This window comes from Chroicocephalus ridibundus, chromosome Z, assembly GCF_963924245.1.
Source record: "Chroicocephalus ridibundus chromosome Z, bChrRid1.1, whole genome shotgun sequence".
NCBI classification, from domain to species: Eukaryota; Metazoa; Chordata; class Aves; order Charadriiformes; family Laridae; genus Chroicocephalus; species Chroicocephalus ridibundus.
In genome coordinates, this window is record NC_086316.1 from 68724288 (window position 1) to 68796376 (window position 72089).

Below are 72089 nucleotides of genomic sequence, written 5' to 3' on the forward strand. Positions count from 1 at the left end.
CCCCAGCCCATGACCGATATTGCCAAACTGGTGCAAGCCCAGCAGAGGCCCACCGGGTTGCTCAGGGACTGGAGCACCTGTCCTTTGAGGGCACCCTGAGTGATGGAGCTGCTTCTGCCTGGAGAAAGGAAGGCTTTGGCGGCACCTCAGAGCAGCCTTCTTCTACCTATGACCTGCATGTTGGGAAGATGGAACCAGGTTCTTGGCAGCCTGACGGTAACCTGAGAGTGAGAGACAGTGGGCATACATTGACACAAGACAAATTCAGGCTGGACATAAAGGGAAACCTTTTTCTCCATGAGGGCAGTCCAGAGTAGAGCAAGTTGCCTGGAGAGGCTGTGTCAAGAGCAGGCTTGAGAAAGCTCGGAGCCAGAGATCTGAGGATTGAAGTAGAAGGAACTATTCCACATGGCAGCTTCCACACTTCATTAGCAGCCCAGACAGAGCTTTCATGTCAGTCCTTTTCTGTGAAAACCCAAATTAGACAGAAGGCTCCACAATTGTACTTGCTAGGTTCAGCCTAGTTCCCTGGACTCTTTGAAAAAAGAGAGAACTCTTTCAAAAGGAGAACTTAGAACATAAGACAGTACTTTGATGTTTTGGGCTACAGTGGCTTCCAAGCATCATTTTTGCGGAACAATATAATTGGATGATGGGCTGAGGTTTGTTGAATGACTGCTATTTGTGTTGAGTATATATAAATAATGTAATACAGAATATTAAAAAGTTAATTCCATGAGAATTTGTATGTATATCAGACTGGTATAAAAGGATAATGCTTGGGAAAAAACAAATACATAGAATAGGAATTCAGTATGACTTTACTTTTAAAATCTAATTGAACTACCTGAAAATACATTTTTATTTTAAATGTAAAAATTATGACACATACAAACTATGTATTTCTGTATATTAAACCACAGTGTGCCTGCTAATGAAGGAACTCTGTAGTCTCCTATGAGGACAATTTGACAAACTGTGAAGTAACAGAACAAAGTATTTTGTGATACATTATCTTGTTTTCTTTTTTCCAGAAATTCACTGTAGATTATTCACAAATCATGCTCTGTTGCACTTCATTCAGTATCCTGAGTGCCCAGTGCCTTACAGTTTTTTTAAAAAGTGTATATATTTATTGTAAAAGCAATGAACAGTTCTCCCAAGGTGCTGTGTACCCACAGGTCCTGCTGGAGTCATAGTCTTGTTTCTTCAGGTCATCCTGCGAGGCACATATCTCTGAAGCCTTATTAATTCTTAAGCCTCATTTTCTGTGGTTGTTTTGAAGTGTTTGAATGCAGTGTTACATCTTACACAGCCATGATGTTAAAAAAAAAAAAAATTACTGCTGAAAGATTAGATCACTAAGAAAAACATTTTTGTGCTTCCATACTGCAGCTCCAGAGAATTGCAGTATATTGCATAAATATATTTGGTGTCCAAGGAAGGGACAGAAAATCACAAAGCAGCTAATACAGTGTTTATCATCTTAACACTTTTCTAGTTGAAATAACAAAAGCTTTTTTTTTTCCTTCAAAAGACCAATATTTAAAGGGTGTTGATTTATGTAAATCAATAATTTATCAACTTGTTCTCTTTCTCCACTGCCAACCAGATGCTTCTAGCTTTGCACTGCCAGACGATGTCAGCTGCAAAGCATAATGGCCTTGTGCTTCATGTAGAAATAAGAACATAAATATTTTAAAAATCCTGCTAGAGGAAGTGAGGGGGAGTTAGGGTGGGGGTGAGAGATTTTGCTGGTTTACCGTGAGAGCAATGCAGGTCTACATATTTTATGGGCTGGTTTTATCAGAAGTGGAGGCAGGGACATTTCAGTCTGATTTTTATCTCCTAACAAGACTGACAGACCCAGGTCTTTTCATGGCAATTTGTTGAAGACATCTGGTGAAGCTTTCTAGGGGATGAACACACAGCAGAGTGTTCCTCTGGTATCAGTTGGCATGGCAACTAGTAAAAGACTATTCAACATCCATAGGTTTCAAAAACGTTGAAGCCTAGTTGAAAATCCATTTGGGCTCCTATCTGCAAAATTCTCCTTTTGAAAATGCACTAAATCTTTTTTCAGGGAACTAGACTGAACAAGTAAGTACAATTGTGGAGCCTTCTGTCTCAAATAATTTCCAAAGCACAGTATTAATGATTCCAGGAAGCAGAGGCCTGAGATGATAGACAGTATTACTGGCACTGTACAAAACAGAATATTACCAGAAGGCTGGTAAAGACTGCTGAAGCCTGGGGGTAGTGCAGCGAAAGATGAGATGAGACAAAGGGGAGGGAAAAATGCTGTTATCAAAGTTTAATACAGTAATTATCATGAGTCACCACAGTCAAATGACTGATTATACTTCATCGTTATATATTGTTAAGTAATATAAAGTTTATTCTATACAAGACACTCCACTCCGTACTTGGCAAAGTCATATCACCCGGACACACCCAACAGCTACACAATATAGGTTGTTTATTTAAAAAATTGACATAGAAAAAAATGTCTTGAAAAGTGGTGTTCACATCTGCATAAAAAACAAGTAAATTGATGGATAACTTTGTGCTTATTGAGAAGAGAAAGAATTTACCACCCTGGGTTTTGTCCTCCCGTAGTCATTAGTCTAATCTCTGCAATGTCTGTGCAGGATATGCATTTTGGGAATAGATTTATTTGGAGTTTGCTTTTTTTTCTGCAACCTGTCCCTTCACAAACACAGTGTTTAACAGCTGTACCAACTCTGCAGAGTTACTTTCTAGATTTAAAACGGTTCACATAATGGAGTTCAAGGGCTGATTAACTGAGAGTGTGCTATAGCTAGAGCTGTAACCAGAGAACCACATGGAAGACAAGGGTGGATCATCGCAAGGTGAGAGCTTAGTTATGGAAACATGATATTCCTTCATTTCTTTCATGCTGGTGTATACGAAATAGGAACAGAATCCAGTTAAGAGAGTTAGTCTAGGGTAGAAAAACCCTGTCTACACACTTTGCAATTTATACAGCAGGACTACAGGGAGACCTTTTCACAGGCCAGAGGACTGTGGCATACATACTGTCTGTAACTTGTGTCTTCTTTTCAGGAAAGCAAAGTATGGTGATACACCTCTGAAATCCAGGATAAACTTACTGTTGCGGGTTGCTGATTTCAGTGTGCTTGGTACTATACACTAAATCAGTAAAGCAGGAATTTCTGTAGGGAGAGTGCGTGTGTTCACATGTGTATGTATCAGTGCTTATACTTGTTATTTATGCATGTATTTTTGTCTATTCCTAAATTATATAGGATATTTGGGAATTTATTCATGTGATACACTTTTTCCTTGAGTATAAACTTTAAAACAATAAAAGAAATTGATTTCCAAGTCCATGTTCAAAATGCTAAGCTTGACTATACTGTTTCCACTTTACCTGGACCTCCTTAGGAAACCAGATGTAAACCTTAACAAGGGTTATCCGGGTTAAATACAATTGCAGTAAACTGTACAGCAATGGGTAACCTGGCTCTAATTAAAGTTAAAACTTTTTCCCCTTCCCCACCCCCAAAAACTTTGTCTGTGATCTTTTCTAATTTATAGCAGGGAATAAAATAGAATTCCTGCTCAACGTATTCTTCCTCACTCCAAATTATGACTATGTATTCTTCTTGGCTGTGATAAAGTGATGAATATGGATGCATTTATAACTTAAAAACTTGCAGTAGAAGCACAAAGTTCATCTTTTTTTCCACTAATGAAGTGACATTTGCTATCCTAATATTGCTGTTCTGTGAGTTAATATGGATTGTTTCAGTCAGAGCCCTCTTCAATCAGACAGCCAGTCTCCAGTGCCTCACTTCACATTTTTGGATCTATGCAGGTGGTTCAGAAGAGATGGATTCAGTCTATAACTACTTGCTGTTGAAGTAGTTCTCTAGCAATGAGTTCGTTTATTAACCATAAAGTTGACAGAAATGGTTATTCTTAGTTGAATCAACAACATACATACAAGATCATGTGTGTATGACTGGAACAGTCAAGGGTTGGTACCACCCTGATATCTTATTGACATATGTTTTAGAAGCAAAGGAGCCATGGCTATGCGTACTGCTTGGATCGGGTTCTAGGACACTTCATTTCAGGAATGGGTGAAGGTTGGCATAAACAATTGCAGAATCACAGAATGTTGGAGTTATAAGGAGCTCTAGATTTCATCTGATCCCACCTCTCTACTCATGCAGGGCCCCTTGAGTCAGTTGCCCAGGACCATGTCCAGATGGCTTTTGAAGGCCTCCAAGCATGTAGACTCCCCAGTCTCTCTGGGTAACTTATTCCAGTGCTTAGTCACCCTCACAGGAAAAAAGTGTTTCCTGATATTCAGAGGGAACCTCCTGTGTTTCAGTTTGTGCCCGTTGCCTCTTGTCCTGTCACTGGACACCACTTAAAAGAGTGTGGCTCAGTCCTCTTTGCATTTCCCTTCAGGTTTTTGTATACATTAATAAAATTCCCCCTTTCATATTCGTTGCTTTTAAAGCCTGTGATCCTCTTTATTTTTCTGAGGGGCATTCATTTGCTTACTTTTTAATTTAGTGAGAACCTTGCTTGCACTTACATTATTTAGTTATTTTCAAGGTCAAATACTTAGCAAGCACTCTGCATGAATACTGAGTTCGGTATGGCCGAAGCTAGCCCTGTCATAGATCCAGGAGAAGCTAATGACTAGAACTTCAAAATGCTTGGTCATTATATTATAAGAATGACTGCAGAGGTTTTTTTTTCTACTTCATTTGGGGCAGTAAACTTTCTTTTAGGCAGCAATGGTTTTGAGTCTTGAATAGGACCTCTTGTGCCACAGCATTCCCAGTAAATAGATAGGTGGCGATATAAAGTGAATCCAATTAGATATAATTTTATCTCTTTTTTTTTTTTTTATCCCTTTAGCATTATCAGTATAAATTCCGTATCATGGAGAAAACACCTTATTTTTCCCCTATATACCTGCTTTCTTAGTCAGTAAGTCAATTTACACACCTTTGCAAGGTGTTGTGTTTTGAAGAAACAAGCACCTTATTCCAAATTGAATCATCAACACTGAAGGTAGCCCATGTGCTTCAGCCTCCATGGATATGTAGACAGCCCATCTACAATAATAAGTTTACAGTGCCTAGAGGAAGATCATCTGTTCAGTTACAGTTCTCTTGATCACATCTTGTCCTCTGTATGAAAATATCAGCACAATGTTATGAGTGCAGATGTAAGGAGTTCATTACACCAACTTGAATAAGTTGTTACTCCAAAAATACTAAAAATTTGGGAAGGCCCTAATTAAAAGGGGCAAAAAAAGACACAAGATAATCTAGCTCCATGCTCGATTTGGCAACTAAACTTCATTCTCTCTTTTTGATGTTCTGCAATGACAAGTGGTTGACTGCACTTCAAAAAAGGGATCCTAGTTTCATTCTTTCTACTTATAGTGTACATTGAATTATTTGATTAAATTTTGATGCAAGCTACCTTTCAAGATATGCATACTGCAATCCATGAGCTGGATCCATTAAGTGAAAAATTATAGTCAGTATTAAATATCTATACTGTTTTGGTATTTCTTATTATTTTCATATGCTTGGTTCTAAGAGTCCATCTATTTGTTTCATTTGATATATAAATAGGACCTTTAAATTTCTGCTTCTTCCCTACCAATGTATGCAAACAGATTCCTCTGTCTTGGACTCTCATTTTTTCTAGGAGTGCTAAATGCAACAGATATCAAACAATTCGAATGACCTGTTACATTATTACTGCATAGCCTTAATAAATCACTTGTAGGGTGTTGCCTATTTTTGCCTTGGTTTCCTCAATTGTAAGCAATGCTGCTTTATCACTAAAGAAATAGCACAATGGTTATTATTTAATTCTTTAAATATTTCTGACTTTATAATTTTTTTATGGAAACATTAAAATTGTATATCATCTTTAGACAACTTAATTTTGATTAACTACTGATTAATGACTGAATAAGTAACTGGCCTTCAATGTAAAGTATACAGATCACTTAAAATAAATTTTATTTGCAGAATATCCATTATCTAATCATGTGTGATTTAAGAAAATAACTTAGAAGAGCAACCAGACTTAAACAAGAATGTCCCCCTTAAAAAATCCTTCCACTACAGATGGTGATTTCCAACCAATCATGGCAGAGAGAAGCTATTACTTTATTCTACAGTAAATGGAATACTTAGAAGGTTGAAGAAAAATGAATGATGTAGCTCACTCGAGTGACTTCTTCCCGGCTTACTCCCCCAGATGCAACTGCTCTCCTTTTTAAACCCAGATTTCATTTTTAATTAATACATATCAAGCTGTCCTTAACCTGTTTTCAACACATTACTCCCAGTCACACTTTAAACTTCAGTTATCCTTTAATAAAAATAAGCTGTGCTAAGATCTCAGCCAGCTCAGGCAGTCACATGCACTCATTGTTTTCTGTTCCAAATCAGAAAACTGCGCTATATAATAAATCTTTTTTCACTGTGACCCTTTGTAAAAAGTTAACTGAAAAGCTTAGGACTGACGGACTCAAAGTGCTGTGTGATCCTTTAGGCTATATTGCGGCTTTCAGGCTCATAACCAGACCTAGCATCAGAAACAGGCTGAAGTAAAATTTTGACTTAGAGCCTGATGGCTTTTGGGTGGCTAGATCACCCAAAACTAGGCAGAGCCAAAGCCCTCACTCCCTTTGTGGATTTGGCTTTAAAGTTATGTTGAGAGAAGGCTCAGACCTTTAAGGCAGAACTGAAATATCCAAACCAAAACTTCAAACTAAAAAAACTTCAGTCTTTGTAATCATAAAAATGGTTAAATGCGTCAGAGTTCTTTTTGATATTTTTGGTCAGTGATTCTGGCTCATAACTACCACCAGGAACTCAATACTTGTGTCCTGCTTGGGATCCAATATCTAGGTCTTCTTTAGGGTAATTTTCATGTAAAAGGGTACATCTGCCCAACTAAAGATCTTCAGCAATATGTCAATCAGCTTGTAGTGATGATAAACACTTATTCAGAGCTAGGCCTAGAATACCATTTTTTGATACATTGGTCTGTCCCACAGGGAGCTGAAAATCAGCCAAGTAGATATCTGAAGCATTTAGAAACCTGGTGTAGTGGAGGTGAAATTTTGCATCAATCTCAAATTTCTCAGCTTCACCAAAACTCATGCACAGAAGTCCTTTACTGGATGTTTTAACAACTTCTTGACCTGGAAAAGTGGGCTCTCATCCTCCTAATGAGGACGTTATAAGGAAATATTTATTACTGCTACGCTATTAGTAGTAGAGTAGTAGATTTTGCTTAGTTATGCAAATATGCTTTATTTTATACACAGTGCAACTTGATTTGAAGCAGTTGCTTTTAATTCCTGCAAATGCATGAGATAACATTTATCATAATAAAATACTATATTATAAAATTATATTGAAATTACCTGTTCTTCCCCAGCTTTTATCATCAGTATCACTCTTTTTAACACTTAATGCTTCAAGGTATCCTTAAAGTACTTGAATTTGGGAAAGCCACAGAAAAGAATAGATAAATGCACACCAAGGGTCATCAACTGTTGAAAGCTAAAACTACAAAAACACAAGCTAAAAATAATGTATACCTTTTTAATAAGTTTAGCCACTGGAACAGACCACAGAGAAGTGTGGCAAATTCATAATCACCTGAAATATGTCAACATTGACTTTTTTTATTTCCCTTCTGCTGACCCCCAAATGTGTGTGAATGTTCATCCGACTATTGGCTAGATAAAAACGTTCTGTGTCCTATACAAGGTATTAAAACAAATTAGATACTGCTACCAATGATGAATGATTATAAGAGTTTATGACTAGCAGATATAGTTTAATTAATATAGTGCCCAATTTTAGGTGCCTGTGGTGTTGTTTAAGCCATGTATTGTGGCTCCTAATTTGGACCTGGATGCCTACTTCAGCAGTGAAGTTCCAGACTGATGAGTAATTCAGATACAGTTCCTAAGGATGCCAGAGACCAAGGGACGTTCATGAGATTGTGATTAAGATTAAAGATGGTGTAGATTATTCCTCTGTTGTGATTTAACCCCAGCCATCAGTTACTGATGATTACGGAAGGTCTAGGTAAAAGAAATTGTTTCATCTCAAAGCTCTTTGAATTTTATCTTACCTTCTGTAGCAGAAGTCTTTGTGCCAGAATCCTGAAAGACTTGGCATTGCGTATTCAGCAAGTCAAAGTGTTCAATAAATGCATTCATTTCAAGATATTTTATAGTCAAGAGGAGTAAACACCACGTTTATGAAGAAAAAGTAATCCAAGTAATAACAAGCTTAATAGTCGGACCTCAATAACGTACAAAGCTTCTCCAAATTAAAAAAAAAAAAAAAAAGAGAAAGAGAGAGAAAGAGAGAATAAGAATAAATGTTGGGAGATCTCTGGAAAATGGGATGAAATGCAAAACATCTTTGTCAAAGCTAGAGCATGTCAGATTAACCCTGCTATCCTGTTTTTTAAATGGCAGTTGACAGAGGAAATGTCTTCTGTGTAGTCAGTCTAGATTTCACTAAAGCATTTGATAGGGTGTCACATGGGAAATTACCAATTGAATTTGATAATATGGGGCTAGTACAAGAACTTTTAAAGTGGATAAGATGAGCTAAGTTGGAGGTGATAATGGATTATGCCGCAAAGGGAATTAGTAACTTGGACAAAAGTAACGTCACGAGTAACCTAATAACCCATTTTGAAACCAGTCTTATTAAATGTTTCCTCTAATGTCATGGGCAAAACCAGATTGTTAATGATGGTTTCTGACAGTAATTTGCAGGACATCATCAACACAGGACTCGATTGGACTATTACATGAGAAAAATAACATGATGAATACTATGATGGAGATGGAATTAGTTGTATTGTCAGCGGAAACCTGGGGACGTACACATTTTCAGAAAGGTGATTGCACTGAAGAAGGTGTGGAGAACAGCAGGTAGGACTATGTGTATTTAAAGTGTTGTAAAGGTGGAAATGGAGACCAGCAAGGCCGATCGTAACGACCTGGTGACCAGAGTGTTCATCTTCAGTGCAATTTAGTTTGGGCTATCTCTAATCTGATCTCACAGACTAAATGTTCGTTATTGTTAGAGAACATTAGATGTTCTCAGGAGTGCATATTTGGTTTTGCTTTCAACTTAAAAAACATCCAGTCTGCACACTCCACAAAAGCCCTGCAATAAAAACTAAAGCACAATAAGCAGGGACAATCAGTTTGCTTCAAGTGTGCATTCCCAGACTAAGAAAATATTAACAGAATTTGTGTTATTTATACACAGAAGATTATATTTACTTCCTTTAAATACGAAGGCAAGTGGATGCAGCAAGTTAGTTTACAAACAGATATTCACACAAAAAGAAGTAGGTATAAAGTGAAAAAAACCAACAATCTTAAAGTAGATTATCTGTCTGAAATATGTTAGGTTAAAATAAGTTCAGAAGACATAGAGATAGTTCAAAGTCATTTCAGATCACATCATGAATCCTGCTTTAAAGTTCTGTGAGGTTCATCAGTCATAACCTCTGGAAAATGGAAACAGAAAATCCAGTGACTTCATTACAGAAGGAAGACACCAAAGCAAGCCTGTCTCAGTTATTTCTTGATTATTTTTTTTTTCTTAGAGTTAATGCAGAAGAATATGATGGTGGGTGAAAAGTAAATAGCAATGGAAAATCTGTATTTATTTGTTCTTTCTCCACCTGAAAAGGTTCGGGTTTGTGTTCAGCTCCAATGGGAAACAGGTTCAGATGAGATCATCCTGGTCTATGTTGAAATGTTTGTTGTCAGTAGGAATTATTTTTTTAAGAAGTAAAGCAAAGGGTAGCTGCCACCAAACTGCTGAATCTTTTGGTCTGTTGAACTCTGTCTTTTAAATCTTAAAATTATTTTAGTTGTTTCTTTACTTACATTATTTTGAAGAATCTAAGTTTGATATGCTGGAGGAGCAAGACCTGTAAGACAAAAACAGATAGACAAGTCTCATTATACTGTTACTCAAGAGAGGAAGGATGTTTTGGCCGATGAGAAGAGAGACAAGATTTTGTTCATAGAGCATATTTATCTTGAGACATTTGGAGGAGAACTTATTAATAAGAGGGCATGCAGAGACTTTATCTGTGCTATCTGAAACGCAGGAGAAATGCCTATGAGTAAATCTGCTTTCCCAATGTGTTACCAATATACAATACATGCAGGTATCTACATATTGCTGTATACATTTACTATGCATATTATTGCTACGCATTCCTTTTGCTGTGGTCAATTTATATTTCATATCTTTTACCTAGGGATTTGTTCTTGGGAGAAAAGGAGTACTCAGTCCATTAGCTGCTCTGAATTTATGATGATAAATCCCTTGATGTTCAGCCATGACAGGAATTACTCTGCTCTAATGAGTAATAAATGTGGATAAGTCATGTGTCCCTATGGATTTCTTGGCCAGAAATTACATTTAGAAGAAGGCTAATTGTCTAAAATTTATCCAAATTCAATACAAATTTTATTGCTGCTAATTGCCTTTCCAGGTTTTGCAGCATTAAAGATATTTAAATGTATTTGTCATAGCACTTTTGTGTGTGTGTAATGCTTAAGAATAGTACCAACTGCCATCGTATTTAGGCATTTCAACTATTTCTGTAATTCAGCACTAAATCATTATGACTTGGAACACAATTTTCCATTGTTAATACCATAGCAGATCATGTTTTAAAAATTGTGTTAATGTTTCTGTCATAAAATGTGTCTTTACTACACTTGTTTTGTAGTTCTGACATGCTTTAATTACCACGGCAGTGTTATAAGCAGGAGATACTGTAATCAAATGACACCTGCTAGTGCCACTAGAGTTAAGGTTCTGTCAGCATTACCATGATAGACCACACTTTTCAGGTGTTTTCATGTCAAATGGTATAATTCACTCTGTGCTTGAACTATAGCACAGAAGGCCTCATAGTTTTAAGCTCTGCGTAAGTATTATGCAAGGTGGAGAAGAGATTATTATTATAGCTCTAACAATACATGCAGGATTGACAGGAGGTGCTGCCGTACTAGAGTCCCCATTCCCAAGCAGCTCCCAAGGCTCTTGCAAACACTGTATTTCACATAAGTGTTATTGTTTAGGACTACTGTTTATTGTAAAAAATAAAAGCTACGATGTGCTTAAGAAAGACGGTTCTATCAGGCCGTAGGATCATTGTCTGTTTCACAAGTACATTCACTGCATACTAGAGATAATGTGGAAAACCTATTGTAGGAAGTCTGTTACAATTAAGGTCACCAATGTTCTGGAATACGCTGAACTTAAACTGTATGCTTTTGAAATCATGCTTTCACTCAATTTTATGACGTGTTTCTGTGCAGTCAAAGGAAACATGAAAACTTTCCAATACATGGATTTTTACTGCACTAAAAACATCAATGCACCAAATTCAATTAGGACAGGTTAACATTTTTACTACTATTATTGCTATCCTGTTAAAATTGGATAGGGTTGGGGTTTTCTCATTTTTTAGTTGGCAGTCTTTGACCTTGCTGTAAAAATGATTGTTATGAGACAGAACTGACCAATTTGCTGACAGAATTGTTTTCTTGCAGAGGTCAGGAATGAGCCCAGTTTCTTGGTAGTTTGACCTCCTAAACTACAAGGAAGGAATACAGAACGTCAGGCACTGAGAACAGGGAATGAGTTACTGGAAGGGACTCAGCTTTTTTTGATATATTCAGGTTGTATGTCAAGATTTCACTTCTCCCAGTCAAAAATAATGCTCAAAGTCTATGTGGTTAGAGAAACTGGAGATGGTGAAGAGGGAGGAGTAAGGGATGGCTTACAAAGTGGTGAAGCATAGGGTGTTGCAACCTCTGTGAAAGAGGTGACCAGAGGCAGAGTGCTCTCCCACTCCCAAGCACTCATGCCTTGATGAGTGGCATCCCAAACTTCTTGTCTGCCAGTGCATCTGGCCTTTCAGGCTGTCTTCTACAATTCACTTACGCCCCCATTTGGGAATGCAGCTAACTGTACTGTGTAACTATTTTTAAGAAGTCATCGTCTTTGGCCTTTTCTCATAACCCCTCAACTGGCTTTGAACTGAAGAGGTACGTTGTCCTACCACAAGCTTTGCCAAGCTGATTTCCTTTCCTGCTGACTGTGGGCTGCTCGACTGGGCTTTGTTTCAACCAATGAATAAAGTTTTATTCAAAGCATGGGAGAGTCCCTATCTGGTTGTTCCACTGAAGCAAGCAGTACTTGCTTACATGCTTAAGTATTGGAGTTTGTTAATCTAGAGAATGGAACACGGAAAGGAAGAATGATAAGTCTTCAAGTACGCAAATGCCATCGTGAAAAGGAAGGGAATAATCTGTTTGCCATGTCTGTAACATATAGTACAAAGAGTAATAGGTTTACATTTCAGCAAGAAAGAATGTTGGATGTGAAGAGAAGCTTTTAAATACCAAGAATAATGAAGCAATGGGATAGACAGGGGAGGCTGTGGGTTCTCCATCATCTGAGTGCACTGGTGTAAAATGATCCTATTTTAGGGAAAAGGAGATGGCCTAGATAATCCCTTCAGGCTTCTTTCACCCTTTTTAATCATTGTTTCCCTCTGCAACATGAAGGAAAACAATTTAAAAATATGTGCAATAAATGATACCCAAAAGTTCTTGTAACATGGACATTTGAACCAAATATACACAAAGCTCCACATTTTCCCAGTACCTTAATTCTCAAATTCTTCTGTTCTTTCCATTGATGAAAAACGAGGCTGCTCCCATTGGCTGATTACTGACAATGTGCAGTGAGAACTTTTAGTTAAAAATCATTGTCAAAATATCTCAATCTCAGTGATTAAAAAGGTGCAGGTGTGCTCTGTGTAACTAAGGGATGAATAATAACTATCCTATTTATATTCTATTTTTATGCTTGTTTAGAATTTTTCAGCCAAGGTTCTGCATCAGACCACAATTATTTCTAACAGTAATGAACTTCTTGTAGAATTCCTATTCCTTCAGTCTTCTGCTTGCAATCTGTTCAAAATTCTGCCTCTTGTTTAATTTATTACTGTTTCTGCTACTCTCATATTACCCTTTAGTCAGGCAACTGCATTGGCTACCTCTAAAGCTGAGAATCAACTTCAAAATTTTATTGTTAACATTAAAGGCTCTTCAAACCTTTTCCCCTTTCTATTTGTGAAATCTGGTTCATGTTTATGGCCCCTCTCACAATTTATGTTTGGCTTCTGACCTGTTTCTCCTCCATCCCTACCATTTGCTGTGTCAAAATATCAGGCTTCTCCTCAATTAACACTGCTATTTTGGAAGTCTTTCCCTTTACAGAATTCTGCAGCTGAATCTTTCAGCCTGTTTACCTTAAAAGTAAACCTTTTCTGTTGCTTTCTCTGAGAATACTATTGAGGTGCATATTTTATGCCCTATTGTGCCATTTTCCTTTGTTATTTTGCTGTACTCTGACATTTAAGGGTCAGATGTTATTGCACAATGTAGTTATGCTTTTGAATATTCAGCTTATATTGCTGTAGTTTTTATCATCTGTAATTGTAATTGAATTCCCAGACATGACACACGCAGGTGCAAAAACATAATTGTTGTCCTGGAGTTGCAAACGTCCTGTCATAAAATGACACTTACAAAATTGAGGATTCAGGGACCAACATAATCTGGAGAGGGCAAATGAGGGAAGCCAAACATAGAATTAGGGAGAACTATAACTTAAAAAAAAAATAATTCTAATTTGTCATCAATAAACATAAGCACACAATGAAAACTGAGAAATGAAGTAGTAGTTAGTCCCTAAGTGATGATTATGACTAGTTACAGGTTGCCCAGAGAGGTGGTACACACGCCATCCTTGGAACCTTCCAGGTCAGGTTGGATAAGGCTCTGAGCACCTGATCTAGTTGAAGATGCGTAAGTTGCTCATTGCAGGGGAGTTGAACTAGATGACCTTTAAAGGCCCCTTCCTACTCAAACTGTTCTATGATTCTATGATTCTATAAAAGCAGAGCTAAAGCAGAATGCTACAAAACCTTAAGATTTGTGAATTCTTTTCTCATAAATTTCTAGGTTGCTTTATAAATCAGTTTATATTTAGGCTATTGGTCAATATGGAAAGTTGCAGTGGGCTGGGTAGGAGTTCTTAACTGGATGTAGTTCTCAGCAATGGAGGTTTGCACTCTTCCTTCAAGGACATGAGCAAAAGATAATTGTGTACTGTAAAAAAGCTATGGCAGCTCTATCCCTCGCTGACGTGTCTCTGCCTGCCCAGAGAGGTGGTACACACCCCATCCTTGGAACCTTCCAGGTCAGGTTGGATAAGACTCTGAGCACCTGATCTAGTTGAAGATGCGTAAGTTGCTGTGCCCATTCCTTGGAAATGCAACCCTTGTGCTGACAAAGATACTGGTGTCTTCTCGTGATCCCCCATTCTATCTGCTTTCTTTATTATTTTTTATGGTTGTTGGTTTTGGTTTGGTTGGGGTTTTTTTGTTTCTTTTGTGGCAACAGCAGCAAATCCTGGGGTGTCATCTTGGGAATGGTAAAATTCAGTTTTGTTTATATTACGAAAAAGTTGTCAGATTGTGGCATCTTGTTTGATTTATTTTTCATTCCCTTTTTCAAAAATTAAGGTTTTTGAAGGACTTTAACCTGCACTGTTTTCAAGTCATGGAGAGCTTTAACAGTGACACACTGCAGGGATTGTGCCTGTACTGGGGATTGACTCCCACAGAACCTCCGCCCATGCATTAACCTGAAGCCGCTTAAGTTTCAGTACCTTAAAAATGCTTGATTCCATCCTGTCCCTGAGGGTATTTGGCACAGAGGAGCACTATAATTAAGACTGCTCCAAAACACACAGTCTACATGCAAACAATCTAACAGGAGTAGTGCATAGCCTAACTCTTGACCCACAACTGGAAATTTTTTGGCAGAATCATAGCTTTTCTGGACCAAAAAGTCACTGTCTCTGTTAGCGGGTCATGCACTGCATCAGGCAGGCCCATGGGTTACAGGCAGGTCATGGCAACTGTCCCACATACTCACTCCTTACATACCTGTGCATTGCTGCAGATGTTCTGGTCCTGTGAACTTGGACGCTGATAAGAGATAAGAGAGCACGAGGTTCACTTCTAGGGGTAGGCTTCTGCAAGAAGGGATCCCAGTTCACATGCCCTGAGACTTCACCGCAATGCAAACCAGGGCACAGTCAATGGGAATGACTGGAAGAGTTGCTTCAAAAGTTTTCTTCCCGTCCACACTAAAACACTAATGTAGACAATCCCAAACTGAGGATGATTTTAGCAGTTTAACTTGATAAGTGATCAGGTTTCATTACTTTGAAGTACTTCTTGGCACACTTAACTTGCTAGCTTTCAGTTCAGTTTTGTAAATTTTTCTTCTGCTTTGTGATGTTCCGAGCCATTCCACAAGTGAACGTATCAGGAAGCAGGCTGTGCTCTGGAAACCCCACCACATCGGAACATTTCATAGCCAGTAAAACCAAGCAGATGGGTGGTCCATCTAAACCTTTGGAAACGCAATGGAGCTTACTGATGCAGCAGCCTCTTTCTTAAATGAGTCACAGTTCCTCATTCAGACCACACAAACAATAAGGGTTTCTTTTCATGATGGTGAGATTACTTTTTTTTATGAATATTCACTGGTGGAAAGATTGAGAGTATAAGAAATTTTCTGAAACTGTTCATATATCTACAGAGTAGAACCAGTACACTTAATACGTAATGAATATGTGAGCAAATAAAGTAAATTTTATAGAATCATAGAATTATAGAATGGTTCAGGTTGGAAGGGACCTTAAAGATCATCCAGTTCCACCTCCCCTGCCATGGGCAGGGACACTTCCCACTAGACCAGGCTGCTCAAAGCCCCATCCAGCCTGGCCTTGAACACTTCCAGGGATGGGGCATCCACAGCTTCCCTGGGCAACCTGTTCCAGTGCCTCACCACCCTCACAGTAAAGAATTTCTTCCTAATATCCAATCTAAATCTATCCTCTTTCAGTTTAAAACTGTTACCCCTCATCCTATTTCTACACTCCCTGATCAAGGGTCCCTCCCCATCCTTCCTGTAGGTCCCCTTTAGGTACTGGAATGCTGCTATAAGGTCTTCGTGGAGCCTTCTCCTCTCTAGGCTGAACCACCCCAACTCTCTCAGCCTGTCCTCATAGCAGAGGTGCTCCAGCCCTCTGATCATCTTCATGACCCTCCGCTGGACTTGCTCCAACAGGTCCATGTCCTCCTTCTGCTGAGGACTCCAAAGCTGGGTGCAGTACTCTAGGTGGAGTCTCACCAGAGTGAAGTAGAGGGGCAGAATATCACCTCCCTCCACCTGCTGGCCATACTTTTGTTGATGCAGCCCAGGATACAGTTGGCTTTCTGGACTGCAAGTGCACATTGCCGGCTCATGTTGAGTTTCTCGTCCACCAGCACCCCAGGGCTGCATCTCCTCAGGGCTGCTCTCAAGCCATCCTCCACCCAACCTGTATCTGTGCCTGGGATTGCCATGACCTGGGTGCAGGACCTTGCACTTGGCCTGGTTGAACTTCATGAGGTTTGCACAGGCCCACCTCTCAAGCCTGTCCAGGTCCCTCTGGATGGCATCCCTTCCCTCCAGTGTGTCAACCACGCCACACGGCTTGGTGTCATCGATAAACTTGCTGAGGGTGCACTCAATCTCGCTGTCCACATCACCAACAATGATGTTAAACAGCACTGGTCCCAGTACTGACCCCTGAGGAACACCACTCGTCACTGGTTTCCACTTGGACATTGAGCCATTGACCACAACCCTTTGAGTGCAGCCATCTATCCAGTTCCTTATCCACCAAGTGGTCCATCCATCAAATCCATGTCTTTCCATTTTTTTTTTAATAGTTCTCAAGTTATCTTGAACAGATAACAGTCAAGTAAATGTTAAATCTTTTTCTCTAACTTTTTTCAATAATTTGATTCATTGAAACAGTTTTCGGTGCCCTTATAACTCAAAATCTAAATTGTGATTTTTTGAATATGGACAAAATGTGGATGAATGCTATAGTTTAGTTGCTCAATATTATGTATAATTCAGGTCTCTAACTTGGATTGTATATTACATAGTCCAAGTATATTTTTTCTGAATCTTCTCATAGATGTATTTATACTGAGATATTTTAAAAATTATTCTGCTTTCTTCAGATAATCTAACTGCACTAACTGTACTCTTAAAGAAACAGTAGAAAATCATGCAAGCAAGTTAAAGCATTTTATATAACTTTTGAAAAGTTTATGTAACATCAGAATGTTCACTTATCAAAACTTCATAATTTGAAAACTAAGTTCAATTTTTTTCTGATTTGTATTATATAAAATAATATAAAGAGGTCAGAATGAACACATTAAATGAGAATTCTGGTCTCATTTAACATACATTATTGGATTTTTCTTGAGAAAAAAAGATATTTCCCTTTAAGCTCTGCAATGTAAGTAATCTATGCATTGCAGGCTTGGAAATAATTTCTTAAAAATAATTTAAACATACTAAAGCAATATGAGGCCTGTTCTTGACTCCACAAGAGGAGATCTGGTCCATTATATTTAAATACACTGTACATTGGTGTATTTATGGTGTGGTGAGAGGACTGTCAAAACTGTGATAATGGGTTTAAAACATGTCTTTACACTTTGGAGCTGTTTCTATGTGTTGAGTAGGTGCATAGATACAAAAGGTTGAGTAGATGCAATAATTTACCTGATTGAGACAATAATTTTTTAGCTTTATAGTGCTGCAGGTGGTGCTGTAAACATGTCCCTGTCACAGAAAATTTGTAAGAAATTGCGGTGATTGGCAAAGCAAATATTATTGTTATTGCCATATTTAGCATGAATGGGTGGCTTTGAGTATAAAATAGTCTCCAGTGCAACAGTTAAGTAAAAACAAATACATAGTCAAGTTGTTTGAAATGTTTTCTGGTTCCTTGTCATTTTCCACTTTAATCAAAAGGTGAACTAAATAAGTACTTCAGTTGAGTCTGAGGCTGCAGATAAGCCCTTGTTTTTGATAAAATCTGGGGCACAATATTGAATTTGAAACTGTATTGTTTAGTATATTTGACTGAACCTTGGCCATTGACATCATACATGCTTATCTATGTCCCAATTTTCTAATCTATTCATACATGCTTATCTATGTCCCAATTTTCTAATCTATTCACTGCGCTATTATTTACCTGTTTTGCAAAACGTGAAGTCTGAATTAATTGAGACAGGATTTTGGCCTTTCCTCATATGGCTATGAGATTAGAAAGAGAAAGCAATGAGTTCTCCTGGTATCCACCCCATCTTTTCTGAAGCTGAAATACAGGTTCACAAATCCTCAGCATGAAGGTCACATCACCAGAAGAAGAAGAATGACACTTAAGGCTGTCTGGGGACCTTTCAGACCACCATTGCTTATTCCTGCATGCTCCAGGCAGCTATGGAGGTCTAGGGACTTTGGGGCAGCTTTTAATATCTGTCCATTTCTTGATTATCTTCAATTAAAAATGCTATGCATATTAAATCTGCTACAGCTATCCATACACACAGATCTGCAGCCACTGAGCATTTAATCTTAATAAAGGTTTTGAGAAGAGAAATGTTACATGCGCTGCGGCTACGATGGGGTCCTTCCTGGCCTTCAGTGGGTGGCAGGTTGGTGTGCTTTCCAGTAAGCCCCAATCACAGCCCCAGCCTCTTCCTGTCCATTTCCCTATCAGATTTTAGGGGTTTGATTTATGATTTTGTGTGAGTAGTGAACAATGATTCCTACAAATGAAAAATATTACTTATAGTTCTGTGAGCTGCCTGCTCTACTCCAGAGGTGATTGATGGAAGAGTGTTGTGAGCACAAGTCTCACATTCGGCAGGATCCATTAGTCCCCTTAGAGAGCCTTCTCTCCTAAGGATCCTCCTGCCTATGTCTTTACAGCATCCTTCTCACTCCATAGTGTTTATTCCCTAAATGATTTGCATGACTTAAAATAAATTGCACATCTAATCTTTTTCTTTTTTTTTTCCATATGTATAAGAACATCCAGTAGCTTAGAAAATGTTATTGGCATCTGAGACTAGGAAGATTTGTGTCTTTTCAGAAATGTGTAGATGCTACTTGAAGAAATATTTGCATTTTACAGAATGCTCTTCTAAATTAAAAGACATATTGTGATATGCCATATGATCATTCATTATCTTTCATCTGAGGCCTTTGCACACTGGTCTGCAAAGTCAGTGCCGTAATTTTTTTGTGGCACGAGAGTCCTCGTTGCAGAGGAAGGTAATAACGAATCTTGTTACACTCACAATTACTATCACCAATGGAAAAAAGCTTGGCTGGGGAGCTGAAGCATGGCTGACGTGTCCCCGAGATGTCTGATTGCAATAATGGCTCCAGGTGACAGTTAGCAGCTGGCACCAGTTAAAGAAACATTCAACTGCTTGCAGCAGAGTTGTGTAGAAGAGCCTGTGCTTTCAGCTGCTTAGTTAGGTCCTATTGTTGCTAATTAAATCCTTCTCACTTGAGCCAGATAAAAGACTGTTATCTTCCTTAGTCTGTAGAGATTTTCACTGGATGGCTCGGAGGTGTGAACTGTTGTGTTAGAAAAGGAAGAAAAAGAATTTAAATTCTGGCGATTTAAAAGTCACTATTAGCTGTTTCAGCATTGACATACCTAAAACCAGCAAGATGATGTGCTCATTTTGTAGTTCCAGACTACAGCTAATAAATAGCATAGATCATAAATGCCTCTGCCCAACTGCCAGAACCTGAATTTTTTCTCCTTCAGTTTGTAGTGCACTCATGCTGAATAAAAAAATCTGAAAAAAATCGTATTACTATATTGTATTGTATTCTGTTATATTATATTACATTATATATATTCATAGCATACGTAAAGCCTATTTAAAAAGGCATATTCACCATATGCAGACGTCTGCTGAATGTGAGGCCCCACATAGCTCAGAATCAAAAGGCAGGGAGGCGGGAGGCGCGGAAGAGTGGTGAGTCTTTATTCCAGGATTTGGGATACTCAGTAGGGATCCTTCCCAGGTAGGAGTCTGTTCTCAGGACGGAGAGAGGTCAAGTGTGTTACCTACTATGCACCCAATAAGAAATGGGAGCTTGTGTTCCCAAGAGGCTGCCCTGCTCCTCTGGGCAGCATCTTTGAGTCACGCTGTGCAGAAGGGACTGGATTCCCTGGAAAACCAGTGTTTTCCAGGTAACTCCATGTGAGGTGGGTGTTTCACTGGGTGCTACCTTCATTTACTCTAATGAACTTTAGGTGCTAGGACATGGAATTGGTTTTTTGGGGGGGAATAGAGGGAGGTGCGTTGAAACTTAAAAAAATGAGTACCCTGAGTAACCCATCTGAATTTGGTCCACACTTCCTAACAGAACAAATTATATTATTCTATCTTTCATCCGTTTGCAAATTCTGAATAGTTTAATGGGTTTTAGTGAAGCAAATCTAGACAGCTTGCTCTTCGTTAGTATCTTTTTATGTTAATGCTTGCAAAAAAATTCACAAATGTCACAACTGGATTAGTTAAAATAAACTGAATCCCTCTGAACATTTTTGTTGAGAATTATATGCCATAGACACACACATAATTTATTGATGATCCACAGTAACTTTTTATGTGGTTAATTTAGCCTGCGGTTCTTACTTAAGCCCTGAGATGACCTTGTATTTGCCGTGTACGTGGTACAGACTGCTGACATATGGTAACTGAACCCTTCATGGCTTCAGTTTGATTTAGTTTACTTCCCTTTGGGGGTGAAGTAACCTGACTGAACTACTACCACCTTAGGTGCATACACACATATTATTTCAGTTCAACTAATTAATTTTAATGTGATTTCACTTATTTTCTTAATTTAGACTAATATTTTCCAAATGTCTCCATAGAGACAATTCTTAAGCAAGACTAAATCTTATGTTACATATAGTTCTGGGGTTTTGGTGCGGTTTTTTTCCCAAGTTCTGTCTTTGAATTTTCTCTTCCCAACTGTGGATAGTTTCTTTGTCACTCTCTAAGGTTGAGCTCTTTATATAAATCACCCAGGTGTCCGTATTTCTCTTTTATCTTGCATAGGCATGGCATACAGTCTCTACGGGTTTTGAATTAGTGAAAAAACAAAGGTTACATTGTTGATTTGGAATGTTTTTGTAAATGCTCTTGATAAGGCTGTGCCAGGCTCAGCTCTATGTAATCTGCAATGTATATATTGCTCAATTTAGTTACATGGAAACAAAAACTCTTTCATTTTAAAACTGAGTTCTGCTTTTCACACTTGCTGACTTTCAATATTTGTGTCTGTGATCAGTAAACCTATAATCTTGTACATCGCTGATCTCTCTCATGCTTGCAGAGATAAGTGTGTATGTCTGTACGTAACAGAACTTAGAAACTAATGCAACATTTATCTAGAATTTACTACCATATGCTAACAGATGCTGTATCCCTAATTAAATTTCTTTTCCTACACTCTCATGCTTCTTCAATACATTCTGAAACTTTCCTTTTCTTGTAATTCTGTTATTGATCTCCCTTTAAAAACATCCACAAATTTTTCCATATCCCTTATCAGTGCAGCTGAGGAAATGTGGGCTGCTGCTTTATGAAATTTAAGGTAACTTGAAAAAAAATATTTTAAAGATAAAAATAAAAATAAAGATAAAAATAAATTACGAGTGTTAATCATACTTGCACAATTTTTCATATTTTTCACTTGCACAATTTTTCATATTTTTCTCCATACTCCAGATGTAAATACATATGAGGAAGCTCAGACATCTGTTGGTGAGATCTTATACATTAATCAAATCTTTCTTGTTGCAAAATAGAATCATAGAATCATAGAATTGACTGGGTTGGAAGGGACCTTTCAGATCAATATTCAACTAATTACATAGCTTTTCAGTATAAAACGGTCCCAATGGGTTTGGGGTTCCAATATACTTCACAAACTGCTCCACCTCAGGTATCCACCAGCATAAAGCTGCCTGTGCAGCAGAAAAGGTTGGAGGAGTGGTTCTGCTGGAGGAGCCCACAGGCACCGAGCTCCCTCGCCGCCACCCTGCACGCTCCTGGGCACTCTCAAGGGCACTCCAGCACTGATGAGTCTCCCAGGGCTCTTCAAGCACTGATAATTTGCCCGGCCACTTGAGGCACTGACACAGAGCTGCCTGCTTGGCATGTCTACGGGACAAATGCGCTTCAGAGACTGAATAAAATAATAAGAAACACGCTCATTAGCCATGCCTTACCCCATATGTATAGCACCAGAAAGGTATAGATGCCAGCTTAAAGATCGGAATAAGAAAAAAGAAATTATTTTGTCACTTAATTGCAAGAATAATGTCAAAAGATTCTAGAAATAAACTAGGTGTGAAAGGAAAGTCCCAAATTGCGAGCGGAGAAATGACAAGGACCTCCATTTTCCTGACAACTTCCTTGGGGAAAGGGAATTGTTCTAAGGATGGGTTAGGCAGCGCTGACAGCTTGTCTGTCTGATTTGCGCAAAGCACAGTGCCTCATTCATCTTGATTTTCTCTATAATTTTTTTCTCAGGAAAGTAATTAGCAGAAATACTTATTTCCATATAGTAGTGGTCAGATGACTTAAAAGAAAAAGAAAGAAAAAATTCTCATTTTAAAAGCAAGAGATCAAGTACTGTTAACAGAATATGAAGTAAATTCACCCCCAAATAATACAGCTATGCAGTTAATATTTCCTCAGAAATTGGTTTGTTTATTCAGGTCTATGATCTTGTCATGTTTGTTTTCTTCCCTGAATGCTTACTGAAGCTTACGAGAATTGAACTCTGGGGGTCTCAATATGCATTGAAATCAACTAATTAACTGAAGACAGGACAATGAAATTCTGAAAGTTTTTTTGTTAAAAAACAAGTTTACTTTGAAGATAATTTGTCCTATAAAATGGTTTGTAGCAAGGTTTGAGACTGTGGACATACGGCAATAACATCCTGACAGCCACAACTTTTGATTGTAACGTGGATATGCGTATTGGACTTCACTAATTTAATTTGAATATGGAATATTCTTAAGACTGTATGTACAAATAACTCATGAAGTTTGTTCAGAAAATGAGTACATTTGAATGCCTTTCAGAGCTTGTTGAAAAATAAAATAAATTCTGTGTGGTATTTGCTCAGAGCCCTTGACTGTGGAACTTGATTCTTCCATTGATCCCAAAAGTTAGCTGGCCCTAGGTCACTCTGCAAGGCAAATTTATTGCCTTCTCCTGCCTGAAGAAATCTCTTAGGAGTGAGGTGGAGTCTGTGCTCCCATTGTGAAGGACTACTGCGTTCATATCAGATTTTACTGATTTTCACAAAGTTTAAGTTTATGAATCTAAGAGCTCAGTAGCACATCTTACAAATCAGTCAATAAAACACTACACTGATTAACATATTATTTTTTTTTAGTAAGCCAGAAGTTATTATCAGGAACTTGGATTGATCTGACAAGTGGTTGGAATTTATTTTCTTTTTAGTTACTTTCTAGCTTAATTCTTCTAAGTCTGCTCTCATTAGCAGCACACAACTCTCTTTTCAATAGGTGTAATTTAATAGTATTTCGTTTGGTTGTGCTGTAGGCTATGTGTTCTTCGATGAGAACACATCTGTAACTTCTATATAGACCTAATTGGTTTTCTTGATTATCTCACTGAAGTTAACCAAAATGACCTTCCCACAAAGTGAGAACCTGAAAGGTTTTCTTTCAGAAATAATACTCTTTTCTTCCTGATAACTGTGTCTTGCTTCAAGTTGGCTAAATATTGGTGTTTTTTTTTCTTTTTGTGTTGTTTCCCTGAAGTGCAGCTGTCTTCTATTCAGAGGTACACCTCTACAGTCACACTTTCAAAAAACATGAGAAGAGTATTTCTGGATTATAAATTGTTTGAAATTAGAAGTAAGCTACTGTGCACATGAAGCAAATACTTTAAAAATATTTTAGCTTAGAAGGCATTTTTTAAAAAATGGCTTAAACAAGCCTCACATAACATTTATAAGGCAGGAAAGTGTTATTAGTTGATGTCATACATGAAGTGAGACACAGGGAAAAGCGCAGAAGAGGATTTTTGAAAGTACTCATTAGCATTGGCTGGTTTCCACTGAAATTAGTCACTGAGCTTGGTGTATGTAGAATTAGGTCATTTTGGTAGTCTGATCATACATGACTGTAGCAGGATTATAACATAGGGTGAGTCCTGGAGAAAAAGTCCAGTTTTATTGATTAAGACTGACTCCTGAGTCAGGTACTGTCCCATTCACCTCTGTGGTACTGATGGCAACATTTTAATACATTTTTCATTATAGTTTTCCTGTGTTGTTTTTATGTTACCTGTTTGATTTACTTTTTTTAAAAGCTCCACATTGAAAGAGTCTTGCAAATTCATTTGGTAAATGTGCTCATTCACACGCCTGTTTCAGAACCATCCACATGAATATGTTGCTGAGAACAGACTGAGGTGAAAGTTGGTAGATATAGGAATGGGACAACTTGCCACAGAAAACAGGACTAGATGACCCTGGACTTCCTTGCTGGTTTGGTTTCTACGAACCTATAAGTAATAATTTCATTTTCCTGTTTATGAATGCCAGTTGTTCACTGAAAATTGTGATTTGGTGATCTTTATTTGCTTTCAAGACTGTCAAAAGTATACAGGCATGGTCTAAAAAACCACTTAAACAAATGCATAACTTTGGGAGCCTGGTCACATGCTTGGCTTGTATCATTAATGTTGGTTGACATACAGTTACAGAGATTTCCAGTTGGATAATATTGAAATATCCCAGAAAAGGGGTCACGCCATAGCATATAGACCTGAGTTGGTAGCAGTTTGTGGGACCCGTTTCATCAGGGCTCTGGGTCTCTTTGTGCTTAGTATGGATCAGAAGAGCTGGCTGCGGCCCTGCCACAAAAGACCATCTGTCATCTGGAGACCACGGGAGCGCAACACCCTCTGGCCGTCCCTCTGATGTGCATGTGCAGCACAAGGACCTGCAGGATTTGTGGTATGCAAGTTGTGATGCGGGATATATGCTCACTGCAGATTTTTCTCTGCGAGATCAGGATACTTTCTGGTGCTTTTTCACTGACAAAGAAGCTGAATCATTGCAGCCATGGATAATTTGCAAATGGGAGAACAAAGAAGAGAGGGAGTGTGTCTAGTCCGTTATATCAGTTGTTTGTTACCAGAAGGTCCCTAGATCGTTACAGGAAATTCTGGATACCAACCCTGCATTGAACGTTTCTCTGTGTATATGTTGGCAAGATATGCTTTGTATACAGGAAAACTTGATTGTGTGTGTTTGTTCCTTCTGCAATATGTGCTGAAAAGACATACTCAGTGACAGAAAGCAGTTTTTTAACCCAAAATGCTATTTGACAGTATTTTCATACAGATGCTAAGGATGCTCAGGAATTGTTCAAGATACAGGTGCAAAATACAGAACGAAAAAATATGAATCAGCCAACAGCCTTCGCACAAGACAATCTGAGTATTTTTAAGCTGTTTCTGGTATAAGTAGCACTTTAACTTAAGGTACAAGGGGAAAGAATTAATGTTGCTTTTAATCACCTGTATTTGCACTTTCCTTGCCCACAAATGTGGTTTTTCTTTGCCAGCAATTTTTAATGACATAACTGTACAATTCTTTGAGACCTTTAAAGTAACCCTGTCTTTCTATCCCATATTGTAATTCAGGCAACTCTCATTGATTACATAAAGACCATCTTGGCATTGCCTTGCTTTGTGGCATCCAAATATGGACTAAACTGGCTCCTTCACATGGAAAAGTGCCCTTCTTCCAGATATATTGGGGTGAAAATAATTGAATCAGCCTTTTATTACTTAACTGATTATACACATTTTACGATACTTGTTTACAAATATTTTTTTTTTGTTTCTGTAGCTATTTTGCATTCTGAATCTCTCTCTTTCCAGGTTTCCATAGCAACTCTTGTACAGCTTGATCATTAGAAAGAAGTTCTCTTTAATTGATCTCCTAATGTATAGCTTAATAGTAACTGTTAAGCAGTCTTTTGTTTCCAGGTCATATTTAAGGTTCACATATTTGCATAAAAACATCTCATTAGCTCAAACCAATCATTATTAGTAATTTTCTTCCTTTAGTTTTTTAATAACTAAACCCTCATTGAGGTTTTACAAATAGCAAATATTTATAGCTTGTAGAAAGGGCTTTCTCTGTGAGCCTGTGTGCTTTGTTTCTATGAGCAGCAAGAAAATTACAGAGCTTCAAAATTTTGATCACATAATACAAAAAGAAGGTGTCTTTTTCTCCAATTGAAATTTAAATAGACTGTGCTAACTATAGGGCAGAGGCAATATTTAATGGTAAAGTTGCAGTGTATTAGAAGCTTGTATAAATATGAATAACAATATAAAACATAACCAAGAATAACTGAGAATTTCCCCACCCCCACTGGTATCACAAAAGCCACAAAATTCTTGCACTAAATAGCTGTGTTTTCAATGACATCCTTACCTGAGAAAAAGTCAAGTGTGAATATGTAAAACTAAGTGAAAATAGCATGTAGACATTACTATTTATTTGACAATAAGGTAACCAATTTGAAATCTATGAAGAATTGAAATTAACCATGTGCTTCTCAGCACATGCTGTTGCAGAATTAGATGGGTATGAAATGAGTTTTACTGAACAAGATTCATTGTAAATATGTACAGCTGTAAATATGCAGTTTGCTTCATCTTCTTGTATAGGGAAGAATTGAAATATAAATTTGGATGAACTGAAAATGGAAGATTTTCCAGTTAGAGGAACTGGGGGGAACAGTTTTTACCAGTGAAGGGTCCCATATTTTCCCCTGATCTTCTATAACACACTTCATACCCTACTCTAGAACCAGTTAATATTGAAAGAATAGCTTTAAAATAATATCATCAGGCCAAAATGCATAAAGATAGGTCACACCATCATGCTAAGCTCCAGAAAATGTAATTAGCACATATCATCTTTTCTTCTTTTCCCCTTTTCTTTTTTTTCCCCTCTTGCATCCTTGACCTCTGTGTGTCTTTATAGAAACTCTAATAGCATTAACATTATGCTACGATTAAAAAGCTAGACAGCACAACAATGCTGCTTGACAAGATATTTTTACAATCCTTTTTGATGTCATTCTGTTGGGATTGAATGTCCTTTGAACTCTTGCAAATTAAGTGGATGTTCAGTGGATGTATTCTCATATGGTATCTCTTTGTGTTATCTGTTAGGTCTCTTCTGCTGTTTGGAATGAAGGATTGGTTTCCATTTATCCTAGCACCTATAATTTTGTTAAACAGTAATTATTCATGCATAACATGGATTTCAGAATTAGGTTTAAAAACTGGATTTACTATAGCTTTTCAATATGTTAAATGTATGTTTTAAACAAATTGTATAAAGTCTATGCAAGCTAAGCTGATAAAAATGCATGAGCTTTTGTTTCCTGAACTGTTTTCATCAACTAACATTGGAGTTTAACCATAAATACATACCCAGCCCCCAACATACCAGTAGTGTAATATCATTGTTTATATAATATTGTGTATGCTCTAGTCCCATTATACAGGTGTAACAACAGAAAAGGGGGTAGAAACTGAAAAGTTCTGTGTAAATTAAAAGCACGTTGTCCAGAAAAAACATCAAAGCTTTAATGGGGTAAAAAGAAGGGCATTATTATAGCATAAATTTTCCTTTCCATAACCAGGTTAGTGCAGAATTGAGGAGTATAAGTTTTGTATTTTCAGTAGGAAAGAAAATCAAATGAATTTTCCTTAAATCTCTCTGTATTTTTAAGTACAGTAAGACTGACAAGAATCACCAGTACTGTGAGACCCCTTTCCTCTGAAAGAACAAAAGCAAAAAACCACAGGCATGTGAATGTTTATTATCTAGAGTTGCAACAGAACAACCTTTTGTGTGAGGGAAAAAAAAGGAGGGAATAAAGATTGAATTCCTGAGGAATGTCACAGGGAGAGATGTCGTGGAGTGCTTTGACACTAACAGGTTCCAACAAGTCAAGAAGCATCAACCAGGATTAAAGTAGATAATAAAGGAACCAAGTAACCAAGCATTTAGATTTATGAACCAAGAACAGGAGGTCTGCAGTTAAGCTGAAAGCAGATTTCTTTGCTTAAGAAAAAGATGGAGGGATTGAAACAGGAGCTGAAATTGCTGATAGAAAGTAGTAAACTCAATCTAAGTTCTGGTGACTGTACTGTTTCACTTTGCCATGCCGTCAGAGACATGACAAATCCAGATAACAGATAGGATAGTTGTGAAAAAGGCTGAAGGAAAATGGGAGAATGTGGAAACTAAGAGCAGTATGACAAACTGAAGGGAAACAAGAGAGGGAGATGTTTAATTTATACACCTGCAATAGGTATTTTGCAGTTGAGAAGGTTGAGAAACGGGTTTAGACAGTGACTAACTTATGCAGAATACTAGAAAGTAGCAGCGTTCAGAAAAATACACAACTTCTTTGATGATACATTTTTCATTATGTATGAAAGGTGTCTGCTAACAGGATGTGATTAACCATTCAAAAAATAAGATTTATATCGCCTTCCCTTCGTCCAGGTTTAGAATCATAGAAGTAAGACCTGGGAATCTGTGAGACAACTTGACATTAAAAATATAAAACAAAACAGAACAAAGAAAACCCAAACAATCACAGTAATTTCTGACAGGTACAAAACATTTATTTTCTGTGACCATTTTCAAATTTTCATCCCTGCAGTTAGTTAACATTTTAAAAGAATTAATACCTTAAGCTGACAGGCTAAACCCATTTCTAACATATCTTAAATTCTTTATTAGAATTCAGAAGATTTCAAAGAACTGTTAAAACCAGAAATATTATATTCTTATGAAAGTACTTCTTAAAAATATTCAGTGTTATTACAAAGTATATACCATTTGGCAGCTGGTTGCCCACTGCTTTGGACAGGGAATTACAATTCAGTGTTAGATTCTGTTTGTGCGTGTTTGTGCATCTGCATTAGGATACAGTTTTCAACTGGTGAGTTTCAGACTGTGTTTTTTACCTTCCCTGAACCAGTTACTTACTTGTACAAAAGATGCAAATTTTAATTTCTTCTCAATGTTTTATGTGGTGTCTTGTGCTTTTCGAGTGTTCAATTCGCCTTCTGCATTGAAGACAGACCTACTAACTTGGACTTTCTCCAGCAGTCATCAGTTTAAGGGCATCTCAAACTTTACTGTCTTAATTTGTCAGGTGAAAGGTTATTATTTCCATTGCACAAATGGACTAAAGAATTATTTTCTGAGGCAGATTTCTATTTCCAGAGAGATGAACAAAGATTAGGTTCAAGCATGTTGACTTGATTTCAAGCTCTGAAAGAGCAATCTGTAGTGGGCACAGACTACTTTTTTTCTGTCCATTTCCTCTTGGATTGCACCTTCTGTTTCACCTGCTCCAAATGGTCCCTCCTCCAGTTTTTTCTCTATTTTAACACTGCCTCTTCGCTCCAGTCTCATTTGCTTATATAATCTGTCCAGTTCAGCATTTCTCAGGCTTCAGAGCTCACTTAAAATCTTCTTCCTCACTGAGCTTTCTCTTAGCCTGGTTTCACCATTGAAGCACCCCATTGCCCTCCCAGGCCTCATGTTCCCTTCCTTGGGTCGCTATTTGGGGCTGGGGTATGAGAGAAAGCAGTGCACAGCATATCCAGCAATTCAAGGCAAATAAACCGTGGTGGGAAGGCTACAAGGCAGTGTGCAAGGTTCCTTGCAAAGTAGAAACAGGCTTCCTATTTATCTGGTAGTCAAGGAACACCACGACTGGGGGCACTTCCAGAAGGATGTGAGAAAAGAAGCAAGGCAGCTAAAGCAGCAGCTGGTATGTAGGGGCTCATAGTGGTCCCAGAGGCCCTGCTAGCAAAAGGGGGATGCCCAGATGTTGAAGTGGAGATCAGGTCTTGTGGCTTGTCTTATCCTGGCTGGTGCAGCCACTTCTGGTACTGTACAACCCTGAAGGTGGATGCTTCTATGTAGGTTACGATCTGTAGGGAATGTCTCAGGCTGGGGCCAGGAGTGACGGCAGCAGCCTGCAACAAGCGAGCACTGATAGTTGTGGCAGTGCAAGTGAGGGGCTGTAATCAATAACTATGAGTATCAACTACTCATAGTTATTTGCTAACCACAATAGAAAACTGGAGACAACTAGAGAAAAGTAAATATAGTGTTGAAGAATGTAGCAGCTGTTCTTCAGTAATATAACTACAATTCCTGCAGTAAATACTAAGAGAAGCACATTTTTATATGTTTTTAGGAACAACAGCATGGATTAGTAAAGATGAGGACTCAGCTGCTTGTTGATACAATTGCAAAGTTAGTGCATGAAAGCAATACAAAAAGTTATGAGTAATTAATCAAATACAACTACTATAGGCATAGAAAATGTAAGCCACATAGCCAGTTTATACAGATGTTAAAAAGTGTCACAACAGAAGGCAAGGGTTCTCCTACTATTCAGGTGTTCTCTTCTCCCTGCAACTCAGTCGCATTGAAACTTGCTCTTGGTCCCTCTGAGAGTTGGCATCCACTTCAGCGAGACTTACCCAGCTAGAGGAGGACTTCTGTATACGGATGTGATCTCTGCCGTTCCATTTAGCCTCAGACCGAAGAATGGGTCTGCTTTACTTATGAATACAGACATAGCTGGGTAGATGTTTCATGAGTCATTACAAAATTAACACACCTTGACACTGTGTATTTTGAGGGACGCAGCACAGATATTGGGGTGTGACCCTCAGTCATTTGGTAGGTTACTCCTTGCTGTATCATTCCGCTGACTCTGAACTTGTAGGGTGTTTTCTTGAAGAGTAGGAATAAGAAAAAAGAGTAACAGAAGTACATGAGAGATATTTCTACAAAAGTTTGAGGGTGGATCTTTAGGAAGTGTTGTACCTGCTGGACTAAGACAAACTGTGTGGTAGCAATACTACCAATAGCTAAAAATTTCCTTAGTGCACCACTGCACAAATGGGAGAATGACTATAATAACCTAATTAAGTGAAAATATTAATCCAGGAAGCAGTGACATCATCTAATGACTTCCTCAGTTTCCTACAGGACCTACAGCTTCCCATCTCCTATTTCTTAGAATAAAGTTTTAACAACTGTATTTTGATGTTAAAGTTCCTCCAGCCTTTCTTCCAAAACTCAGAAAAGGGTGCAAAATTGAAGAGCTAGAAAAATCATCCAATCCCTGTCAGATAGGAGAGGAAAGACAGATCATACCCAAACTGTGAAAGCTGTACAAAGTGTTTTATAGTGCATCAAACTACACCAACCTTTGCAAAGCTTAATAGTGCGAAGAGGTAATTTACCTAAAACTTATTTTTATACTCTTCCTTCACTATGATTATACATTTTAGGTACACCTAGTTAATTTAATTCAAATTATTGCCAAACAATGAAAAATACATATCAATAAAAGAAATAAATCTCTTAATTACTTAAAAAAAGAAATATGTAAATTCTTTGTTATCTTGAGCAAGAACAGAATAACGTGCTTGGAAAAAAAGAAAGAAAACTCAATTCAGTAGATCCGATGTTCAAAAAAAGTAAAAACAAATATACTGAGAAGTCATTTTAAGAGCTGGAGAATATCAAAAGGGAGAAAACAAGAAAGAAGTGTAGTTAGATGCTTTTTTAAAAGTATAATAATTATAAATTGTAATTTAGAGTATAATACAACAGTTCTGAAAGACTGAATGAGAACAAAAATGAGAATAAAAGGAGCAGGATGGTGGGAAAGAGTCAGTGATCACATTAAATGCCACAGTGAGAATTTCAAAATGAGAGCACAGATGAATCAGAAGTCTGAAGTGAACAAAAGAAAGGCGAGAGATGTCAATGAAAGTAAGGCTAAAATTACATTGCCTGTAAGGTTTTGGGCATACTGATACTGCTTAAGAGAATAGCTTTGAAGACCACTGTATTCAAAAGCCAAGACTGATAATATCTAATACATTTGAAGCTTATATTAAAAACTGCAGTAAATATCATGTATGTTGTGCAAGAAAAATATATGAAATACCATTTTATACATTTCCGTATTTTTTTCAGAAAACCATTGTACTTCTCGTACAACCATAGATTTTTTAAGTCAGAAAAAAGTATTAGGTTATATACCTATACCACTTGTGAAACTCAAGCTGCAAAATGGCACACCTTCAGCCCTGTGTTTTGTCTGATAACTCGCAAGGTTGTCATGTAGCCAGGTAGGGCTGAATTTGCAGACTGCTGGAATATTGCAATAGTCAACAGTTTAAATAATTATTTACTACTTATCTGATTAGACATGTTATTGCCAGGAGAGTCTTAAATAAAGGTATTTACCAGTTAGGCTGAAAACTGTTGGATTACTTCCTGTACAAAACCTTTTGAGAGAAAAAAATGGAGAACTATGCCTTACGTCAGTTTTCCTTATTGGCATCTGATTTATTAGAAACAGACTATCCCCAGGTTTAGTTATTACTGGTGATGCAGAGATCCATTCACCTCACCAGGAGTACAGTTCAGACAGAAGAAAAATGGTAGACTGACAAAAAGTTGGGTTTTTTTAAATACTGAAATCTTCAGGTTATAATGCTTGAGTAATGCAAGGAATCTATACTGACTTGAATGATTTTACATAATTCTAGGCAGTTCAAGATCAATAATATGGAGATGCTTTTAGATTCTGAGTCAGTATAAAATTAAACGGAATCCGAAACAAAGATATGTCACTGAGACTGTTCAGTTAAAGCCTTCAGAGTTGAAATTTTGTCTAAACTGAGTATTTTTCTTGCTGGCTGAAAGCATTTTGAAAAGCACCTAAAAGATCATATACTTTGCAGGAGCATGTAGCTGGTTAATTATCATAATCAAGAACAATTAATGCAGCAAGTCATAACAATTGGTAAGCTGTACTAATTTTTTCCTGAATTAGCCATGTAATCAAAAGTTTTGTAAGCTGTTCACGGAATATAGTAAGGATAAAACCTGAATTTATGTAAGTTTAAAAAACATTCATTCTCTAAGTAAAAAATGTAACCCAAAGTTGGACTCCTAACATCAGGAAGCAATCAAGTTTCTTCAGCACTCAAGTGCTAAAGACCTATTGCTGTTAAAGTGTAAGTGAAACATAAATATATGTATAATATAAATCCTTAATGTCATTCAAAATACGAATGTGTCATTGAGTCTCATCTAGCAAGGTTTTTGACTGACAGCTCAAGCCAGAGTTACCAATCTGAAACAAAAGAAGAAGGAGAAGAAAGAAAATCTAGATTGATGGAGCAATCTTGCTCCTATTCAAGTCAATGAAACACTCTCATTGAAGCATGATCAGGCTCCTTTTGTGCTATATACTAAGCACATAGGACTCTCCATCTTTGTCTAAGGGGGATTACCTGAGGCCAAGATGAAATTTAAAATTTCTCTAATCATTAGATTTAAGTTGGTGATCAATATAGTCATTATGATTGTGTTTATGTTATCAGTACAAGGGATTTTAGCATCAATTAACTGTCTAAAATCTGAGGATCTCTATTTTTTCCTGAAAATTTCCAAAATTGCAAATTGAACTGCATTTTCTTGTATTTGTGGTTTTTCACTACATATTTTACTGACGTCTTTATTGCGTACTACTACTCGTTCTGCCATGGATAAGCTGTGGTTTTTTATTCAAATATTTCCTGGGTCTGTGTAACAAACTTTTTCTAATTAAGCCTGATTTTCTGGTTTTGGTAACAGCTTCATATTTCTTTCCCATAGAAAACTAACGCTAAGCAGTCATATATTCTCACAAAATTCTTACAAAAACAACTTCTTTTATAAAGAAAAGATTGATTGTTGGACAACAAATTGACTGTGAGCCAGCAATGTGCCTTTGTGGCCAAGAAGGCCAATGGTATCCTGGGATACATTAAAAAAAGCATCGAGGGAGGTCATCCTCCCCCTCTACTCTGCCCTGGTGAGGCCGCATCTGGAGTACTGTGTCCAGTTCTGGGCTCCCCAGTTCAAGAAAGACAAGGAACTGTTGGGAAGAGTCCAGCAGAGGGCTACAAAGATGATCAGGGGACAGGTGTATCTGTCTTAATGAGGAGAGGCTGAGACAACTGGGTCTGTTTAGCCTGGAGGAGAGAAGACTGAGACATATATATTTATAAACATATCAATGTTTATAAAAATCCAAAGGGCGGGTGCCCAGCAACAGGACAAGGGACAACAGGCACAAACTGGAGCACAGGAAATTCCATCTCGACACGAGGAAAAACTTCTCTACTTTGAGGGTGGCAGAGCACCAGAACAGGCTGCCGAGTGAGGTGGAGTCTCCGTCTCCGGAGACATTCAAAACCTGCCTGGACGTGTTCATGTCCAGCCTGCTCTAGGTGACCCTGCTCTGGCAGGGGGTTGGACTACATGATCTCCAGAGGTCCCTTCCAACCACTGCCATTCTGTGATTCTGTGATTTAGTGGGTTGTAAGTGTGTATCTAGGGATGAAAAGAAATAGGAATGTAGGTGGTTTATAATTTCCTGTATCTAAACCCAGGATAAGAGAAAGTTTTCACCTTTCTATCTTCTAATATTAGAAAAAAAAATGCAGTTTATCTTCCCCTCTTAGAAAGTCATTAACAATCTTCCTGATAAACATTAAAACTCTCTTCAGTGTTTCTTACAATGTTTTCAGTTCTGCTTTGGTGCCCTGGTTTGTGCATGCACAGAACAGTGTGAGTTTGTACATCTGATTATTTAAACTAACCAGAACTAAAAATAGAAAGTACTGTATGCCATGGTTAATCTGACCCAGTCAATATACTCACAGTGCAATTAAAACCCTTTATTTTTAAGATGTGTTTGATATGTTTCTGTTATTTTAACAGAAAAGCTCAGCAGGGGTTTAGTTCAGGGTACACCCCCAACTTTACAGGCAGTTTCTCAGTCTTGTTTCTGCCACCTCAGCAGTCATCATAACTTGCCATAACAAATCAGAGCCTTTGCACAAACAGGGTTAGGAATGGGGGGCCGTAAGCAGCAGGTAGCTCCAAACCTGCAAATAAAGCATTGAGCTATGTCAGTTCTCCACTCTTAAAGGTTTCAGTCTTTAAAATAATGAAATAATACTGTAGGAAGTTAAATTTCTCCTCTAGGTTGAGTGTGCTTGCAGTTCAACTCTCCTTTTTTTCCCTCCTACTATTTTTTGCCACCTAATTGTTTCATAACCCTTTTTCAGCCTGCATTGCAACAGGAAGAGGTGAAGTGTTACAGCTGTGCCCTCCTACCCTACCCTGCATATTGGCAGAAAACAAGAGATTTGGGTCTAACTAGGCTGAGGACTTTGAATGTAAATCACTGCTCTGCGAGCAAATGAATGTATTAGCAAGTAAGTTATGATGGCTGAGCTTGGATTGTAACTGTATGAGGGAAATGAAGGTGCATACCTGCATCCCTAAATTAGATGATTAAGCTAACGAGAGGAATGTTTTTTAGGAACTCTCTTTGGTAGGTCCTTTTCTAATACAAACACAATTCCCTTTCCATGCTGGCTTTTATGAAATTAAATTTTGTAATTGTTATTCTCTTCTCATGAACTGCATGACAGGTATAAAAGTCCAGCTTTGGTATCTCTACTTTCATCATCAGGGCCAGCCACTGAGAAACGAGACATTGAGGTGTGCATTTCTTTTATTGGACACCACATGCGCTGCCTCCATGCACGCAGCAGAGGCTGCATACTTACTTTAGAATAGCCACCTGCCTACTCAAGGACATATACGGATTCTAACATTAGGTGTAATGATGGTTGGGTTCACAGATGAGAAAAAAGCTGAATTTTCACTGTCCAGCACCCTGAACTGCTGTCAGATTTTTTCAAAGCTGTATGACATTGAAAGTCTTCTAGCTGGACTTTCAGGAATGCTCAGCAAAGTAAGTGTTCCTTTACTCCAAATGCAGTGTGCAACATGGGCTTCTCCCAAGCTTTGGTTCCATGCTTAAATACTGGCACCTCAAACATTGTCCATTTAAAAGGAAAGTAGGTCATTATCTGCACGTACGGAAGTTAGGAAGAATTTGAGTTTCACTGCAATTTTGTCACTGACTTGATGGTAAGATCTTAAAAATAACAGACGTTCCAGCATAAAAAGTGAAGCTCTCCTCCAAATCCAATTTGGAAACAGAGCTGTGGAGCTTCTGAGTAGCTGAAAAGAGATCTTCGGACCTCTCTCTAATGATTTAATTAATTTCGAATGTATAAAAATTCATAAAATTAGATTAATTACATTCATAAGATTTATCAATTTAAATTCATTAAAAGCATTTAATATAAAAATCTAAATCATACTACTTTAAGTATATTTATTTTCATACTTTGAGATTGATTCTTAGGTGGTGTAAAATATCATACTGATTTAACCAGGATACCAGCTTAGACTCTGGCTAATACCTTTTGCTCTAAGTCCTTTAAAATCTAGGCAAATGCTGTCAAGACTGGAGCACAAGGCAACAAGTGCTTCTCATGCACGCATAGTAGTGCTAAGAACCTCCTTTCAGGTGGGACCCGGCCTTTCTTCTAAACAAGGCAACTCTTGCCCTGTGTAAAACGTTGGAGTGTAAGAGCATTAAGCACTCTGAAATTACAGCAGCTGACCTTATGATAGACTCAATTTTCCCAAGATTTATTTTAAGTAAACCTATCTGTTTATCTGCAAATTAACACTAGTCAGATTTAAGAAAGTCTTAATCTTCAGATTATATATTTTCAGGCACTCTTTAATGAAAAAGGCATTTCAACAGATTTGTAAAATTTATCATTTAGTTAAAATCTATTGTAAACTAAAGGAACTTGAATACTTTAGGAATATTTCAAGTGATTAGGTTGTCGTTAGGGAAGTATTAATAATTATTGTTTATAACTGTTATACCAACAGTCAAAGACAGTTCAGCAGCTCAGGTCACTCTCATGCAATCCCAGAGGGATTCAGGGCAGCTCAGTCAGCCTGGCAGCCCCAGTAATTTGCCTGCTCTCACAGACGCTGCCTGGCCACACACAAGCGGGGACACGCAGCGCACAGGCTGGCTTTGCTGCTGCCCCCTTGGCTGCACGCTCGGGGGTGGATGAATGCACAGGGTGGCTGTAGCTTTTTCTAAGGAAGCTTGTGCCAGTCCGTGTCAGGGCCATGTCTTCACTTTGTCATGGGAAAGCACTGCTCTCAACAAAACAAAAAAAACCCCACCTTTCTCCGTTTCTTTCTCACATTTGCTTTAGCTTAGAAGAAAGTTATGTTTGGAGGAGGTGGAGGAAGACGTTCAGTTCACTGGAGCACCAAATTCCTCTCTTGATTTTTTTCTTCCCAGTTGTGAAAGACACCTTGTATTGGACCCAAACAATTCACCCTGTTTCTAATCCCAGGGGCTACAGCAGACCTTTCAAATGGGTTGTTACTTCTGATTCACATTGCTTTCTCTCTCTTTGAAAATTTCGTCATTTTACAATACCTGGTAAAAACCGTATTCACAGATTTATGTAAAGGAGATATAGGACCGTAATCTTCGTTAAAATGTGTGCTCAATACACAATAGAGGGTAGCTTTAGATTAGATATTAGGAAGAAATTCTTTACTGTGAGGGTGGTGAGACACTGGAACAGGTTGCCCAGAGAAGTTGTGGATGCCCCATCCCTGGAGGTGTTCAAGGCCAGGCTGGATGGGGCTTTGAGCGGCCTGGTCTAGTGGGAGGTGTCCCTGCCCAGGGCAAGGGGTTGGCACTAGATGGTCTTTAAAATACCTTCCAACCCAAACCAGTCTGTGATTCTATACAGGCATTTTACCCTGCCAGACTGCTTGTTGTTCTTGCTTCTAATGTGTAAACACAGGATTGGAAAGACTTTCTGGGTCACTGAGTTCCAGCTGACACTCATAACAGACATTGTTTCTTCACAGTAATTTTAAGATCTGTCATAAATGTTTGGTTTTTTTCTATTGTTTAAACCTTTTAATACTGAAGAGTTCACATATTTTCTTCAGCCTTCATTTGGCTTGTTAGAAGAAAATACTCTTGAATCACTTTGAAATAAATTTCCTCTCAGTAGTAAATTCCCATATTTTTTTCTCCCTGGTGGTAAGGAGCCACTTTTGATAGCAGTCTAACTCCCTCCAATCATCTTAATAGCCCTGTCATTCTATGAATGATTAAAATCTCCAGGTCTATAACTTTCTAACTTCTTTCTTTTTGTTATCTTTGCATATAACAGGAGTTACTGATCCCAAAATCAATAAGCTTCCATTTTTCAATCTTTCACTCATTTCCACTATTTTAGTCCCTGCAGATCACTCAGTTTTTTTCCCAGATGATATCTACATACACCTTTTGCTTTGGTAACTCAGTGTTGCTCATTGAAAATTTCACTCATGCTCCTTTTTAGAACATTCTTGGGTTTTTTCCTTTTTTTTTTTCATGTCATTAACAGAAATACACAGATCAGTACCAAGATTTATCCTTGAACTCCCCAAATAATCTCCACAGAACCCAACAGCTCCTTCTCAGTAAGCTTTCATTGTCCTCTACAGTTCTTTATCCACTTTACAATTCTTGTCCTAATCCCTGTATTCTCTAGCTGAAGTAGTAATTTCCGATGTGGAACCATATCAAATACTTTAGTAAATCTAGTTTATATTTCCCTTGTGTAGAAAAAAATCATTATTGAAAAAAATCATTATCAAAAAAAAAGGATATCTAATTAGTCCAGCATGATCTGCCTTTAGCAAACCTGTCTTGCATTTTCTATTTTATCTCAATATCTTTTCATTCAACTCTTTAAAGGTTAAAGCCTAGCATACTATTGAGATCAGACTAATCTCCTCTCACACTTCACTTCCCCCCTGCTCCTTTAGGCCAAGTCTTACGTTTCCTATCCTGTAATCTTATGGCACTACCACTGACTTGATAGATTTCTTTAAAATACTTACCCCTCCGCATTCATATCTCAGAGCTCAGTGTAGCCAATGACTTTACTAATGAGTTCCTTCAATTTCTTAAGGTTTGCCCCTTTGAAACCTAACCTCTTTTTAGAAACCTACTACAATTTAATTTAAACTGAATCAGTTCACAATTACTCAATCAGATACTCTTTGTACTTTCAGCCCTTTTTATAGCAACTTTCTTTAGACATGTTTTCATATGAAGTAGCATCACCCTCTTCTGGTTCAAGGTTTAATGGATAAAGAGTGTAATAACAATGAAACCCAGAAAGTCTTGACACCATTGCTGTAACGAGCATGCAACCTGTTCAAGCCCACAGAGACTTTAAAACAGGAATTGAAAATGACTGGCACAAAGCTGCAGGTGTCCAGCTCAGGGCTGAAATAATGTCAGAGTGAAAGGACTGTGATGCTGGAATAAGCAGACAGTCAATGAAGATTTTTTTCTTGCGATATAACAGAAAGAGAGAAAATGCACTAGAGTCTGGAAGAGGAAGAGGAAGAGAAACAGAAAGGACAAGGCCAACTTTGAGACGATTATTTTTTCCAGATTTTTCTCATGTGTTCTATGACTAGGCAGAGATATTACACTAATTGGTACTAACTGTCTCCTTTCAGTCGTCTGTTTATAACTTCTCAGTCATAGGAGTTCTGGACTGACTTTATCAAATAGAACAGTGTTTCTCCAGAATGCTCTTTCAGATTCCTGCTTGGGAGTTTCTCATCCAGGAGCAGAGTTTTGAATTTAATAACCCATAATGGATTTTACTTCTTTGGATTTCTTGAGTAAGTTTTTCACTCCATGGACACTCACAGCATGTACAGCCTTCTGGTGCAACCTATTTTACAGCTGAACTATGTTGCAAGAAGGAACTTTTCCTTTCTTTGAACACACACTGTCATAGTTGCATTTGATACCTGTATTCGATACCTGCTAGTTCGTGTCTGGGGACATACGGTGAGCAGCCTCATTCTTACTGTCTTCACAGTGTCACTCATAATTTTTTAGACTGCCTTGTCTCTCTGTGGTCATTCCTTTTCTAGCATGAAGATATCTCAATGTCTCATCTTGCTATTTTCTGCTACAGAAATTATTCCATGTTCTTGAGTGTTAGTAAATATGTACCGCGTGTAAAGAAGCACATGTGAAATTTTAAAAGGAAGAGAAAAAGAAAATATCTCCTACTAGAGCTATGAAACATTGCAGCCAATCTGTTCTTTTCTCAATAAGCAAAGGGATGTTTGAAGAACTCAACTATGATTGGTGGTTTTTGTTACATCATGTGCCCTTATTACTGTTATCTAGGTCAGTGTGAAAATCTAGCTCAAGCAAGAGCCATGACAGATCAGCTGTGTTTCTGAAAGATGTAAACGGAGATGGCTTGCAGGTGCAGTGCCTCTCTGCAAAAGAACAGAACTGCAGTAGCCGTTAAACACCACCACTCCGTCCTCAGCATCCACCTAAGATTAGAGCTGTTCCGGTTCACCAAAGCCAGTATAATCAAACCATTCTTTAGCAGGCTCGTCTGTTTTCGGCCTAAGATTTGTACCTCAGCAACACACAATAATCACCAATGACATCAGGTAACTTAATACACTGCCATTACTACCCAATGTGTTTGCCTACCTGCGTCTTTTAGAATTGTTGTAGTATTTTCATCCCAAACTACTCCTTTTCCTTTGATGAAAAGAGGTCCACAATAGTGAAAAGACTCAGGAGAGTATGGAGCAAGAGCCCCCAGGAGAAGACCTGTGTAGCATTACATAAAAAATTCTCAGCACAAGCTTTTTACTGAGCTGAAACTAAAGTGAATGAACAGGCAAATGGCCCCAAGCATCTTATTTCATTCATCTGTGAGATCAGATCCTAACTGTTGTGCACATGCAGAATCCTGAATTTAAATCAAAAACCTTTACAAGACAATTTGCCTAGCCCCAGCTTTGTGGCTATAGGTTAGAATTTGAGATACCAAGTGTATAAAATTTAACACATACTTTTGAATAACAATATTAGCACACGAAAAGGAAATAGAAGTACATTTTATTGGCAATGAAAAGGTGATCTGTATTTGGAAGGTTACCGTGTTCTTCAGTACTGCCATGCACAAAAAAGAAAAGGTGGCATATGACTTTGCTCACAGTCGCAGGGCAATTTCTAGACTGATGGAATGGAGCTAATTTCAAGTGCTGAATTTAGCAGGAATGATTTGTTACCTTTCAGTATAAAACATTCATTTGTTAACTATGAGCAATAATTAGCTCAAAGTACAATTAGTACAATAACTTCCAGTAATTTTGGTCAGTTTAGCCCACATTTTGCTCATAATATTTAATAAAATATTTAAAAGTGTGACTACTTTTATATCATCATCTTTAAAAACCACACTAAGTTATTTTAATCAATATACTTGTTTTAAGTAAAAGCCATTTAATCTTCTGACTTATACATTAACCTTCCATTAAGTATTAGTGAAGAAGTTAAATGCACCTTAGTCAATAATGCTAATGCAGGAACTGTTGTATTACCTATGGAGAAATGCGTATTCATATTATGTTAAAGTGGCTATCCTTAACGATTAGCTATTATATGTCAGGAAACTGATCATAAATTTGAAATATTCTGTAGGAAAATGAATTATAATGTTCAAACTGAGTTCTCTGTACTGTAATAATTCTGAAATGAGGTCATCTACTTCTCCTGGTCACTGCTTTTTAAGGCAATGATATTGAAGTGATGAAGATACCCTTGATGATACTTTAACCTACCTTGTGGTTTCACATCTTGGTGGGTAATAAATGAGACTGGTAATTGAACTATATTAAACCAAAATATATGTATCTACCTGCAGGTATATGGGGAAGTTGTTTTAGCATAAATTCTCATAGCTCTGTTTCTATCTAGAAATGCCTAAATCATAGAATCACAGAATAGTTTGGCTTGGAAGGGACCTTTAAAGGTCATCTAGTCCAACCCCTCTGCAAAGAGCAGGGACATCTTCAACCAGATCAGGTTGCTCAGAGCCCTGTCCAACCCGACCTTGAATGTTTCCAGGGATGGGGCATCTACCATCACGCTGGGAAACCTGTTACAGTGCTTCATCATCCTCATCGTAAAAAATTTCTTCCTAATATCTAGTCTGAAATGTACCACTAAAATGAGAAAAATGCTACAGTTATGCCAAAAGTTTTAACTTAAAGCGCACTATCAAACTACCTGTTTGTAGAGTTTGTTCTGTATGACTTTTCTACCTTTTTTTTTTTCCTAGAACAGGCTTTCTTTTAAACCAGCTTGTGCTCCAAGATACATTTTTAACACTAATCGAACAAGCTGTTTCCACAGTGGGATACTCCCTTTTCCCTTGGTTTTGGCTGCACGCTCCTGCTGTTTTCCTTCTCTCAGGTCTGGTATCTGTGTGGATATTAGGTGAGTTGATTCTGCTGACTGATCTAATGCAAAACTTTTATTTTTTAAAGAAAGAATAACTTCCTATTGTGTCAGCTGTCAAAATCCATTTGTTCTTTAGTTGGATGATAGCTAAGGCCAATAGGAGGGGAGAGAGCCTGTGGATGGAGATGTAAACTGAGATCTTGTCTTTTGTCATTACTTAGTTGCTGTGATGCAAAGTGGTACCTACATAATACTCAATGCAGGTAATCGAGAAAGAGACAGCAAAAATTTGTTCAGGTGCCCAGTCAAGTGATCGACAAAAATGTGTTGTAATACAAACTGTAACTTTCAAAACAAAAGAAAAAAGAAAAGAGGAAAAAAAAAAAATAAAAAGAGAAAAAGAAAGGAAAAGTATATAGGGTACACTTTCAAATAAAAAGAATCATGCCTACCTTTTGAGGATGGGGATGAGTAGTTTTCAGAATACCACATTTTTTAAATTGTTGGTTCCCCTCACCTGCCCTGGGGTATAGTGCTGGCTTTTATGATCCTTTTCTGATCTTTTTTTCAACACTGTGAATGATTATTCCACTTACATTCACCTCTGCTTGTCCTTGCTGTATCATGTGAGTGACTTCTGTTGACTTTACAAAATCATGTCCTCAAATCCTTGAAGGTATATCTGGTGTCCTAAGTATGAAGTATCTTTGAAAAAAGCCAAGATCTCAAAGGTAGAATTTAATTGGTTGTTACATAGTTAAATTACAAGATTGGCACACAGATTGACATTCAAAAAGCAATAAAATAATAACACTGAGATGTCTCTCTTCTGAAGTTTAAATGAAACATCTTTTTTACATATTTCTGAATATTGGGGGCTTCTTTTTTCTCTTCCACAGCCTGGTCCCATTTTTTATCTCAGTACATTCACATCTATACTTTTAACTAGAAAGAGATTTAAATGGTGATATGGGACACTCATGCAATGGACTAAAGACCCAAAGTACCTTCATGGTCTTTCCAAAATACCAAGACTTTTACTCAGTGGTCACTCAAATAAAAAGCTGGAGAACAATTTCCGTATCTTCCTTACTCAAATGCCTAGTATTTCCTTTTGTCTCAGAGTTTATACCACTTCAAAAGTCTAGAATGGGCAACGTTGAATGATATGCTCAAAGACACCTTTACTATCTATGGCCACTAGACAACAGCAGCTGTATGCTGCTTGAAAATGCACCTATTACTTTCTTATTACACATAAAACTTGTTTCTGCAAGGTATGTGCTAGACATTTTGTTAGTGAGACAGTACTATGAAATACATTCAAACTCAGTATTGATGACAAACAAATCATTATCTACTCCATCTCTCCTCTTGCCCAGTTTCTACCTTTTGATTTATAGTCCTTTCTCATGACTTCTAGGCTAACGAAGTTTCTAACTTTTAATCTTCTAGTAATCCACATTTAAATTAAATACCCTAATTCGGATGTCTCACACTTAGGGCTCCCATTCCGTCTTCTCTCTTCTTAATTTCTCCATGGGCATTCTTCATAGTCCTTTTATAAGACTTTTTTTTAATTCATTTTTAGTTTCCAAGTCCTCCTTATGCATCTCACCTCATAAAAATCTCCCTTGTACTCTTGTTCAGGAACTCTTTCTCCCACAGGTGTTTCTTCAGAATCTTCCACCCTGTGTTCCACTCTCATGATATGTGATGATGACTGATGCGTCAGTGAATGATACCACTATATCTGCCTTTTCCCTTCCTTTTAGATTCCTCATTTTCCACACCATGAGGTCTCCCACTGCTGGCTTATATTGAGTATGGTTTTCTTTCATATAGGAACACATCCACCTCCTGTAGTAGTGGGCAACTTCTTGATAACAGTTTTGGTCACCAGAGTCCACAGAATAGACATCTGTCTCTCCTACCACCACCACATGTTGCAAAGCATTTCCTTGCAAGCAATAATAAACGTGTTATTATAAAAGCCAAAAGCCACCATTCATAATGTATGAAAGGAAAAGGTCAGAGCATTCAAGGAAACTGGTAACGTTTCCTATCCCTTCAATGTGGGAAATCTGCTATATAAAATGCCTGTTTGATCCTGTATTATACAGCATGAGGCACAAAACATAGCGTAGTGAACAATTAAGTCTTATTCTGTGACTCTGAACTAGGGAGAATTCAGTCCTGTGAATTTGATTTAATCCTGAACCTGTAACATAAACGTATCAGATTGGAAGATTTTCTCTGTCAGCATCCACTTCCCATTAACTGACTTCCCTGACGCTCTCAAATTCCCCATCTTTACTAGCATTCTTTCTTCTCTTACTCTCTCCAACACTCAAGACCCTAGATGCAAACACACCTTCAGCTTCTCACCCAGTCCTTTAAATCTTGCTATTTATTTTTTCACATTTTTAAGGTGTACTTTGTTTTGCTTTCCCTGCAATCATGCCTTCTGACTAGGCCCTTGTTCATATCTTAAAAAATCAAGCATACTTTCCTTTGGCCTTCTCAGGGAAAATTTTTGAGTACACACCTACTCTTGAAAGTAAGTGTAGTATATTCTTGGTCTGTCAGTTGGATTATTTTAGCTGGAATCTCTCTCCTCTCTTTTAAAACATTTAAGAATATAAACAATTGTAAGAATATTTTATTCCCACATTTAAATAATAGCTTGCAGAGTAATGTGCCTTCCACTTGCTTGAAATTGATCTTACCTTTTGATTTATCAGTTATTCCATCCTCAAAACTTCACTTGCTTGCTTGTTTACTTTTCCCTCCACATCACTTTTTAACTACTAAATACCTTGTCTGGATGATCTTTATAGTCCTTTCTTCAGTTCTAGGAGCTGGGTATCAACTACTTCAGTAACAGTGCCTACGAGAAACTTTAATATCAAAGTGGTTATTTCTGTGATGATCTTAACATCAAAAAAACCCCAAACACCTATGCTATTCTAAATTTAAAAGGAACACTTCTATTTCTTCAGATAGTTCCTACTAAACATTTTTAAAACATGCATGTTGTTGCCATGGTCTGATCCCAATGTAAACTTGCTGGTGTGCTAATTTTAAATTCTTGCTTGTGCCAGTCCTGTATTTATAAAAGGTAGCAAAGGAGCAGTGATAAAGGAGTGAAGGCCAACACAAGCAGCTGGTGAAACCACTCACAATTATCTTCTCCCAGAGCCTCTCCAAGTGACAAGTTTTTCATGATCACTTTTTTTTGGCTCTGAATTTGGTGTCTGTCTAACCTGGAAAGATGGGCAAGTAGAAAATAGCCAACTGATCTGAAAAAAAATGTGGATGCCTGAGTCCTTTAAAAGGCTGCAAAAGATGTGGGGATTTAGCAGAGTAATTTACCTACACAATTTTTGTTCCTAAGCCTTACTGTCAAAATCCTGAACATTCGTCTTTAGTGTAATTCCTTTCGTTTTTTATACTTTTGGCATTACTTCAATGACATGTTTTGCCTGAGTTCTAGTAACATTTCATAATATACCAAAATAATATTTGCAATGTTTTAATGTAACTTTCAGTGTCCACTTTGGATAGACTTCTTAACTCATAATATAAGCTTTCTAAAGAAGTCCAGTCTTATCAAATCAACAAGCTCACTCGAAAGTCAGTGGATTCATTCCGTCTGCCTTAAACACCTATTTTAGGACCAGCCTAAGCATCCTTTGCAGGTTCACAATTACAACTGACATGCTAGGAAAAATATGCAATAACAGAAAGCACAGAAAAATACATCAAAAAGTAATGTATTGGAAATATAGAAAAAATATATAAAAATTCAGTGGAATTTAATATAAAGGAGTTCATTATCAGAATCAAAATAGTTTCAAAGAATCCAACTCAAAGTTATAAAAAATTTTGATTTATGCAAATTGAAAATCATAAGAAAATTTGAAATATAATTTGTATAACCACATTGTTTTACATTTTGTCCAATTAAAGGGTATGGATAAAAGAAAAGAATCCTTCCAAGACAGCACATGTCACCAAAGAGCTACGAATAGCTTCTACATGTACAATGCTGCAAAGTTTTTTGTTCTTATCTGATATTTTCTCCTTAGTGATGGTTATTTTTATTCCTCTTTTCTATTATCTGGCAAGAGAAATAAATACAATGAAAGGAATTGTAGAGAAAAATTGTTTATAAGTTCATCTAATGAGATGCAAAGTATATGATGTGAGCGGAAATTTTTTCTGCATCTCAGTGCATCGTCATAGAATTGTTGGGAAAACAATTATAATCCTAAAAATGAATTAGAATATTCCACAAGCAGTTCCATTTCCTCAATCTTACAGTGACTATACAGATATGATTGAAAAATAGCATGTATCTTTTCTTTATTCACAAAATTTTCTCTTCCTGACTTTTTCCCTAGCATCTGCCTCCCAAGTAGGCTTTTGTTGTTAGTGTCTTTAAAGCAGTTTGCTAATATAGAGTTCCAATAGCTCAAATAACTGTCTGTTTCCATTTCATTTTGATTGATTTAATGGATGATCTAAAGAAATAATTTTCTGTGTATGCCATAGTATTAAGGTGAAGACAAAGGCACTATTCAGCTTTTATGAAATCAGTTGATGTGCCAGATGTAAAATCAATTAACTCTGGTGAAGTATAGCCTTGTATTTTAACGACTGAGGTATCATAATTGCTTGCTATAGTTTTCCTTCTCAGCAAGATGAGCCGGCCAATGTTTCTGTTTCAGCAAAGTGTTAATAATAAAGTTATAAAACTCAAACGATGAGGGAATCCCCAGAAGTTTGGAGTTCAGACAACTATTTGAAAGGTCAGATGTTTATTGCACTTTTCCAGTTTAAGGAAATCTTGCTTGGATTAATAGCTCACCATTTCCACATGGTTTAAGTCTCCATGAAGCATCTTCATTGTTCGCCCTTTGGGTTATTTTCTGTTCTTTGAGATTTCGAGGGCAGAAAGTCCCACACCAACGGCATCCCTCTCAAAATCAGTGTATAAATAGCTTCAGTGCTTTGATCACATATTCCCTGTCACTCCTTCATATCCTTTAAGCAAGCAGTTTTTTCTTGCTGAATTTTTAAATTGACTTCTTCTGTGGTTCAAGTTTATTGCAAGTATTCTTATTAGAAGGAAAATGACACAGAATCCAGCATAAAAACATTTTCTAAATTACAAATTGTTTCATTTGATCATAATTTTCTTATCTGTAAAATGTCTGGATCTGAAATATTTTGAACGAATATCAGTAATAACAGTCATCATCTCCTCCTACTTGCATGTTCATACTGTGAAATTACTTAGTATGTCTTTATATATAAAATATATAACTTTCAGGGCCTAGTTCAATAAGTGTCTAATCTAAAGTCTGTGAATTTTTCCACCAAAGATAATGGACAGCCTTGGTGTTCTTGTGTTCTTAAAGATGGGTTCCTCCGTAGACCCTTCCTTGAACTTTGCTCCCATTGAAATCACCCTGCTGATTTCAGGGAGAGCAGAAGCAGGTTTATTAGCTGGGAGTGCCACAGTGAAAATAAATACACTTGCTTTTTCTAAAATAAGCAGAGAGTGAAAATGTTTGCAGAACCGTAGCACTTCTTGTAGAGAAGTCTTTAGAAAGTTGACTCGCACTGATAGAATTATTGGGTTTGCTTTTCTTTTATGAAGGAGAACAGGCTTCTGGGCAGAAAAGGTGATTTATGCCCAGGATTTTCCCTTTCTGTGGTACATGTTGGAAATACCATTGACACCCAGAAAAGGATTGTCCATATTGCCTATTTTCTCCAAATTAATTAGAGTAGATAACAAAATGGATATTACAACTGTCTCTTTAGGAAACAAGGGAAATGTCTCCCATCTAAATTTTAACACAAGAAAATGTATCGTGTTTTTAAGCATACCTGAAGATATTACAATAAACTTGGTATGAAATTAATGCAAATTTTTTTATCAGAATGCAGCTTGTACATTTTCTCAAAAAATATTTAATTTCTGGTTTTCCTAACAGCTGTCTAAATTGTGTTATAAGGGAAGCAGGAGCCAATCTTTTTTAAAATGGAGGCATTTCTGGGTAGCTCCTCAGGGATTTTTGTCAACTGATCTAGGAAGAAAATACTCTCCTTATCCTGCAAAATTCATAAAGATGCAAGAACTAATTCCTTTTTTTTTACTTAAGATTAGAAGAAAGAGATCCACCTACAATGATGAGTTATCCTGTACCAAGGGCTTCTACAAAACTATGATCTGAGTTTCTACTTGATCATTTCTCTTTTCTCAAGTTAGACAAATAGCCACTAGACAAATTGAAATTCCACCTGGCATCCCTTGTTCTTCTTTGTCACTATGGTTGCGATAAGAAATATTTTCTTCAGTTTGAAAAAAAAAATTTCTTTATTCTAAGAAATACTTCCTGATGATATTTTGTCAAAATTAGCAAATTTTTATGCACAATGCATTTGATAGTTCAAAACTGCTAAAACTTTAAATATTTTTTTTTCTCAATAGTTCCATTCAGAAGATACTGCTGCTATATGAGATCAACATATTATGGCTATTAAGGATGATTCAGAATACAGGACTGTCCAAAAAGTCAGACCACAGATTTTTGATTTTTTTTTTACACTTTTTTAGCAAAAAAAAGATAAATATTACTGGTTAATTAGGCATCTGTATAAACAGATGAATTTTTATACTGTGTGGAAGTAGCTCTGCAAAGCTGATGCTGAATCAACCTATAGATTTCCTCCAGCAATTTAAGAGTCCTTATATAGACAAATAGATTTCCCATAGACTTCAATGGGACCACAACAAACCTGCCAGCTCTTGCAATTTTACTGTGAAAAGAGAAAAAGCAGAGAAAACACTAATGTAACAAACAGTCACAGGGAGAGTGTAATCAGGGGAGAAAGGAGGAATATGGAAATGTTTTTGCTGATAAGTTCAGGAGGAGTTTGTGTGTGTAATGTACTTGGGAACATGAGCTAAAGGTGAAAGGAAAGCATCAGTGCCTATGAGAGACAGAAATCTGTGTTTGTGAAAGAAGTCCAAATATTAAAGGCAGGTTTTGTTAAAAATGTTATAAAAGTATGGTTTTGGAGATTGGAATAAGTTTGTACACTCTTATTTTAATTGTAGCATACCATAAAGGGGATGATAAGGGGAAGTATAATCCCCTTTTGTTAAGAAATTTATAGTTTCCATCAAAGCAAACGAACTCTGCTTTGTAGGGGCATTTCCTGCTAACGTCTCCAACCCCATAATGTATATAAGATACATAGTCAGAAGGCCTCTCTATATATAAGCACATATATTTACCACCTTAGCAAACACACTAATAGTTCCTCTCACCCTGCATACTCAACATTTTACAAAGAAGTATTTTGGAAGGAAAAAGTACAACAATTCTTCTCAACATAATAAATCAATAATATTTATTTAAGTTTTGGGTTTGTACATTATTTTATAAATAAAAATATGTCCCCACCCATGGCAAGGGGGTTGGACTAGGTGACCTTAAAAAGTGCCTTCCAATCCAAACCATTCCATAATTCTATGTGTATTAATGTATGCATATTTTATTATTGCATATTGTATGTATATTAATAATAGCTGATGTATCTGCTTTTAGAATTGTTATGGGGTTGGTATCGCAAAAAAAAGGCAACCCAAAATATAACCCAAAATTGTCAAAAACATGTAAATTTAGTCTCAGTCTGATCTCATTATTTCTGTGTTGATTGTATGGAGTTTATTTATCAGTTTATGTTTATTGATTGTATTAGAATTCCCCCTTTCTAATGCAAATAACTGGCATTTAGAATGTCTAAATAGTATATTAAAAAGTATCATGATATGTAAAGATTTCAGAATTCATTCTTGTGTATCATAATTCCACAGTGAACGAGGGAAAATGATATGTTTTAGTATGCTTAGTATTATTGAATTGAGGAATTATCCAGATAATAAGAAATGGTGCCTTTAATGTGGTAGTCAATAATAACTCCAAAAGTCATATTGATTTTTCTTGAACAATCGGCTGCAGCTTGTACATATTTCTCATACTAATAAAACTGTTCCACTGTGTACAAAATGAAACAAGCAGTTCATTTTTTTTTCCTGTGTAATATTTATGTATACTAAAAATAGGACAGAGCTGCACCTACAAGTGAATCCATCTTTCAGACTAAATCTTAATTAAAGAAGTGTGTGGACATGCAGTTCCATGTGCTGGTGTCATGCATAATTCTGTCAGAAGAGCTTAGATATAGAACTGTTACATATCTATATATATTTATATAGACAGATAGATAGATGTATCAACTTTTTTTTTGTTTTTTCTTTTTGAGGATGTGCAAATCAAAATGACACATTATCATTAAAAACTGCTTGGGAGGATGGAGGGATTTCACATTTTTTGCAGAGTGACAAGAAATAGGGAAATGACCTGAATGTATGCAATGCTTAAATGTTGTCAGATATTCATCATATTTATATGCTTTGCCTGCCTCTCTGCTCAGGGTGATTTAATACTACATTAAAGTAGAACCTGGGAGGACATCATAAACAGCTCTTGTTTAAAGGGCATTGTGAAGGAGAGCCTTTAATCTGATTGATGAAATAAATGGAAAGTAATCTATCCTCTATTCAACAGCTTGTTGATGATATGAAAGAATTCCTACTCAAGCAAGCAAAGCTTTAAAGAGAAAGACCTCTTTCATCCTGTCAGCCTCTCATTTTTAGAAAAAGTTAAGTTTTTCATCATGGTTCAGGGGAGTTCTTGTAAAACGTTCATTGAAAATTTAAGAGCAATTACAGTGTCAGACAGCTAGAAAAATTGCTTTTACTGAGTGAGAGTTCTCTGACAGATGCATTGTGGGAGAATTGATTCTTTCTAAGGGATAAGTGAATTGTCATTGTTAGTCTCTTCTCATGACATCTAGCTAGATGTCATCTGCTTTGTAACAGAAGATTTGAATCAGACAACTGTACTCAACACTAGACAGTGTCTAGATTAGTTCAGCAAAGAAATAAGCCTGTACTCTGCATGGCATCAACTGAGCTTTTAAAGATTATGGATGAGCAAGGGTTTGAGAAAAAAAGTTTGAAAAATCAAAAACAAAGCTTTATAGCCACTTCAGAAAGCCTGGATGTTTAACCTGTAAGGAAGTCTGTCAAATCCTTGAGGAAACCACATAGAGAAAGATCAATAGAATACCTACTGGCTCCATTAGCTTGATGTAAAAAGGGGAAGAGGGAAACCAGCTCTTCCACAAGAGAAGCTACATTATTCCAGGGATTAAGCGGGATCAGTTCTCTCGCAGAAAAGAAGACGAGAAAAAGAATGAAGATTCTTGGTGGGCCAGAACTGGAGTGAAAGGGCTTGTCAGGTAATCTAACTGATGATAAGAGAGCAGTTTATTGAATAGGAGGTGTCTCTAATTAGGTGTTCATTAGCATAAGGGTAGGTGCCAATTCTAATCTTGAGTTAGCTGCAGAAAATAGGCTGTCATTCACTCTGCAATCCCTGAGCTAACTTCTTCGTAGTATATGCTTGCTGAATCCACTTCTGATTTTTATGTGTTTTTTCTGTTTGGATTGCAGAGATACATTTGGTGTGTAAGAATGTCATTGGCATTTTCCCGAAATAGCATCATCAGATTCATTAATTATTCGCAGTATTGAAATGTTATATAGTTTGAATATAGTGTGTATGTATGTGGTATAAAAAAGATGTGTCATTTTAAACACAATAATGTTTCAGTCTGAAAGGTTCATTTTGGTTTTGGTGTCTAATTTGAATCTGACCTTAGTTAAACAAAAAAAAAAAATGAAATTATCCATACTTAAAATAAATTCTCTAGGAAATACCAAATTATAATTTAAAAAATCAGTTAAAGTATTGTCCACATCATTATCGGACCAGTACATTCTTCACCAGTTCAAATTTCATTAATATTTTTGTGGCCAGGGTTTAATCAATATCGGATTTTTACATTTCTGTGCACTTCATATATTTCAAGGAATGTATACAGACTTTAAATGCTGAGTATTTCTTTGAGTTGCTCGAGAATTAAACAGCAATGCATTTGTAGTTCTTCATATGTTTAATTACTTAATCCTTTAATGGGACTAATATTAGCATTTAGACTTAAATAACCTTGTGCTCTTTTTATATGTTTTTTTTTTTTTTATTGTTACTTATCTCTGTAAAGGTTCAGTAGGAACAGCCCTGTCATTTTAACTTGAAATAAACATATTTCTTCAGGTTTGGGAAGAATAGGCCTGAACTAAACTGTGTTTCTTTTCCTTAACATTTTTAGAACATCTGAAGAGTTTATGTACCATTAAAACATTCTTTTGAAGCTGTGGAAATGCAAATTGTCAGGACAACATTCTCAAGAAGTCCCTAACACTAAAAATCACTGAGCTGTGGTAGTTTCAATACTAGCATTTTTTCAATACCAGCATTTTTGCCATTAAGATTCAATAGATCTCTTTATCAATGTCCATAAGGCATGTGGATGAATCAATAATCATGATGAAAAAAGCAAGCTGTAATTCTACAGAAAAAGTGCTGCTAAATAAAGCAACATACAAAACTGATACAACTTCTTAATAGTTTTCCTTTCAGTATTCTAATGGCTTGTATTTTCACCCGAGTTAACGAAATGCCCTTAGATACCTTGCTAACAACATATTTTTCTGTGTTCTGATCTTCTGAAGCATTATTTTGCTAAATGTATAGGAGGGCACATTACTCAGAATCACCGACTCTTTGCCAAACTACAAAACATGGGGGGGTTATTTGTGTTTATTACAAATAAATTTTTCAAGGTGTTTCTTGATTACATTTATTTCTGCAACTGTCAGAGCTGTATATCTTATATGTGGGAACAGATCATAACAAATATTCGAAAAGGGTATGTATTTGTAAGTTACATATAAATCAATTGTCTTTTTCAGGTTCAATTTTACCTTAAGTAAAATTAGGTAACAGTTTAGGTTTGCAATGTGTAGTCAATTATATACAGTATTGCAAGTAAACTGATTTAGTGATTGGTATTGAGAATATGATCCAGTGTTCAGTAAAGCTAATGGGAGTCCCCACTGGTTTCACTGATTTTTGATTGAGCCCAAATTTGAAAGCCATATATGGTATTATTTCTAAGCACTGCTTTTTCTTCCTCACTCAAGATTTGTTGTTGTAATTGGAAGGAGAGAGGTGTTGCTTTGAGTTTTTGGCTTGGGATGTTTTTAAGAATAACATTTCTATTTTTGCTGCAAATTTCTAATTGAAAAGAAGGTTGTGACAGGTACAACTTTGAAAATCAGTATCTATAGCAGGCTAAAAGTGTTTAGCAAAACGGGTGCTACTTGCATGTAAATTCTATACTACAAAGGATGTTGTTTTTTTTTTTAATATCTAATCAACCACCTACTTATCTCAAACCTATTTCTAGGAAAAAACAACGGTTATATGGCCTGTGAAAGAACATCTTTACAAACATAATGCATACTCTTTGGGGAAATACAGCTGAGAAATTATTTCTCTTATTGAATTTTCTCATTTACTGATAACTGCAGCTGCAGAGTCTCAATTTAGGGAACATTTTTCAGAGGAAAGGTTTAATATGAAATACGAGTTTTAAAAACAAAAAAGAGAATTAAAAATGTAATATGCATTCTCCAGTTCATGACAGTACATCATTAGTCAGTTGTTTCTCAAGAGGTTTTTTGTCTCTTATTGATCTTGTTTTGGATCAGATGCATGATAAATATGTCAGAATAACCCAATCTTTGTGTTATTTTGTCAGAGTTTCTTTTCTGCCAGGGTTATAGTAATATTTCTTTACTTCACTTAGCAGTTTCTCTAGTAATACCTGGATGGACTTGATATTTCCTTTCAGAGATTGTCACAGTCATGGTATTTGTTTTCATGTATCGCTGTGTTATACAGTTAATGAAATTATTTACTCTATAGCTATCAAGTAGTCATCAAATACTGCAGCAGAAACAGTAACTTTTGAAAAGCAGTCTCTGTGTGTGTGTGTAATTGCTAAGATAAAAAAGGAAGTTTATGAAATAGTTAAAGTTGGAATATACGGTTTCATTCTGGTATTTAGCTGCCAAAGTTGAATGTGATGGAAGGCATCTGTGGTTGTGTTTGTGTAAGGTTGTCTTTAGTGGCAGAGTGTATTATCTAGTGTCACTTTATGAAACTTTCAGTGGTACAGCCTTTTTCTTTTCCAGTATGTGTGTAAGAATTACTTTAATCTTTTTTCTCTATGAGAAAAGATAAATATTATCTGCTGTATATACCTGATGAAACACTTATCTTTTTGATAATTAATGAACCCATTTTAAGTCCATGTTATGCTATCCATCTTTTGTGGTACTGAAATGGATGACAGTGTGATTATGTCTTTGAAAGATAAGTAAATGTGTGTGCTCTTAGATCATCAGGCTTTTAAAATACCAGGAAAGTAGAAGTATAGCAAAACTGGGAGTATTTCTTAATCTTGACTTATAATACAGTGGTTTCTGTGCTTTTATTTATAAATGTACGTTTTATTGCACTACACATACACATGAGATTTCACAGGCATCTGCAAAAGACTGTATTAATATTTTATGTTCCTTTTATGCCTTTCCCCTGCATATTGACAAAATAATAAATATGCAATATATTGAATATTACATGATTGAACATTGATTTTTATACATATGACATAAAAGTGTTGGTAAGCAAAGAATAATGCTGTTTTACATGAGAATTCTCAATACCGTTACAAGTCAAGTTAAGCTTTGAATTATATTTCAGTATTCTTGTCAATATAAACTGGCTTACAAAGACACATTTAGAATGATAATTGATGGATTTCTCAAAATACCTTTGTCATTGAAGAAAAGTATATACTTTGAATTTCATTATTGTAAAAGTATATTTTTAAGAAGTCAAACAGATCCTCTTAAGTGTCTTAAATGGTATAATTTTGGCCGTCTGTGTTACAATATGGAATAATGTCCAATTATCTCGTTTATCATGGCTTCTGAAACAGCTTACACTATAAATTCTGTTTATTAAGGGCAAAATTATACTGTCAGATTCACACATGCTTATCTTTGAAAAGTGACTTACAGACCACACTTTACCCTTTTAGAGGAGGAAAAAATCATTTAAATGGGAAAAGGTCAGTGGATCCCTGGACGCTTGTGTCCTGCATGCTATTTGGTTCTCTGGTACATCCCCTATAGGCACCAGTAAAAAAGCTGCTGCAGCGTGGAGGCAGTATGTAGCTACATGTAGGCAGTGAATTTAAAGTAGAGTCAATCCAGGGCCATTTCTTTTGGAGTTATGGCTGCATATGAATTTTCTTTCTCCACACTTCCACCAAACAAAAGTCCATGGCTCAGAAGGTTGTTATGTTCTGGGACTGGCCAAATCCAAACTTGGAGACTATGTTCAATAAGGAGGAAAAAAAAATTACTGCAGTGTTAAATGATGTACCGCTCTCTAGATTGCCATCTAGAAAGTTAAGGAACAGCCTTTTCCTAAGGCTCCTCCACTGACGTTTGTTTTCTGATTCTTCTTTCTGTACTTAAGAAAGTGCCAGAACATGCTATCTGAAGGTATTTGAGACCTTCTGCATCCATATTAATCTCATTTGTCTTGACTCCTGGCTGCTCATCAGAAAGATAATCTTAACTACAGACACTTTATTATCACAGGTATTGCTGTGTTAATCATGACAAGGGATAATTAAGAAACACATAAAGATACAGCATGTTTATTTAGATCTGTATATTGTCGTGAAATATGAATGGTGCTGATCAGCCACCATAGTAAATTCTAAATAATTTTAACAAGGAAAGAATGAAATTAAACCTTGGTTCATGAACACAGATACCTTTCAAATTTTTATTTATTCACTTAATTCCTTATCCCATTAAAAATTAAAGTAGTGCATCATTTAGCTAACCAATATACAGAAACACCAGTGTGTGCCATCAGTTGTTTCTTCCCTAAGCTATAACTATGGTATTTGAAAAAAGAATGTGTGATTGATTTCAATTCCATAAATTAATTTCCAAAAAATTAGACTGTGTGAGAAAAGTTAATTAAATAAATAAAGATTTTGGATGCGTATGAATGTTAATGATTATGAAAGAAAATTGCAGTTTTTGTGAGAATTAGCTAGTATGCCTTTCATTAATGTATGCCAAGTTGGCAGTTCAAGTTGCTGCATGTACTCTGAATTAATGACATACTTAAAAGGTGGAGTAGCCGGACCAGTATTTAACAAAACCAGCAAACGGTTTATTTACTTTGTTTCCTCCAACAAACAGGTCTTTTTTGGGTAGCACACTATAGGCATTAATCTTATCAGTTTTTATTAGAAATCACTATGAATAAGCATAGTCTTTGGACTCAAATGGTTGGTCTCTGGTGGTTACTTTCTGTATAGTTTAGCAGCAGAAAAACTAGACCCTCTATAGATTGACAAGTACCTTCTTGCAGAAGCATGTGCCCTCATTTGTAAAATATGTAATTGCTAAAAATACAAATTATTCACATTTGTTAAGCACATTGTTTTTAAAGAGGCAATATCTTAAAAACGTATGTATTCTTCACGACCAAACCAACGAAGTTATTGATAGAAATACTGCACAAATTTCCTAAAAAAAATAATCAATGAACTTCTGACTCTTTATCTGAGCAAAGCTCATGATGAGTACAGCTTTTATATCCATCTCAGTAAGTATATACTATATATATGGTAACTGAGTGTGTGCTTCATATAAATTATGGAATGCTAGGTGGTTTTTTTATATAAAGTGCAACAATTTCACTAGAGTAATTATTTGAATTTTCTGGGTCAGGAAGGTTCCAGATATAAGAAATATTAAGTTGACATCCTGAGTCACATTAAGACAGCCTAATTGAAGTTATTGAACCCATGAAAAGAATGGGTGTGTGCTTAATATCGGCTGGGCATTAGGCCTTGTGTGTAGACTGAAACTTTGCAGAATTTACCTATAGTTCTGCTGCTGTGGATCTTTTTTCTCAGAAAGAGGGATGTTGTTCTTGATTATAAAAACCACATTTGTTGTGACTTTTCTTTTGCTGGACTCTTATAGTTGCAAGCTCTTCAGACTTCTTGGTTGTAACCTTAAATCTCTTCAGGCACGTTCTGCACCCATGCCCGTTGTGGTGTACTATTTTCAAAATTAGCAATATTTATTCATTTTGAAAGTTCACAAAATAGTAAGTAATTATATTAACATTGCATTCCATGCACTGATGTGATTTGCCACCATTTTGCCTCGTAGGCAGGGGAGGGGATTATCTTTTCTTCTTTACTATGCATAGTCTTCTCACTCTTCTGAACCAGGAAAATCTTGTTATCATAGCAGTTGCCCACAGCACTGGCGATCAAAGTTCAGTTATTGACTGTATTACAGTATAGTTATATGAGCTCACGCCAGGCATCAGTCTAGTAAAGCTTAGGCCACTGGCCATGATTTGAAACAGTAAACAAACAAAAATTCCTTTGCATAGATTTGCTCAAATCTGTGTTTTCTTGCGCACAGGCTGTCTCATACTATGTACATGTAAATAATCTAAAGCAATGGTATGCCTTACCTATTACCTTTCTGATTATGCACAGTTACTCTAATTAATGTTAAACAATATCATAAAAATAGATATTAATATGAAAATCTGATTTGAAGCAGAATCATGAAGCATACATACACATTTTCAACACATTCTGAAGTACCGTTCCATGCACAACTTTCTTCACAGATTATAAATCTTTTGCTGACAAAGTATAAAAGTCTGTACTACTCAACTGCGATAAAATGCATTAGTGGCATGAGAGTTATACATCTGTTTCAAAGGAATAATATCTCACATCATTTATATACATATTGAGTGAACACCAGCGTCCGTAAGCAAAGACTAATATCAGCAACTGAATGATACACTAATCAAAACATCTACATAAGTACAATAGCAGCATAAAAGTTTAAAAAACAGTAGCTCAGTGAGATGCTAGGCAACAGCATTACGGTCATTAAATGAGGAAATCCTATTTAGCTGCCAGGCACCTCGTTGGGTGCTTTGGCTACTACTTTGAGTCAGGCAAGAAGAAATCTTTCACTGGCTAATGCAACACCTGTTACAGTGCTAGGTACAGCTCCAGATTACAACCACATCTTTCTACAAGTTTGAATAGCAAGAAAAGTAGAAAAAGGAATAAAGCAGGCTTTCAGGAAAATGAATTACAGTATTTTAATGAGACAAATGAGAACAGGACAGAATGGCGATCAGAGTAAAGAATTTTTGCTGTATATAAGATTGTACACAATTGTATTTTTTCATTATAATCTTTGGAGAAAAATAAACAAAAGATTTTCATCACAAAAAAATAAAATCAACATCAATTATAGCATAACTTAGTGACTTTGACCTTATTAGAAACTTTGTGTGTTTATCTCTGATTACGAATAGTCTTCTGCTTGGCAGGGACCTTTCTGAATATCAGAAAGTTCCTATCCCTGTTGCAGTTAAAATGGTAAATTCCTTTGCAAAGCCTGTATAGAAATACCTTGATTTCCATTTTAGTTCACTTGTCAAATGCAAAGAGAGTGTTGCCATTCTTGTACTCTAAGGATGTGAGGTGACACATCTGACAAGCAGAAATAGATTGGCGGTAAGTCCATTAATATATCTAAAATCATTTTGTAAGTGATCATTTTTAATATACACGAGGGAGTTACACCTACACATCCAGGGAAGAATATACTCGCTTTGAATGTGGCTCATGTCCCCCTCCATTGCATATAATTAAGTCCTTTCTGGTTTAAATAATTTCTCCTCCAACATTTTTCTCCATGCCTGAGATATTTTAAAGCTCAGTCCAGAACAGACTTTTGAACAATACCACTTGTGCTTGGAGGAAAATTATGTTTAAAAATGACAAAATCTCTGACACTGAACTCTGCAGTAGTATGGTCTAGGAGTTTATTCTCTGTCCCAAAAGGGACAACTTCACAACAAAAATCTTCGTTTCTCCAGTAGGGAAAATCCTGTACCCAACAGTGCTCCAATTGCAACAGCAGCTTAGCTCCAACATAACACTGTAGTAACAATAATCAATAATAATATCCCGAATAAAAAATAATCACAAAAGGAAGAAAATCACCTACCTTTAGAGGCCTGTATCTTTGCAGTGGCAGTGAACCCATACATACAAACACCTTCTGTCCCACTGTAATAAGAGAAAAGAGAGAGATGGAATTTGTCTCCATCCATTTAACAGAGATACGAACAGCAACCTGGCCTCACACAATATTGCTGTGCCTCTATATAGAACAGCTCGCTTTGCTATATAAAATACTACAGCTAAGAATTCATTAGTCTTCTATATTCTGCATTTTAAATGGGCTTTGTATTGATTTTTATTACTGTTGGAAAAGACCCATTTATAGCGCAGCAAGTTAAAAAAAGAAGAATGTGGCGTGAGCAGGACTATTTAATGGGGGAAAATATCCTGATTTGTCCTTTACCATTCCTAGTAAAAATGACAGCATTGTCTCCGTGGAAGTTCTTGCCCGGCTCTTTTATGATACTGTTTGTACCAACTTCTTTTGTTGACCTTGGAAATTTACTACATGCATTAATGGGCCCTCATGCAAAGAAATTACTCCCAAAGGCTTTACATGCTGAATCTTCCATGCCTTATCTTTGTTGTCCTTTTATTTCCTTTTCTGCTGTCCAAATGGCTTTGATGTCCCCTTGTTAACCTTTTCTTTCAATACAAATTCTGCAACATATTAAATATAGGTTAAAAAAAATTTGATGTAGTAGTGCCAATTACTGAGAAAAAGGAAATGCTGGAATTTTCTCTCTGTAAAACCTTTGGTTAACCTTTTGGTACACATGCATTATAGTACAGTCCTTAGTTTCATTATCAAATTCTAATTTTTCCTTAAGAAATGTGAGACTATTTACTGTGCAGTGCTGACAATCCTCGGTAAATGAAAACCTGATCAGTACTTTGTTTTATCCTCATTGCTTAAATATGATCCCAAGATGATCCCAAGATGATCCCAAGATGTATGATCCAGTGTTCAAATTCTACTTTTAAGATAGATTTTTTTGAAATGAAATTTATTGAGATTAGAAAGGACTTCTGGAGGTCATCTGGTCCAACCACCCTGCTAGAGCAAGGTCACATAAGAGCTAGTTGCCCAGGACTGCGTCCAGACAGCTTTTGAATATCTCCATGGATGGAGACCCCAGAGCCACCCTGGGCAACATGTTCCCATGCTTAGTCACCCTTTGTGGCCCTTTGATGACCTCTCTCCAGTATGTCCCAGTCTCTCTTGTGCTGAGGAGCTCAGGATACACCAAACTTCATCACACTTGCAGTATATGAGTCTTCACACAGGCAATGGAAGAATATATGCAATGTTTTTTCAGGGTTTATGAACAGCTACTTTAAATTCAGTTCTAGCTAATACACTGGATCTGGATGAGGATTTAAAGACAGAAGGCAATTTGGATGAAAGTAAATAATAAAGTTCATAACTCAAAAAAAGAAAAAAAGTGAAAGCAATAGAATAAGAAAATTAACTTGAGCAAATACAGTTAATCAATAGGTAGGGTCTCATGGAAACTGGGCTTTAAAGCACTGAATCTTACTGAAAAAAACCTGTATTAAAAATTAGCTAAGAGGAAATTGTTTTCATATACAAGAAATATAAGAAGCGTGGTAAAAAAATCATTGTAGTTATATCAACAGAATCTAAAAATCAAAATGGAGTAGTCACAATTACAGGAAATAAAACCCAGAGCCAGAGTAATTATTAGGGAACGGTTCACAGAAAATGTTTATAAAACAAGAATGATTAAGAAGCAAAAGGGATTGCAAGTGACAAAGAACAAAAATGGTAGGGAGAAAAGATTGTAGAAACACGATGTTGAAAGATTATGAAGAAAATTTAGATGCATTTATATCTCACAAGATACTTTATTGAAAAAGTGTTTAAATACGATACTTTGACTCCCACTGAATATCTATTAATAAACATCAGATTAAATAGATATGCCTAAAGTATGTTATATATTTAATGTCTAATGTGACCTTTACATGAGTGCACTCTACATGAAGGAACAGTAGGAAAAGAAGAAAGGAAAAAAAAAGAAAAACAGTGTTTCCTCTAGGTATAATCAGTCAGCAAGGTCAAATAAAGTTTACCCTGGAATTTGTAAACAACTAACCAGCACTATCCCAGTGTTATTAATTACTGTCTTCTAGGATACCAGATTTGATTTCAAAGAACAGAGAAGGAACCTGTCAAAATAATGGTCCAAGAGAGGCCATGTTGAGGTCTGCATGGCCAAATAGCTGAGTCTAATCATTACTTTCATTAACAATTTAAAAGATGGGAAAAAAAGAAGAGAGGCAGTTTACTGGACAATATTAGAATTCAGAAAATCTCAGCTGAGTGTAGAAATGTAAAAAATATACAAAATAAGACAAAGGCAAGATACTATGGTTGGAAAGTCAAATGCATACACAAAAACTGAAAAGAAATCATTCTTCAGCACTATCTCAGAAAAGGATCTGAAGGCCATAGGAGATCAAAAGACCCATGTTGGCTTATACTGTGATGCCACTTGAAAAAAACCTTAATTCGATGTATTCTTAGCACAATCATTAAAGAGGTTGTTACTTATTCTTAGTGCTGCTAAAACATCTTCTGTAGTACCTTGTCCATTTTTAGTAACCACATTTTAAGAAGGTTGAATATGAAAAGGGGTACAGAAAATAACAGCAATGATAAAACACCGTAATGATGAATGATAAAACATTGCAGAATTCTGAGGAGGAAGAGTGGAAGATTAATTCATTAATGCCATTTTCCCATTTCTTTTGCTAGGGCTATATTCAATGAAAATAATTGTAATCCTTCTATAAATTGTTGCAGTCTTAGCCTGCTGTAGGCATTTAGGGAAATGGGGAAAAGGTTGGCATCTATAGAAAATTGTTGATACTAAAAAAAAATATCTTTTAGACAGGATCAAGGATTCAACGTCAAAGGTTGCATTTTTAGGAAAGTGATGAGAAAACAGGGAGTTTTAATGGAAAATGTTCTACGGCTCTAAGTATAGCAGGTGTTACTAGATTGCTGCCAAAATAAAGTATTTTATATATCTCAGAATGCAATTTGTGTTTTTAACTGCTCTTAAACTTTCTTCCAAAGAATTTTAATAACCTTATTCAATGTTTCTAAGCCAGACAGCATAACTTACAAAGGTATATTCCCCTTCAGTCTTTAAGTGCCCATGTTTTCTTTGTAATTTATTTAATCTACCACTTAAAGTAGCTTATAATCCATTAAGTCTATTAAATTTGAAAAGGTCCATCTGAAAATAATCTTATCTTTCTCTCAAACTCTGTTTCCTAGCACGTCATCGGTGTAACGCATTCTTTCTCACAATTCCTGTATACAACAAAAATAAAAAAACCAAAATAATTAGAATTGCAAGACACTAAACTTTGCTTCATATTCAACTGAATGAAATTCCACTTCCATCCAAAACCAAGCATTCCTTTTAACCTACCAAAGTAGCTCTCCTTTTAGGCTTTGTTAATGCCTATCATAGATTATGCTTTTATTTGACAGTAAATTTAAATTTTCCTACATTTTGAGACATGTCCCTTGTTTATCGCTTAGCTATATATTATTGAGAAAAAAAATTTTACGGTTTCACAAAGATCATCCTTAACCAAGCTCAACCTTTCAAGTAGTATTCTGTTCTACTGATAGCAGGCAAGCTTGAAAAAGCCAAGATTGCCAATTTCTCTTGGCTTTCACCCGAAACAGAATTCCAGATTGTTCAGAGAGGACTAGCCCAGAACCTGCACCCCGCACATAACAGCCACTCAGAGCAACACTGGCTGCACCATTCTTCCTTTGAAAATACAGTGCCATAGAAACAGAAATGTTGCACAAAATTCAGACAGTTTCCTTTGTATGTTCTGAGAAATTAAGAGAAAAATTAGAAAGCAACTACTACCCACTGTGATAAGAAATTCCATTTTGACATTTTCAGGAATTAAGTATTTTTAACTATTGCTTTAAATCAAATGTGAAAGGGGGGCTAGTTTTAAGGCAAGGTGTGAAGTGAGATTTCTGTTACATGGCAGAAGTCATTAACATTAAAAATAGACAATATTTTAATGAAAAATATTAAAACCAAGCATTTTGACTTTGTAGCAATGAAATGTGCCAGTCATTCTCAAACTATTTTTCCCAAGATTTTCCCCATGCAAAAATGCAAAATGTTCTGGTAGCATTCTTCTGAAAGAAAACAGCTTCTGGACATTTCTAAATCCTCAGTGAAATAGAAAGAGTTAGAAATACTAAAAAATTTGCTGCAACCGAAAAACTGAAAATCCAGTTACACCATTTCTCCTGACTTTACACAGCCCAAGAGAGTATTAATTGCTTTTCTGAGACTCCTATGTCTAGTCTAAATAGTATAAATATCATTATTTTGTTACTTTCAACATTGAAGGAATACAATAATTTATATACTATTTTCTTATTTTGGATATTACATTAACTCCACCAAACAGCAGAAATTTGTGATTAAGGCTGGCAGTGAGTAAATATAAACTGTGCAAGGTGAAATCAAATAACTTCTAAACAAACAGAAAAAAAATTATTCACATTATTTAATAAATAAATTCTCAAGTATTACCTGAAAAATAGTTACTATACAGCCTGATACAGGGACCAATTGAAATAAATCTATTTGTTTCAGTACAGTTAGAATCCATTAGGATATCAGGAATGAAGGGAAGGAAAATTTCTTTCTCTAGTGATATCAGCCTTCAGATCAGGGAAGTCACCTAACCATGGGAAATTTTGTTATTGATTTTCTGTGCACTAAGGACTTCACATATGTTGAGTATCAGCTTGGATTGTCGGCTGCTGTAAAGCATTAGAGTTGCCAGCTGAGTATATAGCCCATTATATGTTATAGTCTGACGGTCTTTCTAGTATAAAAACATGAAATCCCTTCCAACTGAAAGCATCCTATGATTCTATGACATACAAATACTACCAAGGTAGCATTTTTAATGTGTTGGATTTCAATAATTATTGAGGCTTAGTATGCAAATGACCTCTTTTATAAACTCTAGTGTATGTATAAACCAATGTACTATGTTTATATATATATCATTATGTGTAAAACGCAGAAAGGGAAAGCCTTTCACTTTTATTTTTTACAATCTCTCAGGCTTTACAGACAAAACACAGTTTCATTTTTGAATATTTTAAGAGCTTTTGAAAAATAAATGTATGCACTATCTGCATGAACTAGAGCCCAATTAATCAACAATTTTGAGATTTTCACATGGAAAATTCATACTTAATGGCTGTAAGTGGTCAGCTACATAATTGAATTTCCTTAAATGTAACCTTCCCAGGAGTAAGCTTCTCCTTTGTGAGAAGACAGGACTACAGCCTATTTCTCCCCTAGAAGGGTACCTTTCCTCTTTGTGCTACAACACTTCAGCAAAGAGATAATATTGTATATAGCTGAGTTTGGTTACAGCTCCAGACCTGCAAGATTTATTTTAAATATCAATACCCAAGGTTAAACACCTAGATAAGCATTTAGCTACAAATCTTCCATTAAAACACATCCACTAAAATGGTCCAAAAATCTCAATCTTAATTCTGTAGAAAGACCTCTGATCCCTTTTTCATTTTACCTGTTATCTGTTTGGGTTCTAAAATTATGTTAGATGAACAGAGAGCAAAGCCTCTCCTCACAGTCTTGGTGCCAAAAATGGGACATAGGTAGAATCTTGTTATGTGAATCTAACTTTACAGCATAAAACAAGCCCCTTAAACACTGACAAATCCAAAGGCATTGTCACAGACCAGCATTTTGACAATAGTTTCTCAGACACTAACATCTCTGTCCCTGTGCAAACCTGGGATCCCCCAGACCTGACAAAACAAAGCAGGGCAAAGCCTGGTATATATGGAGCGTCGCCAAGGCACTGGAGTTACTCGCTCCTTTCTCAAAACCTGCTGAAGGGATTAAAGTCCAGAAGATGTTTCCAGAGCTGTGGTGAACAACGCATGCTACTACCACTTGGAAATACCACAGAATCACTGAATGGCAGTGGTTGGAAGGGACATTCAGAGATCATCTAGTCCAACACCTTTGCCAAAGCAGGTTCACCTAGAGCAGGTTGGACAGGAATGCATGCAGGAGGGTTTTGAATGTCTCCAGAGAAGGAGACTCCACAGCCTCTCTGGGCAGCCTGTTCCAGTGCTCTGTCACCCTTAACGTAAAGAAGTTTTTCCTCATGTTGAGATGGGATTTCCTTGTTCCAGTTTGTGCCCATTACCCCTTGTCCTGTTGCTGGGCACCACTGAAAAAAGTCTGGCCCCAACCTCTTGATACCCACCCTCTAGATATTTATAAGCATTGATGAGATCCCCTCTCAGTGTTCTCCAGGCTAAACAGACCCACATCTCTCAGCCTTTCCTCATAAGAGAGGTGCTCCAGTCCCTTGATCATCTTTGTGGCCCTCCGCTGGACCCTCTTCAGTAGTTCCCGGTCTTTCTTTAACTGGGAAGCCCAGAACTGGACACAGTACTCCAGATGTGGCCTCACCAGGGCAGAGTAGAGGGGGAGGATGACTCCCTCTGCAGAGCTGCTTTCCAGCAGGCCAGCTGGAAAGTTCACTTGGGAAAAACCCAGCTTCTTTGGGTTCCTCTCCGCCCAAATCTCTAGACCGTTCAGATCTTGCTGTATGGCAGCACAGCCTTCTGGTGTGTCAGACACTCCTCCCAGCTTTGCGTCATCAGCAAACTTGCTGAGGGTACACTCTGTTCCCTCATCTAAATATAGCAAAAGGAAGACATTATGCTGTCAGTTCTCACCTTTTTCCCTATCTCCAGCTCTGAATCCAAAAGTTGTGTGACTGGGGAACTTACTCAGGGCATGACAGATCCATGTTATTTCCTTTTTCTTACCCCTCTCCCACAGTACTTTTGTATCCAAGTTAAGATGTACAGTCTGGGTGGCAACCAGATTAACAAAATACTGGCTGGATGATTGGGCTAAAAAGGACACAGTGAATGGGATAAAGCCCTGAGTATGCAGTCTGACCTACTAGCTGCCCCAGCTTTGAGAATGATGCCAGTCTACAGACCTCCTGAGGTCCCTTCCAGCCCCAAATCCAACCTGACTTCTCCCATGGTTCCACAAACAGCTGTGGAGGAGACCGCAATGACTTCAGAATATTTTCTTTTTTCATCCCTTGTTAAATAGCTGCTGTTGCTCAGAAAGATTTGTTAAATCACGAAGAGGAAGCAAAGCAAGTGAATAGGACACCTATTGGGAATATAGGGACAAAAGGGACTTATCTATGGTTGGGTTATTTATATTTTTTTTAGTATTAATGTTAACGTTAATATTATTAGTATAGTTGTTGTTGTTGTTGCATCCAGAGTTTCACCTAAGTTGCAGGAATGAATGGAGCATGACCTAGATGTTTTCCCATATCCAAAGGGGCTATCCTAGCCATTGGGACTCATTCTTGGCCTCATAGTAGCCAAATGATATTTGAATTATTCCCTTCTTATAAAATACAACTCCTCCAAAGAAATCCGTTTGAGCGAGGTGTCTGTTCTGGGGCAGTAAGGAATAGCAACCAGTAAGATATGAGTTGATTGTGAGTCACATCCTCAAGTTCAAGTTAAGGATTGTATATAGGGAATTTTATTTTATGGTGGATTTATAGTGCTTGCTGTACAGGAAATGTTCTTTCCTAATTAACACTGTTGTTAACTACAGTCATCTAAGTTTTTAATGAATAAGACATTAAGCCAAAAGATCCGACCACATCAATTATATAGTGTTAAATTTTGTGAATGAATTTCTGAAACCCTGAATTGTAATCCTATGCATTTTAAAATACTGTGACATTCAGATTATGGCACACCTTCTGTATTTTCTTGTCCTCCAGTAAAACACAGAACCCACAACTACTTAATTAATGGTAAAAATCATATTTTTCTTTGACCACATAGTGGTAGAAAAAAGATGTCACAGAACACATTCTTATATTCCATAATTTCAGGTGCATAATAACCTCGTCATGAGTATGTTATGGGAGACACAGCCACCCCTGAGGATGTGATCCAGCAGAGAGAACTGAAATCAGATGTCCAAACCCGTTACGCAACTTGGTAAAGGGAAATTTAGCATTTTTAATTGTCCCAACAAATTTTAATGAAATCTTTAAATTTTTTTATTGTCTGGCAATTACCTAGTCAAAATGTGCTTTTCCAAACAACATTATTAGACATTTTCTAATGTGGAAAATTTCAAATTTTTCTTCCTAGGATGAAAAAGTAAAATGTCAGATTTCTCTTGAGGTGGGATTTCTGAATTTCAAGCAACTCTGTTACCTCATAGCCACGTATAAAAAAAATTGAAATAGAGAAAGCTGTTTCACCTTTCTTGGCCCAGTTACATTGTAAAGCGCTGTCACTACTCACTAGCAGTATCCTTTTTAAGTTGTTAAAGAAAAAATCAATCAGCTTTGAATATTCATTCCTCATTAACCTTTCTGATTTGAAGATAAAAAATAATTTATTTTCTTAGCCATTTATGTTCTGCAGTAGGGAAAATCTTTAATGACATTTGTTTGCAGTCTAGAGTCTGTAAATTCAGAGTCTTAGTTTAGCATTGTTTGGATTCTGTAGATACAAAATAGTTATGTTAGTCTTTAATCTCCAAACGTTTCTTGAAAAATGAATACAATTCTGTTGTTTTTAGGTTAAGATATATGTGTCTTTAAGATATATGTGTATTTAAAATATATGTGGATTTTTCGATAGGAAGAAATACATTATTGTAGTCAATGAGTAAATCATGTGAAATGATTATGTTATTCAAGGGAAAAATTACTATGTAAACTTATTTTAAAGTAAGATTCATTTTTGAAATTGGATTAACGAATTCCATGTAACAAAATCCTGGGTCTGTATTTCATTATTTAGAAGCAGGAAGTTTTAGAGGTAAAATTTCTCACATTAATGTATACTATAAGGATATTAATGGATTGCAAAATCTCATAAACCTGAAGTTACAGTTAGCTCTATTTATAGTAAAATACCTACTGAATGTTTAATTTCTATATGCTTGTGGTACATTAGCTGGCTCTTCTGCAAGTGAGCTTGGAAACAGGAATATATATATCTATATATGTATACTTGTCTCTGTTAGATCACTCATTTGTGTTGTGGATGCTAGTATATGTTCTAAATTACTAAGAACGCTCTGCTTTAAGTTACATTACCAAAGTACATGTGTGATTCTCAGTGATTTGTAAAGACTTACCCCTGTATCATAAGGGACGATAAGAGTCAATAATATCTGTAAGGTGATATAAAGATGTCTAATACATAATTACACTGGACAAGCCAATTGAGAGGAGGGGAGTAAATGAACTCATCTTTCTCCATAACCTGCAATGTCTCACGGTCACAAAGAACGGAGAAGCAAATCTTTATGAGAAATGGAAACTAGAAGCTGAAATTCCAAGCAAGCTTAGGTAAGGATAAACAATTAAACAGATTATTCAAAAGGAGTTGTCACCCAGATTTGTGCTTCTCCGCTTGGCTTCTTTTGGTATTGCAGACATCCACTGATGTCAAGAGCTGATGCCTCAGAAACATGATGTTTCAGGGGTGCCTTTGCTCTTAGCCTGGAGAAGAAGTTGCTTGGGAAAGCAGTGGATATAAACGTATGGGCAGCAAATGGCTGTGAAACGTCTTGTAGGGCCAAAGTGCACCAGTTAAAGATGTCTAGTCTGTGGTGAGTGAAGAGAGACATGTTTTTTCTTTCTTTTGTTTAGGAAAAAAAAAAAGTGCATATCTCAGAAGAATTTGCTTCCCATCCTGAAGTCTATGTGAGGAAGTGGTTTAGTCTAAAGTCCTGTCTTCAGAAAAGTTAGCAATATAAATCTCCCAGACTTCAGTAATCAGAGTTAAAATCCACACACACCAGTTTAAACAGATTCCTGAGTTTTGTTGTTCTTCACTGGCACAGAGGAACTATTTGCCATTCATTTTTACAACTGTGCATTTCTCAGTTCTCTTTTCCACAATGTTCCTGAGTCTCAAGACCGCCGTATATACTTAATTTGAATTGTCATATAGTCTCAGGGGAAGAAATAATCCCTCTAAAAAAAAAAAAAAGTTAGAGGTGCGATGATCACTTCATTAAATTTATCCCAGTGTGAATAAATACCTTGTACAAATGGCTCTTATTTTACAGAAATATCCTTTCAACCACAGAGTGCACATGGGAAGACATGCAGTAATTGTACTCATTGTGCATTTTGGAGAGGAAGAAGAGATCTATTTTAGAAGTAAAAGGAGTTTCCTCTATTGCAAACTTTGTGCTAACCACCTACACAGCTCTGGCAATTTCATAGGGTAGAGGCGACACTAGAAGACATGGGTCTAGGTCTACAATTTTGACACTAGAGGGAGAAAGCAGTCTCATAATAATACAACAGATTATTTCTTCTCATTCTCAAAAATTAACTAAGGTGGTTTGCAGACCTGTTTTCTTTTTTTTTTTTTTCCCCAAAAGGATTTGTTCATTTGATTTTCCCTCACCTATTCCCGTGCAGATCAGAAAGCTTGCTGTTCAGAGGAGCTAATCTGAACAAGTGATGTTCATGTTCAAATTAGACAGGGTGCTCAGCCACCTCTCTTTTCAATACCTACAAGAACAGAAAACTCTTACAACATAGGGCTGCTTTCTATTTGAAGTAGTAATAAAAGTAATGTAGTGTTAGCCAGAGCTGAGCTGCTGCAAATGGAAGGAGTTAGTTTTCTAAACTGGTATAAATGCTTGAGAAGAGCTTGGAGTCTCAGGATGGGAATAATGGACACAAGATGAGGGAGAAAGTGACAGACATGAAAAAATCACTGAAATCTGCTTCTAGCTTTGGATTCAACTGGAGACAAATCCTCTGCCAATGAAAACTGTTACCAGTAGTAGTATTCTACACAAAATGCTCGGCTGCTAGCCAACAGCAGTTTCCCTGTGCCAGATTCCTGTGACGGAGGCAGTGTGGACCTGTTACTTTCATGTACATAGAGTACAAAGAATAAAAGCTCTCGTTGTTGTTGTTGTTGTTAAAGTGAAGCTGGCAAATATTTTTATTTTCTGCAACTAGTCTTGGCAGGGCCTGAAAACCAGCTGTGCACAGTGAAGCACAGTGTACAATGGAGAAGCAAGCAATAAAAGAAAACTAGCAATAACTGAATGAAAGTGCATTTTTTTTGCCATGTTCAATGTCAATTTGTGAAACATTTAACATTTTCCTAAGGAAAGGCTTCCTTGACAGTCCAAGAACCAGCTGAGTACAGGAGCCTACCTCTGCGTTTTAACGAAATGAAGCAGGACAAAGAAACAGTATGTGAACTTGGAGTCTTTTTTTCTACCCTGTGTAATGACAGTTGGGCAAATATTTTTATATTCAGTGGTGAAAGTCACACAGAAAACTGCATTGCACTACATGCAATACAGGATTACAGGGTTTACACTTCTCTTCATCAATAAAACAGTTCTTTTACAGCAGGTGCCACAAGGCTTCTGGGGAAATTGGAACAGAGTTGAAAGTAAAGGTCCTGCCCTTGCTTCCCAGGTATTCTGCACTCCCATGCGAGAAACTTGGGTACATTTCTAAAAATCTGACTAGTCAAATCTCCTCTGGATTTATGGACCCTTCCATCCAGAAATCAACAACAAAGAATATAATTTTGAAATTTGCAGTTTATTTTTAAACTTTATTTTCCTCAAAACAGACAAGGCTAGAGACTCAGGAATACAAAATAACATGCTAAAAACCTGAATTAAATAGTTATATCTCAGAAAACAACCACATGCCCTTAGATCAGTTTGATTCAAGGATAAAATGTTATCAATATACATATGAGGGATGGTGGGGTTTTTTGTTTTAGGAGACTGCTCCATTAAACACCAGTTGCAGCAGCCCCTTATGACCACATCACGCGTATACATGTTTTTGCAAGACTATAATTGGCAGGCACACATCATTCAGCACATAAATACCAGGCAACAGGGACTGTTTTATTGTTTGGCTGATGCAAAGTACAGCTGCGCAAGGTTGACAAATCCAGCATTTCTTTGTGACAGTTCATTATGTAGATTCTTAATATTAGAGTTAATCCTGAAGCACGTATTCAGGCAAAACTCCTACTATATATGTGCCAAATCAGTAAACAATCCCAGTTCAAAACAGTAAATGCTAGGGTTTGAGCAAGCTGTTTGAGGACCACAGGTGAAGCAGAGCTGAATACTCTGAACTGCTGCAGTCACCCACTTGATAGACTTTCTACTGTCAGCATCATGAAAACCAAACGATATAGAATAAGAAGAAGCCTTTTGCCTTTGC